We start from the raw sequence: 72,089 nt of genomic DNA on the forward strand, positions 1-72,089 counted from the left end.
GTAGAATCAAGCCACTGTTGCTATAGCACAGAACTTGGATTGGCTTTTCCTCCTTGCCTGTCTCACCCTCTTTATATCTTCATTCCTGCTTCCTTGGATCACCTCCCAAATAAAGTACCTGAAGCCAAATCCTTGCCTCAGCCTCTACTCTCTAGGAAACGCAAATTAAGACAGAAATGCCCTCATTCCCAATCACAACACAATTAAGGAGATATCTGAGAATCACTCAGAGTTTTTGCATGTAAGCCCTGGAATGTGAGAGAATGGTTTCTGACTTATTCCTGGAGGGACCGGGGGAAACATTGAGAAGGTGCATCTCTGGGCAAGTACAGCCTTTGCCTTTGCTTACCTCTTATTCCTTCTCCAACTCTACCACAAGAGGAGCCAGTGACAACCTAGCAATTAAAGGAAGGGAAGTAGAAATATGAGGAATTGCTAGAGATGCTGACCATACACTACTGTATCTCCTAATGCAAGCTTTGAGTTTGAGATTAACACAAATTGGCACTGGGAGGGTTCGGTGATAAGACTAAGATGGTGAAATCTTAAATGGGAAGTGATGCAAACATTGATATTAGACTGAAGACTGTACTCTTTAATGCCAAAAAAAAAAAAATAGAGAATGTGTTGTCATACTTGATAATGATTTCAAACTATATGATATGTCCAGGATTTCGTCTGGAGGCAGAAGGAAGTAACTGATAGAGTATCTTTGAAGAAATAGCAGTGAGAAAAATTAAGTTATCATTTGCCTGGACCCTTTTGAGTTTTTTTCAGGGATTTTTTTTTTTAGTTGCAAAAGAACAGAACTTATACTTAACTATGATATTTATAATTGCGTATAACAACTATTACCATTTTGATGCTTAATCTTATTTTTGTGTTCTCACAAAATATTTTATCAATTATTTATAGAATAAATTTATATGCAAATATAAATTTACAAGTAATTAATCTTAAAAGTAGGTATAAGTACAAGGCTAGATGTTTAAAAACTGATCATTTTGGCTATAGTTAGATGAATGCTCATAAGAAAAGATAAGTTTAACATTCTCTAGGACATAATCCAAGGATATTAGAGACATTTTTCTGGTAGAAGTGATTGAGAAAGCTATGAAGAAGTCCTTTGAATTGAGGAAATTACCGTAGACAGGACCTCTGACATGATATTAGTTAAGGTATCATTCTGAGTAGTCAGCGGTATTATAGTCTGAAAGATTTGAGTATTCCTTTTATTAGCGTTTTAAGTTCTCAAAGGCCATTTTTTCCTAAAGAAGAAGTCAAAGCAGAACAGTGTTCAAAGGTGAGAAGCATATTGCTCAGTAGCAGGGCAAGAATTAGAAATGCAGATCTATAAGAATGAATGAAAAGAATTTAAATGGTAAATGAACAGGCTAATACAAATATGTTTTATTACTTTTAATTCCTTTAAATAACATACGATTGACTAAAGCAAAAAATTATTATATTGTCTATTGGGGTCATTCATGTATATAGATGAACAAATGTAACAACCACAGTATAAAGGAGGTGAGAAGAGTAAATACGTGTATGCAGTTCTAGTTCTCATATTTTATATAAACTGGTACAACAAAAAGTCAAAAACTCTGAAAAACAAAGAATATAATGTAATCTGGAGCTCAACCACTTAAAAAATACAAGGTAGTATTGCTAAAATGCAGATAGATAAATTAAATTTTGAAATATTTGAATCCGAATGCAAAAATGGAAAGAGAGGAACAAAACACAACCTGACAAAGGGCATCTATGAAAAAAATTCAAAACATCATTCTTTTTTTCTATATGAGTTGTTTTTTTTAAATTTATTTTCAATTAAAGTTGACACAATATTATATTAGTTTCAGTGTACAACATTTATTCAGAAAGATATATGCACCCCGATGTTTATAGCAGCATTATTCACAGTGGCCAAGTCATGGAAACAACTAAAGTGCCCGTTAATAGATGATTGGATAAAGAAGATGTGGGACATATATACAACGGAATATTACTCAGCCATAAGAAAATATGAAATACTGTCGTTTCTGACAACATGAATGGACCTTGAGATCATGCTAAGCAAAATAAGTCAGAAAAAGCTGAGAAGCACTTGATTTCATTCATATTGTTGTAGCCGCCAGCCCCCGAAAGACACATGGACCACCAGAAATCAGTGAGTTATAGGAAACATGCTCTTTATTTAGCCAGCTGGGTCTGCCAGGGGTATGCAGACTCCAAATTAAGCAGCCCCGAAATGTAGAGGTACAGGGTTTTTAAGCGCTAAATCCCATTCCTCATTCTGTCTTAAACACAAAGGTCTATTTTTCTCCTATTCGCTACCTGTCAACCCACAGGTTGGTTGTGCAAGCAGGGGTACAGAAGCAGAAAGTTTATTGTTAGAATGTTATGTTCCCATGGGTGATAGCCTATGTTCCCATGGGCGATAGCCAAGCAGCAATTTTCCAGTCAGCACAATATGTGGAATATAAAACTGAAAGCAACAAACAAACCAGACAAACAGAGACTCATAAACATAGAAAACAGTTTAATGCTTACCAGATAGAAGGAGAGGTGGCAGGGGACGTAGATACAAGTAAACTTAGCTTCTTTTGTTTGCTCGTTTATTTTAAATCCTTACTTTATTGGTTCTTTTAAGAGCTATAAGAAGGAAATTTTAGGATATCAAGAGATGGGATTCAATCAAACTTTTTGCTGATGCTTCTTTGATGTCTAAATGAAAACAGTTATGATACAACATTCAGACATTACCTGCAAACTTTCAACAATCTGCTGATGTAATTTTTAAAAGGAATTTGCTAATATTTATGAAAGTTTGCAAACTTGGAGTTGCTTTAACCCATCAAACTCACATTGGAGAACCTACTCTGCAGAAATAAAGCACTAATATTTGTGAATGTATAAACTAGAATTTTTATTTAACATTCTCTAAAGGAACCAAAAACTAACAAACACACCTGTATGACCACCACTAAACAATTTTTTGAAGAAACTGTGTCATGCCCACTATTAAGGAACACAAGCATCTATGAAAAAAAGAATAAAATGTGTATAGATACCTCTAATATATTAGCAGATTTGTAGAATTCAAAAGTTAAGCATACCCATACCAAGAAATGGAAACTTTTCCACCATTTAGTAAATTAAAATACGGTTCAGTCAGGTAGTGACCAAATATCATACAGCTTCCCAACACAGTCAGATTGTGTGTAAATCTACATTTCTTCGCCATAATTTCATCAATGCTCTTTTCATCTCACTGTTTCGCAAGCTGTAGATAAGTGGATTCAGCAGAGGCGTCAGGAGTGAGTAAGCCAATGACATCAGTTTCTTGGTTTCTGGGGAGTAGCCAGATTTGGGCTGTAAATAGGTCATACTGGCTGTGCCATAGAAAAGGGTGACAGATGTGAGATGGGAGGCACAGGTGGAAAAGGCCTTTTGCCTTCCAGCTCTTGATGACATCTTCAGGATGGCAAAGAGAATTCGAATGTAAGACAACAGTATCAACAAGAAAGGAACCACAATAATCAAAATGGTGCCAGTGAATGCATAGATTTCAAACAAAAAGGTGTCTGCACATACAAGCTGTAACACTGCTGGGGTTTCACAAGAGATATGATTAATTTCATTGGGACCACAAAAGGGAAAACTGAAAACCCACGTGGTCTGCACAGTAGCTACAAGGATCCCTGACACCCATGAGAATATTACTAATTTTATGAAAACACTTTTGTTCATAATCATTGGGTAACTCAGAGGATGGCAGATTGCAGCAAATCGATCATATGCCATTGCCCCCAGGAGAAAACATTCAGTCCCACCAAAAAAAAGAATGAAATACATCTGTGCAAAACAGCTCACAAAGGAAATCAACGTTTTCTCAGTAGAAAGGACCACCAGCATTTCAGGCATGATGACTGCACTGAAACTCACATCCACCACAGACAAGTTCTGGAGGAACAGATACATAGGAACGTGCAGGCTCTTTTCCAGGCAGATGATGAATATGATAATGGCATTTCCCATCAGGGTCACCAGATAAATAATCAAGAAAACCCCGAAGAGCTGCTCTTGGAGTTCAGGAAAGTTAGAAAATCCCAAGAGGATGAATTCAACCACAGAGCTTTGATTTTGCCTTTTCATTTCAGTAGTGGAGTGTATTTTGTTTTTATGGACATAGTATATGAATTATGAAGTCACAGTCCAATAGCTGAGAATCTGTGTATGCATTCACCCCAGACAGTCCTGGCCGTTCGTATAAACTAGAACTCATCCTGACAGAAACTAAGTTTGGCAATTTGGGAGAATGGCCAATTACTCAGATTATTGAATCTTTCAAATAAAAAGGAGGAAGTGAAGAATGTGGCTCAGGAATCTTGTCTGTAAAGTACGAAATACATAAAAATTCTTTTGCAAGTTTTACTTTATGTAGTTTGAAAATTAAACATAGCCTTAAAACAACATAAATGTTTTATAACTTATGTTCCATTCCCCTTACATTGCTATCATTTTTTATATCATACATTGCTACAAAAAATAAAGTATTAAAAAGTAAGCGGATAGAAAAAGATACCCACAAAATTTTGGTAATAACCTAATAACTCAAAAGTTATACCATGGTTCTTTTATGTTTATTATAAACATTTATCACGTTCAAAATCCCTGTATGTGATTTGTTTAAATATGAAAAATGCAGGAACACACAAAGGGGATTGTATTTTAGATATACCTATAGTGGTAATATGTAAATAATTCTTGACTTCAGGCTCATTAATTTATGTATAGACTGGTCGTGGCCAATTATATTAAGATTGGCCTATATAGGAAATTTTAAGAGCTAGTTCTCTATGGCTTGTCCTTGTGACCATGATGATTCAAGAAGAGTCCAGTTTTTGTCATTCTGAAATTGTGGTTTAAATGTTTCCACTCCCTCTTTTTTTGCCCCTCTCTCCTCCTCATCAAGAAGTTCACTTAATCATTAAACAAACACTGAGTAAGCAATTAACATTTTCTAGGCTCAGTAATCTCCGGTACATGTTTGATCACACAACAGAGAGCTGGGAACGCAACATGATCGAGCATTGCGCCCTTACCTCGGTGCTCTGTAACTCCTCTCGTTAAACCTTGTTCCATTTTTCTCCATTATCACCAACTGACAGTTTCTATATAAATCTAACTCCCTCACGAAAAGGTGAACTCCAGGAAACAAAGATTTCGTTTTGTTCCTTGCTACATTCACAGCGTCTATTATACACGCTATGCCAATATTGGATGAATAGAGAATAAAAAATGAGGAAAATCCACCACACCTTTAAGGAACAGAGTGTTTTTTAAAAAGTGAAACCAGGACACGCCACTTTTGGGAAGCAGAAGTAGTAACAAGTACTTTAGACATTTCAATGAGGGAAAGATTACTTTTGAATATGGAGGAAGAGTGAACAACCATAATTATAGTATGTCATCAGTGGAAGTTATGTTAGGTGGAAGGAGAAAGGTGCAAGGAGGGATGACTTGCTCAGGTCAAAGGTATTTGATGACACCTTAGCGATACAGTGGAGGCCTCCTGTCCTTTGTGTGATGTTTCGAAAACCAGCAAATACACTGTGGGAGATGAGAAACCCAGGAGAACACAGTAAGGACAAAGTAAGCTGAAGACATTAATTATTATTTGAGCGCAGATTGGTAGGACCTTAGCAGACAGAAGGCAAGTCGATTAATTTCTGAGTTAACCATAGCCATCCATTAAAAGTAAATGTGTGGATTGACCTTAATAGTTGTATTTTGGATTTCAAAAAATCACCTAAAATTAGTAAAATGTAGTCACAGGGTCAAACATTTAAAACCTATTTCTACTGAGAAAAAAAAGAGAGAATGACATGTACTTAGTTGCAAATACTTAAAAGCGGACAAATTTTTGAAAATTAGAGAATTTAGGGTATCATGTAAATAAAATAGAAAACCTCATATAACTAATTGTAAGCATGTTATGGAACAGAACATTTGTGATTGATAAAGTTAGAACAGCCTAATGCTGTCTAGAATAACTTACTATATGAAATACTTAGGCAGATCACTCCCTTCTCTAGGTTTCATCCTTGCAATTGAAAAAGGGAGGAATTAGTTTTTGTTTTTTTTTTTTACCAAGTTCCCTTCCAGTTGCAAACTTCTAAGTTTTAATGATTAGTACATGCAAAGTACTTTTACCTCCAATTATTGCCTGAACTCTTCTCTATAAAGAAGAGAAAAAACTGACTTAAATATTTCAGCCGTGTCCGGTATTCCTGAGCACTAAGACTTTACTTCAACATCTCCGACTGTCGAGGAGGAGCAATGTAGGTGGATATCCCAACAGATACACAAGCAGAATCTTCACTTTCTTACCTATTGACTCTGTCTCTTTAAATTTCACGCCGCTTCATCAGAAGTTTTACCTCTGGTCAAAAACCACCTTCTCATAAATATAACTCAGTGATTTGGTACACTGATTCTAGAACATCATATGGCATTGTAATATATGTATGCCCTGGAGAAGCCTTCCCTAGAGAAGATGGAATCACTTCATAAGCACTTTTCCGTATTTTTGCATGATAACTAAAGAGGCTTGAACTTGGCCCCTCTGGTGAAAAAGCTCAAGAGCACAAACGTGGAGCCACAGCATCTTCATATTCCTATAGGGAAAAATGCCTCTTCACACAGGAGACTCAGTTTCACCATGATATCTCCCAATAGGAGGTGAAAGCAGAGGCTGAATAAAGGTTGTAAATGGGGAAAGAAGAGAGTGGCGGGGGTGGGCAAAGGCAGGTGAGCTAGAGGTAGAAGATCTGATTAGATGAGATGCACAGTTTGGGCAGTGGTGGGAAGCAAGTTAAGGAAAGTAGATTGAAGCCTCTGTAGAAAGCCTGCGTGCCCTCCCACCATGCAAGAAGAACGTTTGATCATTTCTAGTAGAAATATAGAGTCACTGAAAATTTGTGAGAAAAATGTTATTAAATCGTTTTCATAGGTAGAAATTTTAACCTAGAAGTGAAAAGATCTGGCCTAGTTTGCGTGATTTAAACAAATCATTTAGCTTCTCTGATTCTTTTGCTTTTTTTTTTTGTTTGTAAAATAAACATAATGTCATTAATCTCGTGGAATTGTATGAGAATCAGAGACTCGGGGATCAGTCCAAACTGGCTTGAACAATTAATAGGCCATTGGCTCAGTCCCAGCAGAGTGAAGAGATGAATGAATCTGCAACTTGGCTTTGTCTGGAACTGGATCATGTGGCCAGAATGCAGGTTACCTTCGTCTGCTTCTCACCACTGCCTTCCTGGAGCAGATTTCTTTCTCAGGGAAGTTCACCCCTCCTGGCAGCAGTAAGGCTGCCAGCAACACTTAGTGATACATTCTATCTAATCTGCGTCCAGTGGAAAAAGTACCAGTTATCCTGAGGAAAAAGGATTTTCATTCACAGACTGCAGTCCAAAGATTCCACCCATTTCATTTACCATGCAAAGTACATGCAATAACACACCATGCATGAACCAGTCACCTGTACTAGGTGTGGGAAGTGCTGCCAGTATGTGCTTTCCAGGTTCATATTCCATAAAATCCCATGTGGGCTTCTATCATACTGATAAGTTCTATTTTTTGATGTCAGTGATGGTGGTGCAGGTGATGTGTATCAGACTTAAAAGAAAAATGTACAGAAACATTTCAGATGCATGCTAAAGAAGATAAAAACATACTAACGGGGATAAAAATATTAGAATCAAACCAGAATTCATAGACAATAGCACTAAAAAATCAAAATGTAGAAACATATTTATCTTGTAGCTGAGATGTGTCTCTTGAAGGCAGAATATGATTGAGTTTTGTTTTTGGATCCAGTATGCTATCCTGTGCCTCTCTATTGGTGAGTTCAGTCCATTTACATTTAGGGTGATTATTGACACATAAGTTTTCCTATAGCCATTTTGTCTTTTGTTTTCTGTTGCCTTGGTTTCTCCATTGTTTCTTTGTCCTTGTGTTTTTGTCTGTTACTTTAATTTGATGATGTTCTATGATTTTTCCCTCTGTTCCCTCTTGTTTTATGTTATGTGTCACAGTTCTGGATTTGTGTGTGTGTGTAGTTACTCTTAAGTTTATATATATAAGAAAATTTCATATTTTCCAATGCTACTATTTATTTTTCTTTTTTCTTTATTTTTTTCTTTTTCTCTTCCTTGTTCTTACAGTAGTCCTTTTTATTCTGCCTGTGTCTTATCTCAATTCCTCTTTGCAAGTTCAGAGCTCTACTCCCTTTCCTTTTCTGTTTTTGTTGTTTCGAATTATCCTGTTTATGCTGAGTTCATTTCTGAAATGCAATAGCTATTTTCTTTTCTTTTGAAAATGTTTTTTACCTTTAACCATTATGTAATATTTAAGTTTATAATATCCTGTTCTTAATAAAGTTTGCAATTTCCTGTTTCTGTTTGTCTGTAGTCATCTTACTCATAATTTTGTATTTTTTTGTCTTTTTGTCTCAGGTAGAATAACCCCCTTCATTATTTCCTGTAATGCAGGCCTTACGGTGGAAAATTCCCTCAGCTACTGTATGTCTAGAAATATCTTTATTTCCCCTTCATATCTAAAGGAGAACTTTGCTGGATATATTATTCTTGGCTGGTAATTTTTGTCTTTCAGAATTTGAATACTTGATTTACTCCCTCCTAGCTTGTAAAGTTTCTGCTGAAAAATCCAATGATAACCTAATGGGTTTTCTTTTATAAATTGTCTTCCCTGGCTGTCTTGAGAATTCTTTCTTTGTCATTAATTTTTGACAGTTTTAATATAATATGCCTTGAAGAAGGTTTTTTGGATTGAGATAATAAGGTGTTCTGTTTGTTTATTGGGTTTGAGGATCCCATTTTGGAACCCAATTATTTGTTTGAATAGGCTCTCTGTTCCCTTCTCTCTCTCTTCTCCTTCAGGTATACCCATTATTCTTATGTTTCTCTTTCTGATGGTATCAGATAGTTCTTGTAGAGTTCTTTCATTTTTTATTTTTACTCTCAAGTCTCCATCTCCTTCCATCTGCGTCATTTTCAGATTTCAGTCTTCAATATCACTAATTCTTTCCTCCATCTGGTCAGCTCTTTTTCCTCAGCTTGCTGTTTTATTCTTCATCTCTTTTAATGAGTTATTCAGCTCCAGAATTTCCATTGGGTTCTTTTTTAAAGTTTCAGTCTCTTTGCTGAAGTATTCCTTTTGTTCATTGATTTTATTTCTGGGTTTTAAAAACTGCCTATCTGAGTTTTCTTGCATCTTCATGTTTTTTTTTCAGAACTATGATCTTGGGGTTGTTTTTTTTTTTTGTCATTTAAATCACATATTTGCATGTTTTAAAGTTTATTTTCTGGAGAGATTCCATTTTCTTTCCGACGGTCAAGCTGGTGCAGTTTGTAGATAGCCCCGTAGAGGGGCCCAACTAAGGCACAGTGGTTGCTGCCCTTCCAGCCCTCATTCTGGTGCCAGATAATGCAGACTTTCTCAGTATGAATCCCTTGCGAGCCTCTGACCCACCACCAGTATCCCTGAAGTAGTATATATAGAGATTTCCTGGAGTTTGGAGATCCATGACGGAGTGAGAGACATCCTCAGATCTTTCCCCTTGAAACAACAATAAGCTGAACATCTAAAATTCAACAAAAAACACCCAAGCTGCACACCAGCACATCTGAGCGTGGGATCTGTGCATAAGAGCTACCACAGATCAGAACCCCAGGTGTCGGGCAGTGGACTGGGAGAAATAAAGAAGCTGCCTCTCGCAGGCACTACAGCTCCCTGTAGTAGGAGGAGGAGAGAAGAAGGTGCGGTGAGTTCTCTGAACAGCCCTGCCTGGGAGTGCTGTGAGCTCCACACGTTTGACAGCAGGGCCCAGTCATCAGGGTAGGAAGCAGAGAAGCAGGACAGCAGAGAAACAACAGTTGATTTTTACTGACTAGAGTTGCAAAACCAAGACTGAGCCGCAGCCCCCAAACCCCATCACAGAGGGACCCTCCACCCATATCCTCTAAGACCGATCACCAAGGAGCCCCAGGGGATTCTGAGCAAATGCTACCAAAACTGTCGCTAACACTGACAGAGACTGAGACTGAGAGTAGTTAGCTCGATTAAACATCTATAAGAAAAGAAAAAAAGGCATTATTAAGACTTTATATAAAGCAGGGATCCAAGAGGCTTAGACACCACCTACTGGAAACCAAAAGAAAAACGCCTTCTTTGCAGCAGGCTGAAGAGAGACCTTTATATAATACATCTTCTTTCTAGAAAAAAGCTGAATACACTTCCATTAATGCCCAGGTGGAGAAATAGTCCATTAAACACCATGAACAACCAAGGTGACAAGGCATCTCAGAAAGAAAGAGAACAGTCTCCAGAAAAATAAGCTTACAGACATAGAAATATGCAACTTAAATGACAGAATTCAGGATAGTACTTCTGGAAAACTCAGTGAGATCCAAAACAACTCAAATCAACAATTTCAAGAATTGGAAAAAAAAAACTAGATGAGCAGAGCAAGGAGATTAAACTCTCAAAAAGAACAGAATAAATCTTCTGGAGATAAAAAAAAAAACACGCACTGCAAGAGTTGAAAAATGAAATAGCAAGCTTGGGAAATAGAGTCTACCAAATGGAGGAAAAGATCAGTGATATCGAAGACAGAATCTAGAAATAAATCAGAGGGAAGAAGAGAGAAACCAAAGAATGAAAAATAATGAAAGAGAAATACAAGAACTACAAGAGGAAACAAAAGAATAATGGGCATTATCGAAGGCGAGGAAAAGGAGCAAGGATCAGAAAGTATTTTCAGATAAGTAGACGAGAATTTCCCAAATCTAAGGAATGAGTTGGAACTTGGATTCCAGAAGTCAACAGAACACCCAATTATCTCAACTCAAAAACGCCTTCACTAAGACACATTGTATGAAAATTATCAAAAATCAATGACAAAGACACAAATCTCAGGGCAGCTAGGGAGAAGAAAACAGTAACTTATGAAGGAAAACTCATTAGATTATCGTCAGACTTCTCAGCACAAATCTTACAAGCTAGAAGGGAGTGGAATCACATATTCAAAATATTAAGTGAAAGGAACTACCAGCCTAGAATAATGTGTCCAGCTAAGCTCTCCTTTAGATATGAAGGAGAAATCAAGATCTTTCCAGACATACAAAAATTGAGGGAATTCTCCACTATGAGGCCTCCACTACAGGAAATACTGAAAGGAGTCAGCTCACCCAAAACAAAGTGACAAAAAATATATATACATGATTAGGAATAAGGTGACTATAAGGCAAATAGAAACAGAGGAGTGCAATCCTTACTAAGAACAGGGCATTATAAGCTTAAATGATAAGAAGAGAATTGCTATAGCAAGATAGTAATAAACATTCAGCATTCATAAGGATAAATTGAGACAACAGTTACTGAAACAGGGAGGATTCAAAGATCCAAATTTGCTAAGGAGAATGGAGGAGATAAGGCATGCACAGAAGAAAATGGATGACTGTAATATATATATATATATATATATATATATATATATATATATATATATATATATATATATATATATAAAACTATCATTTACATATTTGTAATGGTAACCACACACCAAAGATTCAGAACTGAAGTATGTAACATAAAACAAGAAGAACCAGAGGCAAAACCCACAAAAGCCAACCAAAATAAAGAAAGCAGAAACACAAGGACAAGGAAGCAATGGAAACACCGAGCTACCAGAAAGCAAAAGATAAAATGGTTATAAGAAGACCTCATATTTCAATAATCACCTTAAATGTAAAAGGACTGAACTCACCATATGCTGCCTCCAGGAGACAGATCTCAGCTCCAAAGACAAATATAGACTTGAAGTGAAAGGGTAGATATTTCAAGCAAATGGCATTCAGAGAAAAGCAGGAGTAGCAGTCCTAATATGAGATGAAATAGACTTCAAAATAAAAAAGGTAAAGAAAGATACTGAGGGACGCTTCATAATGATAAAGGGAATCATGCACCAAGAAGACATAACACTTATTAATATCTATGCTCACAATCAGGGAGCCCAGAAATATGTAAAGATTTTACTAACAGAACTAAAGGGAGAAACAGACCAAAACACTATTGTAGTAGGGGACCTAAATACCCCACTGTCAGATATGTACAGATAATCCAAACAGAAAATCAATAAGGAAATAACATCCTTAAATGACTCATTAGACAAACTGGATATAATTGATATATACAAAGCCTTCCCTCCCAAAACAGCTGCTTATGCATTCTTCTCTAGTGCTCATTTTCTTTCTGAGCTGCCTTGTTACCTTGGTTGTTCATGGTATTTGATGGATTATTTCCCCTCCTAGGCATTTATGGGAATAAACTCTGCAGTTTTTATTATTATTAAGACTGATGCCTCTTTAGCGGGTTGATAAGAAGAGGTATTTCTTTTGTTTTTCAATAGGTGGCGCACAAGCCTCCCGTACTGAGTAGGCCTCCCGTTCCTCTGCTGGGCAACGTTTGCCTTTGATTCTCTGGGAAAGTGGTTATCTCCTTTGTGACCAGGTCGCCTCAGTCTCAGGGCTCCACCTGTGTGGGAGAATGTGGTGGGCAATTGAGTTCCTAGCTTCTGAAGACCCAGTGCTATCCTAGCAGCCAGATGCAGTTTTAGTGTCCTCCCTGAGGTGTCCCAGGTGCCTATGCTGGGATCAGCCTCAATGGGTAAGAGCAGGTTGGGTTGAGAGAGGCTGCTGATATGTTTGCAGCTTTGTTTTCTTGTCAGTAATGATGACTGCCAGACCTCAGCTGCCTTGCCTCTGTATCTCTAACCCTGTCATAGGGATTACATGCAGATGTATCTGCCACTCAAAAGCTATCTCTTCAGTTCTCTGGGCTGTAGATACTCTGCTTTGTAGTCCGACACTCATTGACAGTTTTTTCTGGGGCCTGCTGCTAGCTCTGGGAGGGTGTGGGGAAGCAAGTTCTGGGAGGGTGGGCGGAGGTGGCCAGCCCCAGTGGCTTTGTTTTCTGCCTGGCAGTGAGAGCTGTTAGAACACAGCTGTCGCACTTCTGTATTCTGGTCTCTGCCCTGATATCTTGCTGAGTTCAGCCATAGTATATGCCAATCACTGATGCAGGAGTGCTTGGGGCTACAGAGAGTGCACGCAGCTATCTGATTTCTCCTCTCTCTCCAAGTCCTGCTGTGAGCTCTGGGCTTCATCTGTGGCAACTGTCTCTGCTCTACTCCCTTCCCTCCTCCCCTGTTTGCCCCAATTCACCCATGTTCAGATGTTTCAATGCCCAGATCTCTCAGAAATGTGTGTTAGGCTGGAAATCCTTGTTGGATTATAGCTGTTCAACTTGTTATAATTTTAAGGGGAGATATCAAGGGGGCCCCTCAGGCCACCATGTTTCTGATTCCTTATATTTCTTGTAGTTTTATGTTGCTACTTTCACATTTGAAGCAGCAGATAGCTCCTAGTTGTCTTCATGTGGGATATGTTGTTCATTGGTCCTGTTATGTCTGGGATTTACTTTGACCATGTATGGATATACCTGCTGCACACTTCTTGCTCCCTCTTGTGACAGAATTCTTTTTCTTTTTTTTTAGAATCTGTTGTACAGTTTATTTTTTAAATAATTTTTTATTTTTCAATTACACTTGACATGCAATGTTACATTAGTTTCAGATGTGCAACACAGTGATTAGACATTTATATAACTCACTAAGTGATCACCCTGATAAATCTAGTACCCATCTTACACCATATATAGCAATTACAATATTGATGATTATATTCTCTATGCTATGTTTTACATCCCCATAACTGTTTTTGTACCTCTTAATTCCTTCCCATCTCCACTTATCTTCCCAAGTCCCTCCCATCTGGCAGCCATCAAAATATTCTCTATATCTGAGTTTGTTTCTGTTTTGTCTATTTTGATTTTTAGATTCCACATATGAATGAAATCATATGGTATTTGTCTTTCTCTGTCTGATTTATTTCACTTAGCATAATACCCTCTAAGCCCATTCATGTTGTTGCTAATGGCAAGATTTCATTCTTTTTTATGGCTGGGCAATGTTCCATCCTATATATGTATCACTTCTTCGTTCATTCATCTGTTGATGGACACTTAGGTTGCTTCCATATCTTGGCTATTATTTCAATGAACATATGGATTCACATGTCCCTTCAAAGTTGTGTTTTGGATTTCTTCAGATAAATATCTAAAAGTGGGATTACTAGGTCCTTTGTCTCTTGTTATGCCTTTGTTTTAAAGACTACTTTGTTTGATATAAGTATTGCTACCCCTGCTTTTTGCTGTTGTTAATATTTTCATTAAAAATCTTTTTCCATCCCTTTACTTTAAGTCTCGTGTGTTTTTCGATCCAGTCTTGCACAGGCAGCAAATGTAAGAGTCTTGTTTTCTTATCCAACTAGGCACTCTGCATCTTTTAATTGGAGCATTTAATCCATTTATATTTAAAGTAATTGTAATAGATATGTACTTATTGCCATTTTATTATTCATATTTTTTTATCTTTTTCTTCTTAAAGAAGTCCCTTTAACATTTCTTATAATACTAGTTTGGTGATAATGAACTCTTTTAGCTTTTTCTTATGTGAGAAGCTCTTTATCTGTCCTTTGATTCTAAATGTTAACTTTCCCGGGTAGAGTAATCTTGGTTGTAGGTCCTTGCTTTCCTTCACTTTGATTATTTTGTGCCAGTCCCTTTTGACCTGAAAAGTTTCTGGGAGTTCCCTCATAAGCTCCTTATGGGAGCTCCCTTGTAAGTAACTAACTGCTTTTTTCTGACTGCTTTTAAGATTCTTTCTCTTGGCATGTTGATTTAATGATGTATCAACCTCTTTGGGTTTATCTTGTTTGGGACTCTCTGTACTCCCTGAGCTTTTATGCCTATTTGCTCCACCAGATTAGGGAAGTTTTCTGTTGTTATTTCTTCAAATAGGTTTTCAATTCCTTGCTCTCTCTTTCTTCTACTTCTGGTACCCCTATGATACAAATGTTGGTATGCTTGATGTTGTCCCAGAGGCCCCTTAAACTTTCCTCATTTGGGGGAAGGGAATTCTTTTTTCTTGTTGCTGTTCTGATTGGGTGTTTTCTGCTACCTTCTTTTCTAAATCGCTGATTTGATCCTCTGCTTCATCTAATCTGTTGATTCCCTCTAATGTAGTCTTCATTTCAGTTATTAATTATATTCCCTATTTCTGATTAGTTTTTTTTATATTTTCTATCTCTACTTGTATTTTTCCTATCTTTTTGTTAAAGTTCTTACTGAGATCATTGAACATCCTTATAACCAGTGTTTTGAACTCTGCATTTGATAGATTGTCTCCATTTTGTTTAGCTCTTTTTCTGGAGCTTTGTTCTCTTCTTTCATTTGGGACATGTTTCTTTGTCTCCTAATTTTGGCTGCCTCACTGTGTTTGTTTCTATGTATTAGGTATGGCTGCTATGTCTCCCAGTCTTAGTAGAGTGGCTTTACGTAATAGGTGTCTGGTAGGGCTCCGTAGCACAGTCTCCCTTATCACCTGAGCCAGGTTCTCTAGGTATGTCACCTGTATGGATTGTGTGTGCCCTTCTGTTGTAGTTGAGACTTGATTGCTCTAGGCACATCAATGAGAGGGATTGACCCTCAGGCTGATTGGTTGTGAAGACTTACCATGACTTCAGTGGAGGAATTGTTTTGCAGGGGCTGACCCTACAGAACAGGATTCACTTTAGTGGGTCTCTGGTGCCTGCCAAGTCTGCTTTTTAGATTGGTCATTTGTGGAGATGATTGAGTGGTTCTCTGGTATAGTCTGAAGCTGGCCACAGGACTGTTGGTTCTGGGGCCTCTTAGGAGGGGCTCTGGTGCAGGCCAAAGTCAGCTGCTGCCTGTGTCCCGCCTGGGGCCACTTGGTATGAACTACAAAGTGATCTGCCATGTGTGCTTGGCTTAGAGGTGCCTAGGAGAGGCTAAGCTGCGAACCAAGGCCGCCTGTTGTTAGTGCTGGGTTTAGATCTGCTAAACAAGATGTACAGGGCATGCTGAAGTCAGATGCCACTTGTTTGGGGTTTGTGAACCTTTGAGAGGTTTTAGGAAAGTCCTCAGCATGTGTTAAGACAGGCCATTTGTATGGAAAAGCCACTGGAAGCGTCTTAGTTGGGCCTACAAGTTGAGTGAGACAAGGTCTCAGGAAATCACCAGAGCGGAGCAGACAGTGATAGCTAGGTTGATGGAGACTCAGATACGGTGCCCACCTGCATGTACAGGCTGGGTGGTGAGAGAACTTAACTGAGGAACAATGGCATCTGCCAGTACTTCTGTCTGAGAGAAAGCCGCCCCTCCAGCCCTTTTCCTAAAGCCAGACAATTCAGTCCTCCCCATATGTCCCAGGTGCTTCTCGAACAGCTGCCCCAGTGTTGGAACTCAGAGTGAGTGAGTCTGTCAGTAAGGCCATGTGTGGTCCCTTTAAAAGGAACACCTGGGACTCCAGTCATCCTCTGTCTCACTCAGCCACAATCTTTGCTGGTTTTCACAGCCAAAAGTTATGAGGACTTCTCTTCCCAGCACTGGAACCTTGGACTGGTGTGGGGCTGGGACCCCTCGCTGCCCAGGGGGGACCTCCATGGTCAAGATAGCCCTCCCAATATTTAACCGCCACATGTGGGTACAGCACCATCCTATTCTGCATCTCTGTGCCTCCTACCAGTCTTATGGTGGCTTCTTCTGTATATCCTTATTTATAGAACTTTTGTTCAGCTAGACTTCAGGCGATTCTCCATGATGGTTGTTCCATACTTTAGTTGAATTTTGAGGTATTCATGGGAGGAGGCAAGAATAGCATTTACCTACTTCACCGTCTTGACCAGAAGCCCTGAATTCTTAAGCTTTTACATTTTCCCTGGTTCTTACAACTCACCACACTGCTGCTGGAAATCTCTCTTTTTTTTTTTTTCCAGAAAGTAGTACTGCAGCTCAAGTTCATAGTTTCTGCCTTGCCTACAGAATCTGTTCTGGTTTTCTGAGAGCATTCCATTTACTGGAGCTCGCTCTCACTGCACTCAGGAACACACACAAGAAGCCATCTGCAGAACACGGAGAGGTTAGGGTTTACCACTTTGTGTGTTAAGGGTGTCTGCAGGTCCAGATGGGGGCCCCTTGGTGAGGTCCTCCCAAAGGCTGTGGGTGGACTTCCCACTGAAGTACTGAGCACGTCAGTCAGCCTAACCATGTTCCTTTAATGCCCTTTAATATCGTCTGCCTCTATCCTGATCTCCTACCTCCCCCCAGTCATGGAGGTCCTACCTCATAGTACGGGTGCTGCTAGAGAGAGGGGGGTTTTCCAACAATGTCCTGCACAGCTAGGGAAGCCAGGCACTCACTCACTGTTCTCCCTTTCCTCCACCAGAGAAGGCACTGCCCACTAGTTCAGCCTCTTGCAGTGTTGTCTGGGGGGAGAAGGCACCAGCAAAGTTCCTCTTTCAGTCACCAATATGTCAAAACTCATATATATTTTTTCTCCAATGATGTGCTGGAGTAGCCCTCTGTAAGACTGGACTTCCACAAAGTCTCTCATCTATTGATTTCTGCCAAAGTCAGCACTCTTCAGGCTTTCCCTGAACAGGGCCCAGAGGGATTGGGGCAGGTTCACTGGCTCCTGCTAGTTTTGAAACCCTTACTGAGGTCTTTCTGCCTATTACTTCCTCCCACATTCTTTGATGTATGGGGTACTTGGTCCTACAACTCTCAATGAGACACTTTTGTTTGTAGACGGATGCCTATTTAGTTGTTTTAAAAGGAGGACAAAAAGGAGTGACATCTCACACTACCATGTAGGTATCACTCTGGACTTAATGTTGGAGACAGTAGATCATTACTGATGATTAAAAAGAAAAATTATGTTATAACTTGTATTAAGATTAATTTGGTGTTTACATTTTTATTAAAGGAAAAAGTAAGGTTTCTAAAAATGTTATTTCTTTTTTATTAAAAAAAAATATTCACATAGAAAAAACTGGAAGAAGAAACACAAAGAGGTATATAATAATATAAATAATTTTAAATTCTATAAATGAAACTTAGTCTGCTTTAAAAGAGCATTTTCAGGGTTATTTTCAATAATTTTGTGCAAGAAATTTCAGTAAATTATGTGCAAGAGATTGGAGAATTTCAATATTAGAGGCAATAGGATTAGAAGGAAGAGAAATGGTTTAACATACATTACAGAAGTATGCCATATTCATTAGACAAGATTGAAACAACCTAAAAATATCACTTTCTTTCTTCATCTAGAAAGGAGCCAGGTCATGACAATTAGCCCACAGTAGTCTTGGGAACTCTTTAATGTATTTTGTCAAATAGATTCCTGTAAAGAAAGAGCTGGTAACTAAATGGAGCTTTCAGATGTTTTCTGAGTTGGCTTGAGGAGGCTCACCTGCGGAGGTCCTGTGGAAGGAATCTTGTTAATGTTGCTCAGATCGCAGGGCAATGGAAGCTTTATAAGTATGAGAATCATTGATTTCAACCTTTACATTATCTGTACAGCATGGACACCATCTCTTTCAGATGACAAGATCTTGGATGGCATAATTGCACTTAATTTCCCATCCAAAGAGTTTCAGGTGCCTCTAGGTGTTAGTTCCAAAGACTGCATTCAAAGAGCATAGAACTTATTTGAAAATATTTGCTCTTGTAGATACAAGAAATGGTGGGTGAAGAAAGGATAAAGCACATATTTTCTGCTAGATGTTCCTATCTTAGTGAAACTCATTTATTCTTTACATTGAAAATTTTCTTGCGAATCACACAATGAAGTTTGTGGGTCTATATTGTGAATATATACTGAAATTTCCTTGGTATATTATCCATTTTTCTGAAGAAAAGGCCTTCTTTATATAATATTTATTATATATTTAGTATCTTATGACCACCAATGTGTTCTAGCCATCAATTTTCTCATTGCCTGTTTAACTTCCTTGTTTCTGAGGCTGTAGATGATGGGGTTCAACATGGGGATCACCACCATGTAGAACACAGACACCGCTTTGTTTTGTTCAGTTGAGTAGCTGGACTTGGGCATCACATAAATGAATGTTATGCTCCCATAGAACAGAGTGACCACTGCGAGGTGAGAAGTGCAGGTGGAGAAAGCTTTATGGCGCCCCTCAGTGGAATTCATTTTCAAGATGGAGAAAAGGATGTAGACATAAGACAGAGCAATGATAAACACAGTGACCACAATGATAGAGCCAGAAGAGATGGCTGGAATTATTTCAGAAATAAAATCCTGAGAACAGGAAAGCTTCAAAAGTGGTGAATAGTCACAGAAAAAATGATTGACTTTATTTGGCCCACAAAAGGATAGACTTAATAAACAGCCAGTAAATGTCCAAGCATTCACACATCCACCTAGGTAGGACATCCCCACTAAGAGAATGCAGATTCTGGGAGACATGTGGGTGGAGTAGAGCAGTGGTGAGCAGATGGCTACATAGCGATCATAGGCCATGGCAGCCAGCAGGAAGCACTCAGCTGTCCCAAATGTGACCCCAGAACAGAGTTGAGCTACACAGCCAGCAACATGGATAGAGGTTCCTTCCCTGAGGAAGCCCATGAGCATAACAGGTGTGACTGATGAGGTGTAACAGATGTCTACAAAGGCCAAGTGGCAGAGGAAAAGGTACATCGGGATATGAAGCTGAGGGCTACTTCTGATTAACATGATTATGCTGCCATTGCCCATTAAGGTGACAACATAGATTCCTAGAAACACAATAAATAAAATGACACACATTGTAGTATCCTCTGTTAACCCCAAAATAATGAACTCTGTTACAGCTGTATAGTTTCTAGTCCTCATCTGTACTGAAAATGGTGCCCACTGAAAGCAAAACAAATTGATATTAGAACAGAAGAAAATATTATAATGTACATACTTATATTTACAGAGGATATATAATAAATTACAAAAACATGACACTCTAGTGTAAATTTGGTAAGAAGTGTGTTCATACTTCATGTAAATACCTCATGTAAAACTTAATAGTAATACGTTTATTTGTATAAGGCCAGGAATACTTGGAAAAAAATTTTTTTAACTTTAGCAACTTAACCCATATTTACATCATGTTGTTAGGTTTTAGGTATTTCTTTCTTTTTTTTTTTCTTTTTTTTTTTTTTTTTGGCAAGGCAACCCTTGGTTGACCTCACAGATTACAAGGACCTTGTCAGCTTACAATCCCTTATGTTTTATTTTTTATGCCTATAGCACCTGATCTTCCTAGGTGGTCTCCCATCCAAGTACTAAGCAGGCCCGACTCTGCTTAGCTTCTGAGATCACACAGGATAGGGCTTGTTCAGGGTGGCATGGCCATAGACAGGTATTAGGTACTTCTTGAGCAATAAAGATCAACTAAAATTTTAGAAGAATAATATTTATTTTTCTTCAAATATTCATTATCAAGAAGATTGAACTCACACACACACACATGCACACATGCACACACAGCATCAAGCCATGGGCTCAGCCAGCTATATGTCACAGTTTTATTCTTAATAGAAATGCTTGAATAATGTTATTGTGAATTAAATGAACTGTAGAAAGCCACAACACATTATGAACACCTTGTAATTATGAGTCTGAACTTCAATTCCCAGCTTCTTTATCTTTGTTCAGGGCAGACCTGGAACTTAATATTAACTAAGTGTGGACCCTAGACTGAATAAAAGCTTAAAAATTTAAAGAAAATAGATGTCTTTGACACAAATTTAGTCAGTCATGAGTGCCATTATGACAAGGAAACAAAGTATTGTCGAAAATGCCATGAGCTTCGGAGCCATACAAGCCTGGGATGAAATTCCAATATAGCCATTGACCACCTACAGAATCTTAGACAATTTACATAGACTCTTCAACCCTTCATTACTTTGTTAAAAATATATATACTTCATAGGATTATTGTGTTGAATAAAATGATGTACATGATAACAGCAACCACGGCTCACAAAGGTAAGTGGATGCTCAACAAATGATTATTTCTTTAGAATAACCAAAACTTAACTTCTAATCAAAAATGAGAAAAAGCATTTCTGTATCAATATAAAAGGAAAATTATTACCTCCAGGTGTCGATACCTCAACAATAAGGACGAATGCCAAGGAATTGTCACTGTAGAGCAAGGCTATATTTATGAGATTTGGGGTCTTTTGGGATATAGTCCCTTGAGTACATTCTTTGTTTGTGAACATTCCAGTGAAAATCTATCAAGACAGAGAAAATTATAGGTATACATGTCTTGTCTAAGAACATCTAAACATTGTTTTGAGGGTGCAATAGTTTAAGAAAAATGGATTGGTAAATCATTCTAATTATTTTGGGACCCACAATAGTAAACATAGTGTACCAGATATAATATTAGGTTTTTTTTAATTTATTTTTTAATTAAATTTATTGGGGTGACATTGGTTAATAAAATTACATAGATTTCAAGTGTGCAGTTCAATAATACATCATCTGTATATTTCATTGCATATTCACCCCCATAGTTATAAAGAGGTCAAATATATAATTTCTTGTCAAAATAGAAGTGTTTAAAGGAAAAAATAAGTGATTATTTTTTATATATATTTCTAGATGATGCCACCTTTATTTTTTTAAATATTTTATTTTGAGATAATTGTAGATTCACGTGCAATTGTAAGAAATAATACAAAAATCCCATATACCCTTTACTGAGTTTCTCCAAATGGTAACATAATACAATAGCATTTTGAAAAGTTTGTCATATTATATCCCTCTCTGTCTCTAGTAATTTTCTTTGCACTGAAGACATTAATTCAGCCACTCTTGCTTTCTTTTCATTGATGTTTACCTGCTATATCTTTTTTCATCCTTTAACATTTAGCCAGTTTATATCATTATGTTAAGTTCTATAATAATTAAGGAGATGAGTATTTCAATTTTTGTTTTTCTCTTCAAGTTACGTACAAGTGTGTTTTAAGCTTGTACATTTACAAATTAAGTACATGGGAGAGTAGTATCCAAATAAATAATAATAGTACAATAACAAATGCAAAAGCAATACAAAACATGGGCAAAAAAAAAAAGAATTTAAAATTTTTAATTGGGCATGAGGAAGTATGAAGCAAAAAGATCCCCATAGTCAACTACATTTGCTTATGATAAGTTAAAAAGTCTGGAGACAATTATAAAGCCTAGCATTGCAATAATAGCCTTGAAATGTGAATTAGTTAATTAAAGCTTTAGTTCTACATATGCAATTGGTCAACAAAGTATATAAAGTCATATTGAAAACAGCAGGAAAAAAAAGGTTGTGAGGTTTCAGTCTAGTAATGAATGTTGTGCTAGCTCTTTGAATGTCTGTCCATGTAGAAAGAGGACACACCTGCAGTACGAGTCAAATAACAACATCTTATTATCTTATTCATTCATCTTTATCCATCTTATTATCATGCTTTAAATTTAATATGAAGAAGTCAATAGTGCCCCATATTTTAATATCAAACTTACATTTTACCCTGCACCATGTATAGCCTAGAATATCTTCCCTCTAACCAGAATAAAAACTCATAGATTTGCCTGCTATGAGTTACTTAAAAAGGCAAAATTGACTAGGAAAGGCCACTAACTATGTCTCCAGGTCTGACACAAACACACTTGTATTCTAGTTTCCTCCTCTGTGCTATGTATTAAGGAACTTGGCAAATGCTGAGAGACAGAAACATACTTTCTAATTGGAGAATGCTCTCACCTTAGCTCTGCCTTGCTTTGAATGCTGAGGTTGAGGGCGGTGTTTTGGCAACAATTCATTAAGGGCGGTTCTGAATCGCTGTAATTAATGACCTTGAGGACCAGGCTCTAATCTCTTTTCCCTAGTGGCCATGAGGAAAGACCAGATGCATTGATAAAGTGACCTGGCCACATCAGTGTATTGATTTACCCCAATTTCAATTCAGAAGGGGATGGGAAAGAGAGAGAGAAAGAGAGAGAGTCCTATAGGACCATTAGAACATTTGGTCACTGACCCGGTTTTGAATATGATTTTATTCCTTAATTTGATTCAACGGGAAATATTTAACAGTAGGAAAAATGATAACAGTAGGAGAAATTAAGACTGTTTTTCTCTTACATCATCTGTTGTAATAAATATGCTAGCCAAGGCCATCTCTTCTTGCAAGCAAAAATGTCCCATAGGTGTATCCTAGTCATACAATCTTTGCATAACCTTATCTAATTCCCTATAAAACATTAGCTGGACCCCCACCCCAGCCACAACTTCAAAGCCACCCAGTGCAGATGTCCTGCCAAAGGCAGTTAGGCTGTCTCCAAGCATTCAAGGATGGAGTCATCCTGAGAATATGCACCAAAGCATTATAACCTGATCCATCATTAGTTACCAGAATGATTTGGGGATTTTAATTCCCAAGGGTGGTTTAAATCAAATGTAAAATATCTCACAGAGACTCTGTAGAAGATGTTCCCTTGGTACCCAGGAAGCTCTGGAATAACAAAAGATAACAGACTCATTACACCTTAACTTTATAAATACTCACAAGTCAGTGTGGAAGACAAAAAACAAGCCTTCCAGCAAAATATGAAGAAGCCTCTTTTTCTGATTGGAAATACTCTAAGTGGATGCTTCCTGGACACTGGGAATCCTGACTGACTGTCCAATAGGTACTCAGTAAGTTCTATTCACTTCTAAGGCTGTTGTAGTAAACGCTATAAGGCAGCCAAGAGAAGGGTTTCAGTTCTGGGACTGTGAAGAGGACACAGAGCTTTAGTGTGCTTTGCTTCTCAGAGAAGCAAATGGGGAAGGACTGGTTGACTCTTACTTGGAAAAACTGGGATTTTTTTTTTCTGTCAGTATATTCCATGAGGAAACAATAGCAGGGACCTGTTAAACTCATGAAGCCTCTGAAATTGCATGCAAAATTTTATGAGTGTAATTTCTTAGGAACAGATACTTAGCTTTCATCAGATTCTCAAAGTAGTTCATGTGCCCCTCCCTTCCCAGAGGTTAAGAATATTTCCTAGATTATTCAACAAAGTAGTCTGAATTGTTCAAGCAATGAATAGTAAAACACAAAACAACACTCTGAATTGTCAAACATTGACTATATTAGTAAAACAATAAATGTTACAAGCAACTACACAACGAAAAAGCATCACTGAACTCATCCTAATATGCTTAAAGTTTTCTCACAGGAGTTCAAATTGGTTCAAAAAAATAGAAAAAATAAAATCATGAAATTAATAAATACTGAGGAATCATAAATGGTGAGGCAGTATGATTTAAGCTGAGGGCTCTGGAATCAGCCCACCTAGTTTCAGATCCTGGCTCATGTACTTTATCTATTTTGTGAATTTGGAAAACTATTGAATATTTCTATGTCTCAGATTTATTATTTTCTTTTTCCTGGAATTTGTCATCAAGCCTAATTATATTCTAAGAACTGTTAGCCTAAACATTGATGTTATCAATAAGCTTCAACCTTAATTGCCCTTAAAGAAAATCAGAGTATATACTGGGAAAAAAGAAAGTTTTTTGAAATGCAGAAAAGCATCTTCCTAGGATAAATGATGAATAAATATTTACCTAATGCATTTTTAAAATTTAGAAATTAGAATGCATTAACCACATCTTAGAAATTTCAGAGGCAAATGTACAATCACATCAATAATAACATAGTAAAAATCTATCACACAAGAGCTGTTGAATAAACCAGAGTCTGCCCACTGGCTTCTTGGGTTCTTTCAGAGTTACTAAACCATTGCATTTACCAAACCAAACCAGTCACAATCTGAAGTGAGAACCACTGTACAGACAGTCCCTGACTTATGTTGGTTTGACATGTAATTTTTTGACTTTACAATGGTGGGAAAATGATTTGTATTCAGTAGGAACCATACTCCAAATTTTGAATTTTGGTCTTTCCTGGGCTAGCAATATGTGATACAATACTACCTTGTGATGCTGGGCAATAGTTGTGATCCGCAACTCCCAGTCAGCTGTGTGATCTCAGAATAAACAGCCAGTGCTCTACGGTGTACTGTGTTGCCAGTGTTTTTGGATATTGTGTCCTGTGTTTTTGTACCCAATCATGTCTGCAAAATGCCCATTTGTGTCTCTTGCTTCTGGTGAGAAAAGAGGAAGGCAGTTATTGAGCGAAACTCAGGGTAATTGCCCAACTATACGCTAATGTGAGTATTCTGAGCACATTTAAGGTAGGCTAGGCTAAGCTATGATGTTTGATAGGCTAGGTGTGTTAAATGTATTTTCAACTGATAATATTTTCAACTTATGATGGGTTTATCAGGACATAACCTCGTTGTGAGTCAAAGAGCATCTGGAGCAGGAAGACTTGGCCATTTCTAGAAATGAATTCAAGAGAACGTTTTCCTGCCTATAGAACAGCTGTCCCCAAACCTCGGGCCACAGGCTAGTACCAATCCGTGGCCTGTTAGGAACCAGGCCACACAGCAGGAAGCGAGCAGTGGGCAAGTAAGCGAAGCTTTATCTATATTTGCAGCCACTCCCCGGCACTAGCATCACTGCCTCAGCTCCACCTCAGATCATCAGGCATTAGATTCTCATAGGAATACCAGTACCTGGTGCCAAAAAGGTTGGGGACCACAGCTATAGATGGCACAGAATCCTGAACAACAAACATTGTAGTTAGTAAGATTGTTTCCTTGTCTGAAGATCTCGAGGTTTGGGTTTTGTTTTGTTTTTTTAAGCTATTATTAAGAGAGATAAGACTATAAGAAAATGGGTCACATCTAACATAATACAGAAGTTTCATAAACAGCCATATTTAAAAGACTCCTTACCATTTCTTGATATAAGCTAGCCTGAACGTCAGGGCACCTAAGACTGCTGTTCCTCTCCTCGGCCCTTTAAGTTACGCTTTTCCCAAAGGTTTGTCCTTGAACCCTTTTCGTTAACTATTTTTCTCTCCCCGAATGATCTCATTAATTTCCATAGCTTTTGTCTATTGATGACTCCCAAATCAGTATCACTAGCTCTGATTGTGTGACAGACATCCACCATCCCCTCAAACTGAATTCAACATCTTTCTCTCCTACTCCACTCTTAGCTTTTCTCTTGTTACTAAAAGCACTACCTCACAGTAACATTGTTAAAAATAAATGCAGTGAGAAATTTTGCTCTTATTTTTACCCTTCAGTGATATTTTCAACTTTTGGATTCTGTGATATTAATTTTGGTACATATGTGTATTTTGTGTCAGATTTTTATAGGAAAAAGATGAGGTAAAATTAAATTAAGCCATCAGTTCTTAGGTTATCATTATTCTGTTCTCCCAGATTTGAAAACTGAATCTCAGTCCATTGCCAGGTGACACAGATTCTGCCTTTGAGGTATCTCTCATTCCTTTCTCCTTTCTTCATTCCTGCCATCATTTCCTTAGGTCAAATCTTTATTGTCTCTGACATGGAAAACCACATAACTGGTGTTCCTACTGACAGCTCCCTCCCTTTGCGCATACTGCCAGATTAATCCCCTGAAATGTCTAGCCACTTTACTGCTCAAATGTTTAATGGGTCTACATTCACTACTGAACTAGTTATTAAAATTTCCCTGGCATGTGAAACTCTTCATAATATGGCACGCCTTAGCCCCATCCAATTAGTTTCTCACTAATCTCTTTCATTCGTACTTGCTTTTATCCAAAAGGATGCTCGCAGTCCCCAAAAATGCTCTGAGCTGTTCTGACTCAATTGTTCCCTCTTAAAATACTCTCCTCTAATCCACCTTCCACATTTTGAGGTCCTTTTCATCTTCCAGTGACCTTATCAGTTCATTTCAAAGGCTGCCTACTCACTACAGGATATAGACAAACTCCTTTTAATGGGTAACAGCCCTCAACTACCTACTCCAGACATGCATTTCTAGCCATGTTTCTTATCACTCACAGGCAGTACTAACTACCCTTTGACCCAGACAAAAGGGACCCTACCTTGGTCACATTCTTTAGGGCAATTCTGGGCCTCTTTCTACTGTACCACACCCCATGGGACAGGTGCCCACCTAGAATCCATTCTATCCATATCTTCTAGACCATCATCCAGGTAACAGGATCCTAAAATCCCTTGTCCAAGTGTGGACTCTAACTTACTTCCAGAGTCTCTTTCCCCGATCACCTTTGTAAGGGTGAACCACACTGCTAATGGTCACACACCTAGGCCTTAAGGGTAACCAAGGGATGGCTGTTTTCAGAGGTGTGAACAGAGCACATACATGTAGGCTGCCACATCCACCTATATGCAGCCATGTGTGTGGGCTGGAGACAGTTTTCTTCACCACCTCATTCTAGAGTGGAACTCTAAGAATCTCAATTATTCTTCCTTCCAGATTACTATAAAGTTATATTTGAGGGAGGGTAGGATATATTTTATTAATTCATTATCTTTAGTTTTTAACTTTTGCATATTAAGCGTATGATATACGGACCTCCTTGCCCTGGGCCCTTACCAATGCCAGATGCAGGCCTTGCTCCTAGGGAGCCTATATTTAACTATACCAAATATTTTTAGTTCTTTATTGCTTATCTTTCTCAAATATCCATTGCATTACACAGACTAGTCTCACAGTTCGTAATGCCTGAGAGTCTCCTTATACTCCTGAAGCATCCTTTAAGAAGTTGAAAGGTAAAAATTATGATCATTGTCACTTTCTAAATATTTCTCTGGAGGTACTAGCCAATACTATTAGAGAAAGGAATGAGAGATACTATGTAGAAGTGAGGGAGGAAATTCATATCCTTTTCATATTATATGAATTTTCATTTGAAAAACTCAAGACAATCAACTAAAACACTGTCTTCAAATGATAAGGAACTATATAAAGGAAATAGTTATAAAATTAATTTACAAAACTCAATAGCTTTCTTATATGTAAATAACACTTAACCCACAAAATAAAAAAATATGTATTTTATTTACAATAGCTACAAAAAGATAAAATACCTGTAAATAGACTTTAAAGAAATATGTAAGATGTTTATCTGTAAAGTTTAAAGAAAACTTTAAAACTACTCAAGAAAGCCTTTAATAAATCAAATACATACCTTAGTTATAGAAAGAAGATTTGATTGTAAAGATGTCAGTTCTACCCAAATCAACATATTGATTCAATGCAATAGCATTCTAAATACAAACAGAATTTTTTTTTCTTTTTTGGAATTTGATAAAGTAAAGCCAAAGTTCATCTGGAAAAATATACAAGTGAAAGTAGTCAGAAAATTTGCTACTAGATATTAAAATCAATTATATATTTATTTTATTTAAATATTTGTTCCTTGTTCTAGAAGAGACTACAAAGAAAATGAATCAGAAATTGACCTATACCATACAATAAGGCGGGAGTTTTAAATCAACAGAATCAGCTGGAAATGATTTCACTATCAAATGGCATTAGCACACTTGGCTTCCTATTTGGAGAAATAAATAAAAAGAGTTGATTATCTTATTCCTTATATCAAAATTAAATTCTAGATCAATCAAAGGTTGTAATGTAAAAATGAAATCTGGTAAAGCTCTAGAAGAAAACACGAGATACTTTTTAAAAATTATTTTAAATTGAGGAAGGCTTATCTAACCATGTCACAAAGATCAGAATTCAAAAAGAGAAAGACTGATAAATTTGACATCAAACCATTGAAAATTTGCTGCATAACACAAAGAAAAATTGCCATACCATTGTTAAGTGACAAACCAAAAACTAATTTGCAATAGGTATATCAAACAAATGGCTAATTTCTATAACAAAGAGCCCATGTAAAGAAAAAGCTTAGAAGACCAACAACATAATAAAAAATTAACAAAGGAACTTAACTGACCAATCATAGAAAAAGAAATACACTTGCAAATAATTGTTTAAAAAAATGCTAACCTCTACTCATAATTTTTTAAAAAACATACAAATCAAGAGGACATGAGTTGCTAATATTCACCCTCACAGTGGCAAAGGTTTAAAATTTGATAAAACTGGGTTTGTGAGAAAAATCACAATTCTCGTATAATATTGTTGGGTGTATAACTTTGTGCAACTTACCTGGAGGTCAATTGTTAATCATCAAAAAAAATGAATGCACTCAAACTTTTCTTAGTCTGTTTTAGCAGAATAAATGACAGCCTTTGATCATGGAGATTGGGAAGCCCAATTTTTGTTATCTGGTACTGGAACAAAGAGGTAAGAAGCTTTTGTTTTTAAGTATCTAATCATTGTGAAGCCATATTTCTTCTTTTTTTATCAAGAGAGAACAAAATGGCAAGAGGCAATCACACCAAAGTGACAGAATTTGTCCTCATGGGATTCACAGATCGTCCTGAGCTTCAGCTTCCTCTCTTTGTGGTGTTCCTGGTAATTTATCTCATCACCCTGGTGGGAAACCTTGGCATGATCCTGCTCATCAAGGTGGATTTCAGGCTCCACACTCCCATGTACTATTTCCTCAGTCACCTGTCGTTCATTGATCTTTGTTACTCATCTTCCATAGGGCCCAAGATGCTGCAAAATTTATTGGTGAAGAAAAAAACCATCTCCTTTTTTGGCTGTTTTGCTCAGCTATACTTCTCCAGTGCTTTTGCCACTACTGAATGCTTCCTTTTGGCCACAATGGCCTATGACCGCTACATGGCTATCTGCAACCCCCTGATTTACACAGCCATTATGACTCAGCGAGTCTGCAGGGAGTTGGTGATAGGGGTCTATACCTATGGCTTCCTAAACTCTATGATACAGACAATTCTGACTTTCCAGTTGTCTTTCTGTGACTCCAACATCATCCACCATTTCTACTGTGCTGACCCCCCACTCCTTGCCCTCTCCTGCTCTGACACCCACAACAAAGAAAAGCAGCTCTTGATCTTCTCTGCAGTAAACCTCACTGGGTCCCTCCTGACTGTCCTCATCTCCTACATTTGCATTCTCTTTTCGATTATAAAAATCCAGTCTTCCGAAGGCAAATGCAAAGCATTTTCCACCTGTGCCTCCCACCTTACTGTGGTCATCATCTTCTATGGAACACTGTTTTTCATGTACCTGAGGCAACCCAAAGCAGGGAATTCATGGAAGTACAACAAAATGGTTTCTGTGTTTTATAGTCTTGTAATTCCCATGCTTAATCCCCTGATCTACAGCCTGAGGAACACGGAAGTAAAGGACACCCTTAAAAAGATGATAGAGGGCAAAGGGTCACAGTGAGCGAGTTAAAAAAATGTAGTATTGGGAAGGTATGATGTACTGACACTGTATGACCAATCTGGTTGAAATTTAGCAGGCCAGTGCTATTCAATCAGGAAGCAAAGTATCGATCAAATTTCAACTTTTTAATGACCAAAAGTACTAGGCCACTTACTTGACATAGAAATATTTAATCCAGCTAATTATGATGGACTAATCAGAATTCACAAGCTAAACTGTTGATAACTGTGTCCTTCATATGTTCAAAATAAGTGGCTTTCTACCGATTAGGTGATAATATGACTTCTAAATTCAAAAAGAGCCTAACAAACAACAAGCTGGGTACAAAACCCATACATGAATGTTTATGTTGTTAGAAACAGTTTCCAGCTTAAAACAGGCTATATAGTAGCAAATCATGTGTTAATCTTAAAAACATAGTTCTTTATAACATTGCTATATATGGTGAAGTTTCAAGATCAGATCATAAAGAGCTTATTTAATCTAAATGTAGTTGAAATACTGCATGCTTAAAGCGAACAATAGGGAAAATAGTATTACAACAATGAAAAGGGAGGAAAGAATTTAAAAACTATAAATCTGTTAAATGTGGGGTTTATTTTATTGTTTTTTTTTTTAGAGAAGAAAGTTTAATTAGAAGAGTTAGAGAGGGTTTAGGGTACTTTCAGAGATCATTTATTCAAGTGAGCTAAATAAGAGAAGTTATAAATATTTAACTATTTTTAATTTCAAAAGTGGTCATTTATTCAACTGACAGGGTTTAATTTTTCAAGTCTCTGAAAAGTACAGGTACAGTGATTTTGGAGTGAGGGGGATGTGAGAAGGAAAAGAAGTCATCATGAGCTTAAAAAAGAGAAAGAGAAGTAAAGAAAAAGAAGGAAGGCAAGAGCTGAGAGTTTCCTGAAGCAACCAGGCCAGAGTATGAATGTTTCTAAGCAATGAAATATTGTCTTAAATAATTTGGATGACTTAGAGAAATATTTTAGTGTTGCAGCATTTTCCATGTACTTTATTTCTCTTTTTACAGATCTGATATTCCAACATTCTTGGAGATAAATCTGTGTAAATTCTTGCTGTTGGTGGGGATAGGTGAAAAATTTTTTTATTTTTTTTAATTAGGCAAAAATATAAGCACTTTATGGTTTTTCTAAGTCTCAATTTCAATACTTCTTTTAAAAATAATCATTAAGACACACACGTTTACCATAAAACATTAGATTTTTTCCTTAAACTGTTTTCAAGTGTCATTACTATTTTGACTTATTTTTTTTTTTAATGTCTAAACATATATCACCAATCGCTTACAATTAAGTTTAAAATTAATCAGGAAACTAAGGGATTCCTGGTGCACCCAAATTAACTCTTCAGATGATATGGTAGAATCTTTGTTTTATTGCTGCTTATGATCTAGTAATTTAGAAAAATTAAAAATAGTTAAATATTTATAACTTCTCTTATTTAGCTCAGAAATCCTTTCCGGAGAGTTGAGTTACAAACTGTATTCTTAAACACTTGGGGATGGGGTGTTGGCTGTGGTTAAAAGGAAAGACAATACCAGAGGAACAGAGTGAGGATAGGTGTGAAGTGAGCCCAGGAGGTAGCAGAGTTTGCACAGGTGTAACGAACAAGAGAGGAGCAGGCAAAGTGGGCAGGATAATGCTGAAGGATAATGTGAAAGAGATTATTAGATCATGAGCTCCTTGAGACTTAGCAGGTTATCTCTTCATTCTGTACCCCAACACCTACCACAGCTCCTGGCACAGAACAGACACATCATAACTGTTTGCTGAACCAAACTGAACTCTTCTATATTTATTTTTAATTCCAACGGATGGATGGACATAGTGCCCTGTGGTTGGAAAGTAACAGAGAGAAGGAAGTTAAGAGGGTTATGACAAGAAGACTGTTTTTCTATAATCCCCCAATAAGGCTAACATTTTTAAGGCAGGAAGACATATGAGGGCAACAACATAACCTGGTATATGTATTGGGAAGGTGGTAGTAGCTAGAATTGTCAAAGGACCATGACAGGCAAGGGACTGTTAATATAGTGAGATAAAGAAAATGAGCAGGTACCTAGGATGTACTTAGATGGGAAAGTATGTTTTGAATAAAAAACCACATCCATTTCTCAATTTTTTACAAGCTTCTTTCATATAAGTTTAGTTGAGAAAGAAAAAAAACACAGTAAATAGATATCACATATTTTAATACATGTCTCTTAGCAAGTGAATTATACTCATGTTTTTAAAGGAATATTCGGTTGGTCTAAGAGTACATTTCTCTTTTTAGAGAAAACTGAAGAAAATATGTCTGTCACAGGACCTTTCCCATAATGCCTTCCCAGCAATTGAACTTGTATGCTTTGTTCCATGTGTTTCCTTGATTTCCTGTAAAGAAAAGTAGAAAATTGAGAATAATGTGTTTTTAGATTATGAAGGATATAAATACATGTCTTTCTAAATTGCCTAAAGACCTAAAGAGCAGCGAGATATTGTGGGGAGGGGAGGGAGAGGTGGGGGAGGGGGCTGAATCAGCTAAATTTTGAGCTAATATTTTCTATTTCTTTAATCACTGGGGCACCTTAGTCTTATAAATTTATCTCCCTGATTTGGGCCTTATAGTAAGAAAATTCTTTAATCAATTATTTATATTTTTTTAAAAATATAGCACACTATAAACATGTGTAGTATTAAAATAAGAATATTTAAGCCATAAGGGAAACCAACACGCTTATGCATCTTTGTTCACTCATAAAGTGAGGCTATTTCAGTCAGTACTGACAACAACTATCCTAATTTTTCAGCCCAGAATGAACTAATATCTTCTGAATAAGTAAATGTTACCAAAATAATGAAAATTATACCTTTATCAGATTTTAAGTCTAACATTTCATTAAAAGTGAAAATAAAATTACTCTCATATATAAATAAAATGTAAATTCATTTTCCTCCTGGTAATCCTAAAAATTATTGTTATTTGCCAGCATTCAATACATAGACAATTTCCATTTACAAATCTAATATGTAACTGAAACGTGATATATGCGTATGTATATATAAATTTATACTTATTTGCAGATTAAAGTGCTGAATATTTCCATCAAGTTAAGTTTAAAGTTCTTCATTCTCTTCAATTAATACTCTATTGATTTGTCATGCTTAGAAACATGCCCAAAGGATTTTTTATATTGATTATGAAAAAGGAAACACAAGAAGGCAAATACTATTCGTTTTATTTCATATTATTTGATGTATATATGTATTTCATAGACTTAAGAATTTTTAAATCCCAAATATGTGCCCCCAGATTTCAAACTCTGCCCCGGATAAATCTGGCATTGTTCAGAGAGCAAGGTGGAATAGGAAGATATTAATCAGTGCCTAAGAGTGGTCCCATCTGCAATTAAGTGATATATCTGCCAGAGAGATAGGGAGCTCATGATGTCAGAACTTGAGGAGCTTAGGCTCCTGAAAGGTTAACAGAGTTAGCCTATTCTTCCAAGCTCTTCTTCTGCTGCTGTAAAAACACAAACATTTTCTAAATAACTGGAACTTCCATCTCTGGTAAGATAAGGCAAATCAGAGTGAGGAAATGATCATCTTTATTTTTTAAAATCATAATTATCTCTTACTTCATTGAAACTGCTTAACTGGTTTAACAAAGAGTTTCCATAAGGTTTTATTCTGTGGTCTCAAAATGTTTTAATCCTACAAGCTCACGTTCTTTGTTTGGGTGCATTGGCCACTCTGGCACCTGGACACCTACCAACTTCTGCCTCTCTTTACAGGCAGTCCTGTTTGCTCACTACATTGGACTTGGTAGAAGGAGCAGGGATAGAACAATGAAATAGCCAGGCTCAAGTACTCTCCAGCCTACCTTTGGCTCATCCTCAGCTATAGAGAGATACTACACGACTGCAGGTTTCTCATACTTGGACAAGAGTAGGGAGAGCTCCTAAGTCCATCTCTGCATTTCCCATGGAAGTCTTTTATTCCATTTTTATTGTCTTTCCTCATAAAAAGAACCATTTTTTCATTCTCTTTTATCCCTATCATCTCCTGTTACAGCCAAAAGCCAATATCATGAATAGTAGTACATCATCATGAAAAGCTTATCATCTGCCTTAGCAAAAGTAGCAACTAGCTTACTTATAAATCTTTCAGATGCAGAATTTAAAATAATGTTAAAATTAATGTAATAATAGAAAGGAAACTTTAATGTTATTTATATTGGGGTAGTCATATTCATCGTATTTATAAAGAAATGTTAAAACGTCTTTCACAAATATTGGACTATCTTTCCTTCTTATATTTACCACAAATCACAGATAGGTCTCAAAGTATTCACAGGCACAAATTAATGACTCTATTGGCTTTAAGAGTATAGTTTTGTCTGCTCTACTTTAACTAATTAGGTGTTAAAACACTGTCCACTAAGCTTTTATCTCCTGGCCTATTCATATTTCCCTGTACATTGAATTGTTAGATTTATCAGAAGGTGTGCCTATGTGATCACTTCACTAAACCTGTTACTCACTTCTGGTAACCTCTGTAAATCCACATTCGGGAACTACATGATAGATGCCTTCATGCCAAGCAAGAGAAGTAAATCATGCTGAGCCTGAAAAAGATACGTGGTCTGAGAAGTGAAGATTTTGCTTACATCAACAAAAAGAATGTGGCCTCAAAAAGTAGAGCTTCAAAGCCTGTAGTTGTGCTGATGGTGTATTAAGGAAGAGACTGGATAGGGAACTCAAAGTCTAGCTTGAGTCCTAGGTTTACTCTGATATCAGTCAAGTGGCTTATCCATCTGAGCCTTAGCTTTTTCATTTAGAATATGAGGAGAATAACACCTTGCATGATTACTAAAGGATAAAATAGTGTAGGGTATGACAAAGTGTATTTTAAACATTTAAAAGTATAAAACTTTTATTTTTAAAAAACAGACTCTACCACTTCCGACTAGGGTTCAAATTTCAGAATCTTTTATTTAGAGCAAGTATTTAGAAAATTCTTGCCTGAAAATTATTTTTCACAAAATATAGAAGTTTGCGTATGCCTTCAGTAATAGATTTTCTTCATTTCACCTGCTTGATTGGAAAACTTGGTACAGCCCATTACTAATTTACAGGAAGGCAAGTCCTAATGCGGGTCAGTGATTTAGAACATGAACACACTTGTCTCCTGGGAACACACCATAAAAGTCTTCTTAATTCCTAATAAATCTCCACTGACATTTCTTTTGCCTCGAACCACTACAGTTCACATATTATAGGTCAAAGGTCTGACATTCCAAGATGAGCCACTAGGAACTCCTCTAGTTGCTACAACTACAGCTGTGGAAGGTAGCATTCTCTTCTCCAGGGCTGTGAACTTCTGCTGGTCTCACCCCAGCCTATTAAAGAACAATTAGGAGCGAGCTGTGGGATGGGGCAATGGGGACATCTCACTTACTCTCTCTTGGCCTCTGTTTGCATTATCAGTAAGCCTGTAAGAAGTTGGGAGGAAATAGCAAGAGAGTTAAGGTCCTACAGAAGCCTCTTCCCTACCTTCTGTCCCCTCCACTGCTCTCCATCTTCCCACAGCAGGGCTGCTAGGATGGGAATTCCACTTCCTCTCTCACACTCATTACCAAGAAAGTATTTGTGTGAGGAAAAGGTGATGATGATGATGATAATTATGATGATGACGATGGCAGTGTGTGTGTGTGTGTGTGAAAAGAGAGAGAGAGAAAGAGAGAAAGAGAGAGAGAGAGAGAGAGAGAGAGAGAGAGAGAGATACAGGGCAAGATTGCATTTTGGAGGAGGGTGATTCCAGGCCAAGATGTGAGAGGATCTGAAGCTAGGCAGGAGGGGAGGAAAGGAAGCAGGAAAGAGGGCTGAAGAGAAGCTGTGTCATTTCTCAGACTCTATGGAGATGCCAGCTATTGTTTTACTTCTTTGAGGAAGAAGATAAAAATTTTCATGTGCTGATGAACCATACAGGAAAATACAGTAGATGCTCAAAAAAAGTTAACTGAATCTCGGTTTAATCTACTCTCTCAATCTTGCCCTGTATCTCTCTCTCTCTCCTACACACACACACACACACACACACACACACACACACTGCCATCGTCATCATCATAATTATCATCATCATCATCACCTTTTCCTCACACAAATACTCTCTTGGTAATGAGTTCAAAATCTTAATGATCAAATTGATCATTATCTTCTACTTCGTAGCCAACTTCTGCTTTTTCCAATTTTATTCATGGCACTTTTAAAACCAGTTACCTGGTTTTAAAAATCTATAGTTACTTTTGACCTCTCCTTTTTTATATTCACATTTCAAAGAGGAGATAAGATTTATCCATTTCTTATCCCTGCATTAATATAAGATTTCTTGCATTAATCACCTTCCCTTTCAGTCCTATTACCAACCTTATTATTACTTTGCTCCAGGGCTCCCTGTGTCTTTGCTTCTAATGTCTCCACCTCAAAGATCCTCAGTAGATTCACATGTATATGAGTATAACATATGACAATATCAGCATTTCAGACCAGTGGGGAACAATGGATTTATCAATAAATTAGAGCAAACGCAAGCCATAAACACACTTATATGTCTAAACCTTATATCAAAATAAATTCAAGATAAATCTGATCTTGACATAATAAGTGGAACCTTAAAAAATACATGAATAAAATATAGGTTGCTAGTCTGGAAATAGGAAAAGCCTTTCTAAGAAAAAACTGAGGTCATAAATTATAAATAAATAGTATAGCAATTTTGGTGATATCGAAATTTTAAATTTCTATTACAATAATCAGTAAGTAAAAGCAAACATCAAATGCCAAAGTATCCACACTATATATATGACAGAATTAATACAAACAAGATAAACCAATAAAATTGCAGATACCAGATATGAACAGACAACTCACAAAATAAGAAATATAAATGGTTTAAAATATGCAAAAGATGTTCAGTCTCGTTACTAACAAGAAAATATAAATTAATACAATAGTGAGATCATTTTTCACCTATCAGATTTGCCAAAGATATTATAGAATATTAATAACAAAGTGATAGTATAGGAAGACAGACATGCTTATAGGCTACTTTTGGGAATGTAAATTGTTATAGAATTTCCAGAGGGCAATTTGACAATATTCACCAAAAGCCTTATAATTAAACACCTTTCCGATCCAGCATTTTCCTTTACAAGAATTAATTTGACAACAATAACTCTAAGAAAAGTACAAAGATCCATGCATTTTATAGCTTACTATAATAATGTTTATAACAGTAAAACATCAGCAGCAATATAAAGATAGATCAAGCAAGGATTGATTAAATAAATTAAGGAATAGTGATACAATAATATATAATATAAGTAATTATGCATCTATTAAATAATGTAGACATATTTTATTTTTATGAAGATGCTTGTGACATGTATAAAGGGTTTCAAATTATGCATATGACATCGTTTTATTTTTTAAAAATTATATATGTGAAACATATAGAGATATATAGATTGCTGGTAGTGGTTGGTATTGATTATTTCTAGATGATAGAATCCCAAGTGCTTTTTACTGATTTTTTTATTTAAAAAGAAACAAAGAAAATAAGAAATCAGTCCTATTCAAGATATAGCCTTAAACCCTCAGCCAAGATTCTATTCTACATTTTTAACTCCAAATTACCATCCTAGTGCCCAGTACCAAGCCTACATGCAGGGGGCCAAGTTAAAAGAATGCTACCACAATCTAGACACAGTGATTGAGCAAAGACAGTGGAAAGAGAGGGAAAGAATGAAATAATGGAGGAGTAAAAGATGATGCTGGGGTTTCAGATCTGTCTGACTGGGAGGCCATTGGCCAAAAGGTTAGACGGTTTAGCAGAAAGATGCTGGGTATTTAGACAGCAACACAGAGCTTTGACCATAGCAATGATTTGGTGTTTTTTTAATAGATAAATGTGGTTCCATATGATCCTTATTATAGTCAGTTGTGTCAGTGCTCTATCCAAAACATTTCTGGCGGGTCCAAGACAAACAGATGCAGTTTGATGCAATACAAGAAATATTGAAATGGAAATCAGAAGACCTGTTTTACCTGCCAACTAGTAATATGTCACTTCACCCTTTCCTCTGCATAAGAGTCTGCACAGGGACTTAAATGTTACTTTTTCAAAGAAGTCTTCCCTGACTTTCAGGTCTCAAGAAAAAGAAAGAAGTCAAATCCTATTCTCACTTGTCTGGTTGTCAGAATTCAACCTAGGAACTCATAAATCTCTGCCCTTCTTTTCTGAACTTGCCATTGACATATTTCGTTTCCTTCTGGTGTGTTGGACTTAACTGACATAAAGAATGCAGCAAGGAGTCTGCCCAGAATATCCCAGGATATCAGCCCAGAAGAGCTGGGCCACTGGCATAGGTCTTAATTCCTGCACTTAACATGCACTGGGCACTTGCTCCCGTTCAGACACTGCACTAAGCACTTTGCATACATGGGTATATCTCATTTCATGATTAAAATAACAGATGCTATCATGATTAACCATGAAAGAGATAAGTTAAGTGGAACTTAGAGAAGCTCAGTGACATATCTGGGATCACATAGTGTGTAAATGGTGGAGGTAAGATTCAAACCTGCCTTATTTACAGAGGTGCAGGCACTCCTACAAGATCTGAGGCCCTCTTGGGAGATTTTACAGTTTTTTTCACTAAATTTTTTACTTTCCTTTTAAGAAAAATTGAGAACTGTATCCTGGTTGGCATGTCACTGGAGTGGAGGCTGGATATAGCACAAAAGCCCTTTTGTCCCTGGTGCCTGTCTAAATGATGGGGCTGGGGTTGGGTGCCAGACCGCTTCGCTGGAGCACTGTAGTGGGCTGCAACCTGTTGTTTCTATGCCTATCGGGACTGAACTACTTCCCCACTGTTCTTACCACGGAAAAGTCCAGAGCTGGAATTGGCAAGAAAACTGAGGATGGGCTGGCCTGGATGTCAGACTGTTCTCAGCGGTTACCCCAACACAGCAAAGCTTTTCACACTCAGTCTGCCACCTGTATCAGAAGCCTCGCTTGATTTTGTCCAAAATGTTCTCAGGTACAAAAACATAATAAGAAATAAAGCACATCTTTAGGCTTCCTAAAAGCTTTACATATTTTATTCTAAAGAATACACACTTGAGGCTCCTTATGACAAGATATGATCTCCTCCCATGGGCCATTCTGGCAAACCACTCTCAGCAGAGTAGATTTCTGAGCCCTAACATTCCCTTTACTGCCATATTCGCGATAGTTTTAAGCTACAGGATCAAATTACTGACATGATTCAAAAAGCATTAGAGCAGACCCAATTTTTTTGACATTTTAAATCCTATTTGAACCTCTCGATTTTGTAGTGAAAACCAATTTTTGAGAAGTGATATATGAGGATCTAATAATTACCAAAATTCTGGAAAAAGAATAAAAGAAATGAAAGGAACAGAGTCTAAAACCTTAGAAACTTTTGTTTGATTAGTAAAGGAACAACAAATAATTCATAAGCCCCTGCAAAAAAAAACATAGCTAAGAAGAAATATTTTAATTAAGAGCCTTTAAAACATTTAAAAATAATGTTCCAAGTTATGATGCCTTTAAAAACTTTGAAGAATTCAAGAATATTTTAATAAAAATATAGATTTAAAATTTGAGTTGAACTAAACTGTGAGTTATATTACACACACCTGATGAATTCAAGTCTAGTTTTTTAAACTTTCTTAAGTTAAATACAATGCATATGAGTTACAATTTTAAAATAACTTTTCAAAAAAATATCTGAGGCATAGCAGCTAGAAGCCACTTACTTGCATGTCCGTATCATTTGAATGCCTTATCACCAGGTTCGTACTGTGGTGTAAATGGGGGGAGTTTGTCAAGTCTGAGTTTTAAACAACTTGAGAAAATGGGTTCTTGCAACTTTCCCCTGGGATTTAATACTAATCCTGCTATTGAGAAAATTATGTGGATATTATTAGGAAAGTTATAGCACTTGTACCCCCTTGAAAAACATGAGCATTGTAGTCACAGTGCAATCTGGTCTTTCTAGCCTTTGTATGTAAGTTGCATGTTATTTCTGCTTTCAGTAGATGGTTTTATTTGTGTACCTTTCTTAGTTAGAAAGCCAGTGACAGTCTGAAACTACAAGCCCAGTAGAAATAATGTAAAAATAAAAAAGTAGGCCGGGTCAAAGGAAACTGCCTACTCTCCTTTCCACAGGCTTCCTCCATGGCACCTACCCCCTATGTTGAAAGTGGTGGTTGACATGCCTGTTTCTCCCATTGAACTGTAAGGACAGGAAATGTATCTTAATCATCTCTGGATGCTCAGCTACTCTCATTTTTGTCGGTGTTCACTTCATCCTCTATTCATATACAATGGTCCCGGTCCTTATAGACTAGTATACAAGATTCTTCATACTTCAGAACAATGTGCCATTAAAAGGAGAATATGTCAACAAAGGAAGCAGGAAAGTGAGCAGAGCAATAGCTATCAGTGTCATCTAAAACCATCCACAGAAGAAGGGCCCTGTGGATCTATCTGGTCCTTCTGGTTTGGAGAACAGATGCATCAAGACACCAGAACCTCCTGCCATTTAATGCTTCAGCATAGCAGAACTCCCCCACTCAGATTCCAGCCTCACTAGTTAAGCAGGGGAGGGAGGGTTTCCAAGTCACTTGAACTTAGATTTCTATTTTTTCTTATTATAAGGTGGCATCCAACTGTATTCACAGTCTCCTGTGAGCTTTGTTAGAGTGACTCAGAATCTCTGAATCAGACAGACTCTGGGACAAAGGCAAGAGTTTCTATGCATGGATGGTTGTGAGTTCCTAAGTTGGTCACTATGGGATGACACACTTACTTCCAAAAGCATTCTCTTTTGCATTTCCTCAGCCATAGTCTGGGGCCTGAGTAGATAAGGATAAATTAGACATGATCCCTGACTGCAAGTCTCACAGTCTAACAAGTGAAATGGGGAGGAAATATGTCCTGTGTGCTACAATAGAAGATTGTATGGGCTCAGTAGAAGCAAAAGAATGGAACTGTCAGTTCTACCTAGGTGTAGGAGAGGAGAAAGGTATATTTCCCACAAAAGGTATGTTTTCTATAAAACCATTCTCATCTAGGAATGGGACAGAGCTCGTTAGAAAGCAGATGGGAGGAGGAAACTAAAGAAAATATAGGGAGCCACTAAAAGCATCAGGGAAACGTGAGGTTGACTTACTGACTTTATTGGTTAAATAATGTTTTTTTCAAGGCTGATTGATTTAAGGTAAATGCTTTAAATAATGTTGGAAAGAATTTATAGGGTTTATGTGTAGTAAATGCATTTTTAGAGTCTCCAAATGCCTTTATATTTTGAGGCCCCTCCTTTATTAAACGAATGGGGGACCCAGCAGAATAAGAACATAGAGTTCTTTCCCCTAAAACAACAGACCTTCCCCTTGACTAGAAAGAAGGCCACAGTGTCCTATCAGGCCTGGGACCAGCAGTCAGCAGCCCCCTGACCAGAATAAGGGGCAGTATGCATAATGGTTAAAAGCTCTGGGTCCAGGCACTCTGGGTTCAAATCTTGGGTCCACTTTTTATGTAATCTCTCTGTTTCAACTTCATAAAATGGAGCCAATAATAGTATGAACTGCATTGATGTACTGAGTATTAAATAAGGTAGTATATGCAAAACACAGCAGCACCTGGCGCATGGTAAGCTCTCAATAAATGCTCACTTCACACAAGGGTGGTTCTGACCTCTGCAATCTTGCAGATTTCAAGAGATCAAGCAATTTTATTCATAGACCTCTTTTTTTCTCACCCAATGACATGAAAATAAAAGACTAGGGTGCAAGTGAACAGAAAAAAGGAATCAATAAAGAAAAGGCAAATAGGAAAACACAGGGGAAAACCAAAATAGAGAGTAAAAGGGAGAAATGAACCCAAACTTATTCTGAGTGGGGCTAAAAGTGACAAGAAGTTGTGCGGTCACACTAGGCTAAAGAAATGTCTCAGGCTTTGCCACACCCAAGTGCCTCAGTTACACTTCATTTCTTTCTTGTCTATATTTCTCAACGTTTTATTTCACATTGTAATCACTATTTATGCTCAGAAGATATTTGAAAATATCAGGAAGTATTTTAAATGATATAAATGACCTGTAAATTATCAGCCCAGAAGTATCCATTATAAATAATATTGAATCATTCCTTCCATTTATTCCCCCTAAAATGTGTATTTAACATAAGTGAAATTAAATTTATGTTTCTGGTACAGCATCAAATAAAATCAACTAAAAGGATTCTCACTGAATTTGGAGGGCATGTTTAGAATGGTCTAATTTAAAATACAAGCTGTGTATCTCACATGAAATTCACTTTTGAGTAAATTACTTCACAGAAAGTAAGAAAAGCATCTCAAAAACATAACCAATCATTCTCAGGCATCTGCAGATACTGACATGCAATGGAGTAGTTTAGTCCAAGCCGAAAGCTTTGTGATGTACTCCAGGGTTAGTAAAGCACATTTATTTATATTTAATGTATTTTTTAGTTATAATTAATGTGTTTCTCTGTTTTTAAAGCATATTGAGAAATTCAGAAAGAGAGCAGTGGTAGAGCCCTGTGGGAGGGCCCAATTTAACCAGAGGAAGTAAATGGCTGTCAGCTCTAAGGACAGATTAGGTGATATATGTCTATTTACCCTTTTACATTCTGCTATATTACTGTACATTATCTTGTGAGAATTCTACCAAATCATGAAAAGATTCTATATGACTGTATTATGTAGAATTTTTAAATTTAATACAGTCCATTTAATTATTATAGTTCACTTGATTCATTTCCATCTTTTCCACTGTTACATTTTAGGATATAGATCCTCATTTAAATTTCTGATTATTATCCTAAGCTTGGGTTCCTAGAAATAAAATTCTTAGGTCAAAAAGCATAGCTATTTTGTAAGGATCTTTTGTACATACTGCCATCATTTTCCAAAACAGATATAACAGCTTATACTTTGAACAGAATGGTCCAGGAGTTACTCACAGGCCTTGAGAACTACTGTTTGCCTTAATGCCAGTCAATTTGATAAGTTAAAAATGTTATATCATTACTGTGTGAAATGACGTTTCTGGGGAGACTGAACATTTTCAAAACATTGGGTAGCAATTTGTGTACTTTTACTTGTGTATGCCCTGTTTTGCAATTTTAGTTTCTTGTGCAATAGTCAGGGTCTGGAAGGACACACAAGAGAATAGCTGAAGGCAGCTTGTTGAAGGAACCATTTACAATAGTGGTGCGGACAGCATTAAGCGAAAGCAGCAAGAGATGGGGAAGCATACAGGGCTAACATCGCTGGAAAGCCACTACCACCCCTGTGCCTGAGGGACACAGGGATGGGGGACCAGAGTCCAGCAAAATCAGTAGCTTTTTGGAAAGGGACACCCATCAAGGACCAAGGCTTTTGGAAAAACACAACCACTGTCAGACGTGTAATCCTGAAGGGAGGGAACCAGAGGAATTCTGGCCCCTTTTCCTCCCACTCCCAATCTCCTGCCATGCCTCCCATTGGCTGAACCCAGTTGGAAGACAGAGAGCAAGGGAGCCTGGTTGACACCGTTAGTAAGATTTAGCCACCCCCGCCCCCGCCCGGGGCACAGAACACACTGGGTACATGGATTTGGTGGGACAGACAGAATATACAGCAAGATATGTGAGAGACCTTTGATGAGGAGAGTTATTAGTCCACCTTATGTCACATTTAATGAAACTATTTTCTAGTTGGTGGTTTGCCTTTTAATTTTTAATTATGATGTCTTACCACAAGGAATTTTTACATTTTTAAGTAATAAAAATGATCATGTTATTTATAATTTCTTTCATTACTTCATGGAAATTCCTTTCTCTTCCAATAAAAACATATTTGCCTTTTTCTTTTCTTACTGCTGGGACATAGGCAGTTTAGTTTTCTACACTTAACTTTGTGAATCAGCTAGAATTTATTTTAGAGCATGCTATGAAATAACACTCTAATTTTTTTATACTGCAAACCTATAGACCAAGTGCCAATTATTGAATTATCCAACTTTTCCCATGCTAATTTGTGTTATCATTATCATATATTCTTTATATGATTAATGATAAATCTCTAAGCTCTTCATTCTTTATAATGCATATATATGTGTGTAAAAATTAAGCAATTGACACATATGTGTAATAAATGCACATATTTTAGAGTAATACATGCACTTAGTCATAAGCAAGAGTCCCATTGACTTATTGCTTTTCTTTTTCTCAGAAGCAACTATTTCTCTTTATTTTTTCTGGGGATTAATATCTTTTCTAAATAATATACTTTTACATTTTCTTTATTAATACATTTTTAAGCATTCTCTGTGAACATTCTGCTATGACAAAATATGTTGCTCACTTATTCTACACATTGCCATTTCTTCATCCTTCATTGATATTTTTGTAACATTGAGTAACCTACTAAATACTTTATTTCTTGCTTCATGTACTGTGAGCTTTCATTTTTTAATTAAAATATTAACACCCTTGTGCTACCTTCCAGTTCTCCAACACACCACCTCCCAAAAACTATTGTCTCCAAATTTATTCTTCCATTGTCGAAGTGAATAATATTCACATTCTGTTCTGAAATCATAATTGTTGTTCATGTTTCCTAAAGCAGAAAATCAATGTTTATTCTATATAATCATATAAATATTTTCAATAGCAACATAGACATCACTGTAATATTTCCATTATTATATTACATTTTGAAGAGTTGTAATTGCCATTATTTGTATATTTTACACTTTGCCTTTTAGTAATCTGATTTTTTTCTATCATATCCATCCAATCACATTTTCTACTGTGTCTCTCTTTATCCTGCATGTTTCCTCCATGGTCTTCCTTCCTCCTCCTTCTCTATCTGGAATGGCAGTCATCTAGGTCACAGCAACACACAGGCGTGATCTTGGAACTTCACTGGATTTGTGGTTTGGATCCACTATTTTATGGGTCCCATTTTTCCCTATTTCTTGGTGTTCTCTTTCATTTTGCTATAGTGACTTCCTCAAACAATTCCCTTGAATGTAATGAGAAATAAGTTTTCTGAATTTTTACATGTCTTAACTTATTTTACCTTTATTGATTGATAGTTTGGGGATAAATACAATTCTAGACTGAAAAACGTTTTCCTTCAGAAATGCAAAAGCTAAGATCTAGCAAACAGGGTTCCATTCTGATACTTTTTAATACTTCCTGTTTAGAAAAGAAGTTGCAGCTCTCTGCCAGCATTAATTTAATTTTACATAAACACACTCTGAAGCTGAAGCAAATCTGACTGGTTTTCAATGTGAAAATAAAATATAAAAACTGTTCTCGGAGTTATTTCTAAACAGAACTCATCTCTAATCCTCATGTAACAGAAATGTATATGATCATCAGTATTTAATAAATATTTTTGTGTGGTAAATTTCAAAGCAAGGAACAACACAAAATGGAACCTCACATTATGCACAAAAATACCACATTTCTCTCCAGAACTTCTTGCCATCCTTGTCGTTGTGCAAGCAGCAAACTGCAGTGACCAGTTGGATTCTGTTTCCCTGATGTTGGTGATATGCTCCTGGGGAATTGTCTTCCAGACAAGCGAAGAGGTGTGACATCAGCGCATGGACAACCTTGAAGACATTGCTGCCCCGGCTTGTGATGCTTTTCCAGCATTCTTTCCATCAACATCAGTCTGAAGAAATTTATATGGCTGATTGTGTACTGAGGACTGTCCTTCTTGAACAGGATGTAGGAGTTCAGCACTATAATGTTTAGAAGGTGGCAAAAGAATTTCTTATACCAAACTTGTGCCTTTTATGCTCTATTGGATAAAAAGTAAGCATCTGATCAGCCAAGTCCATTGCTCCCATATTCTCGTTATAATTCACAATGACACATGGCTTCTTAGTTTCATTTCCACTTCTGTTGTCTATTTCAATTACGGTATCACTGTAGAGTGTGTTGACAGCATTGTCACCTCCTTCTTGTCACAGCATTTCAGTGCTATAAGTTCACCACAGAATCTGGCTACAATCTCTGTTGGCTAGTGTCTTTCACATCCACAATCCCCATCAGAGAACAGCAGTCTCAGGTTGATTCTTCTGCTTCAGGTACTGGATTTTTTAATACATTATATAAAATATATATAATTGTGTTTGGCCCCAACTAATTGTAACAAGCACTGGTGTATGCACTGGTTATTCTCTTTATAACCTCACAGCAATCTGTTCTTGCCCTTCTCTGCTCTGCTCTGTGTCCTAATGAGCTGTGGACACACACACACACACACACACACGCACACACACACACACACAAATATCCACTGCATCATTGATGTTCCTAGGCCTCTGCTTTCTAGTTGGATCCAGTAGAAGATTAGTGGGGGAGGGAGAAGTAAGGGTGTGTGCTCTCTGACTTCCTCCCTGTCTAGCACTATGGCTCTGGCAGTGTCTGGTCCCATTATAACCAGCACTCCTGTCAGGCAACACTCTGCCACAGCTCTATGTGTCCAGCCTTCACTGATCTCTGGTGACTCATACCATTTCCCTTCTAGGGAGTGCTAATGACTTTATTTTCAGCTAACAATTTTAGTCTCTGAATATCTCCACATTCTTTGTGGGTTCCCTTACCCCTGCCTGTACCTAGGTAAGTAGTCCCTTTGTTCAATTTCGTCAAAAGCCCAATGAATGTGTCTTCTATTTCCTGCAATCCTTACAAATCATCGACTAAAAGAGTGGATGAACCCAAGGTTATTGAAAATTGGCAAGGTATAGTGTTGGTTTGCAAACCGACAACCAGCCATGTACAAGTTCATGAGGAGAGACCAAAGAAAGGGACAGACCACTCTAGATTGTTAGGTGGCAGACTCAATAAGCAAGGGAACATACATACAAGGTTTGTCTTGGGCAACTGCAAGACAAGTAGATTTCTGCACCCACCCTCCAGAATCTTAAAATTTTATATCAAGAATTTAACTAGATTCAGTCATGTATACCTTTCAGATGGTGTTGACAATACATTGTTCTCTTAAGGCTGTGTCTTTGAAATTGGCTCCTACTATGGGAACAGTGGGCAGAGTGTACACTCCAAGGACAGGGGTGGAAGTGAGGAGGCTCTGATTGCCCAGGTGCAGTTTGAGGATCACCTGATGGTCACCTTGATGACCTTCTCCAGCATATATTAACTACAATCTCCTCTGAGGCGGCTTGGTGAGAACTTTTTCCTAATCAGAATGATCCTTATTATAGGTGACCTATCTCCCCAATCATATTGTCTTTAGGTGAACTCAGGAAGTGAGTCATTGAGCTCTGGCTATATCTGGATGACATAACTTGTTCTAATTCTCTGCACTAATTCTCTGTTCTAATTCTAATGCACTGGCAGCACTGGGAGTCAGAGGGGGCTTGCTGTTATAACTCAGATATTAGCTGGGCTTTTCTTACTCCTTGAGATCTAGAAAAGTCTCTGAAATTTAGCCATCACCAGACTTATAAGACTATAAATATTGAAAAGAAAACATCAAATTATCACTATTTGCTGATGATGCCTGTGAAGCCCAAGCAGATCAATTTAAAAAAGAACTTTTAGAAATGATTTTTTTGTAAGCTGGTTGGTTTCATAATAGTCATTAATCATATATTATTCTAGATTCTTCTCTCATCGATTTAAAAAGGAACTTTTAGAAATGTTTTTTTTGTAAGCTGGCTGGTTTCATAATAGTCATTAATCATGAATTATTCTAGATTCTTCTCTCTTCCTAATGTCCAATGACTTATCAAATACTAAGTTTTAGCAATTCTAGCTAACATTTCTTGAATCATTCCATCTGACTTCATTTTTCTTTTGAACTGTCCAGACTATCCAGGTTCCAGCAGCAATCAAGGCCTCTCTGCAATGGCAGTGACCTTGATGAGGCACTGGAGTTAACCAAGATGATCAGATAGGCTGTCCGGAGGTCCATAGCAGGATAAAGGCATCTAAGCTCCTTCTGGGCCAGCAGATGGCAGCAGACAAATGATCAAGTGAACTGATTCATGGACATTATGATGAAACAGGAAACACCAGATGTATGTGTGAATGCACATGTATGAGCATGTGTTTAACTTTAGACCCTTTTAGGAACACATATACTTTTCAAATGCCTATGACACACATAAATTGATCATATATTAGGCTACAAAGATCTCAATAAATTTCAAAAGATAGAAATCATAGTGTTTCCCCAAAACAAAACTAAAAATTGATAATGGAAAATAGAAAAACAAAGGTTCTAAGCACTTGGAAATAAATGCCTCTCTTATAAATGACTTGAGTTTTTAAAAATAACCTCCGTTTTCTGGCATAGTTAGAAATTGTCATTGTCATCAATTGAAAATATTGCTTATCACTATTTGTCCAAAGTGGTAAATTGAAGAAAATTCGCATCCTTAACACTTTATTTTAAAATGAGAATGTTTTATAAAATGAAACACTCAATTAAAAGAGCTAGAAAAATACTAATAATAATATAGCAAAAGAAGTAGAATAAACTAATATATATAAAGATATGAAATAGGTGAATTACAGAAAATAAATATACTTAATTTAAAGGGATAAAAAAATTCTTTGAAGTGACCTATAAATAATTGATACCTCCTGGGCAAGTTTGTCTAAGGGAAATTTTTAAATAAAGAAAAAGAAAAAAAAAAGGTATAGGAAGAGAGAGGGAAAAGCACAAATTTAGAATGAGGACAAAGATATATAACCAGAGAAAAAAATAATTTATTAGTTTTAATATGATGCTATGTACCATTTTGTAATAAATAATTTTTAAAATGTAAATAAAGGGGATTATTTTCCACACTGTTCCAGAGCAGTAATTTCCAATCTTTTTTATAACACAGCATATTTGAAAAATGATAATGTTTATGGCTAAATGGTTTAAAATTTTTTACTGTGCCAGGAGGCAATAGGCATTAAAACACCAGTCATCCAGCATATCTGTAACCCAGTTATGGTAGACTGGTCGGAAGCTGTATTCTAGAAGTTTTAGTCAATGCAGTATGCCAAGGTGAGGTTAAGGGAAGACAATGAGGAAAAAAATGCTAAAATGAGAAAACAAAATTATCAAAATTTTCACTTTTTTTTGCAGATTAAATTGATGGAGAAAACATGAGGAACACCGAAAAATAAAACCATAAGTACAAGAGTTAGGAATGGTTCAGGGTAACTCAGAATCAATGAATAGAAACAGCAGGAAAAGGCATTAGAGGTAATTATCACAATGATTAAATATGGAATTACCAATGGTTAGCCATTCCCTTTTCCTCTGCCTATGCTGAACTATAGGCCACAATCTCATGTCCTGTGAGACTAAAGCAGTGAGTGTGGACACTCAGAATAGAGACTCAAGATAGTTTTCCAGGTGGGGTAGGAAAACCATGATGGATGGATTACGCCAACAATCCAAAAAATTTAAAAACCATTAACTCACTCCACATGGCAGCATGTTCTGTTCCTCCAAACAGTGAAAGGAAGCTCCTCAAAAACCACATCCATAGATAAATAAACAGAGATTTTCAATCTGAAGGTGAGATGACAAGAACCACCAAGCATTAGAGAAAAACCTATGCTTTGAAAAAGAGGAACCTAATTTCAAAAATAGAATAAATAATACCTAATAAAAGATCCTAAAACAAAAAGTTGTTAAAATTACTTCAGTCCATATAATCACACATTTTTACAAGACTGTGCTTCCATTAAACAAGAAACACTTTAAATTTTTAAATACTTAAAAACTCATTAGATCAGAAAGTGAGTGCACTGAATAACAGGATGAATATAGTTGAAGAAATGATTGATGGAATAGAAAAGTGAACTGAGTTATTCTCCCCTAAAAGCAATACAGATTAAAAAGATTTGGAAAACATAAGAGAAAAATTGATACATTAAAGATATAACCAGAAATGCAACCCCTATTTAAGAGGAGTTCCAAAGGAGAAAATAAAGAAAATGGAAGAAAGGAAACCATCAAAGATGTCTTTAAGAAAATTTTACGTAGCTGAAGAAACACAAAGTCTTCTCTGAGAGATAAAAAGTCCCACTGAGTGATAAACATGATAAAAGAAATAGAGGCCCAAATCCAGATCTCATAGTAAAGTATAGACCACCAAGAATAAAGGGTAATGCTACAGATGTTTCTTGAGAAAAAATAGTTTGACTCAAAGATATAAAAAAATTAATCCAACATTTCAGCAACACATTTTTTCTAGAATACAATTGAATAATATGCTCAAAAATCTGAAGTTGATTTTGAACATAAAATCCTACATTCAAACTAGCTGTATAGTAAATGGAGGTACAAAACAAAGCATTTTCAAACATAAAGATCTCAGAAATGTATTGCTCTCAGAACCTTCCTGAAAGAACTGCTCAAGGATCTACTTCAGCAAAACAAAAAATGGAATTTAAGTTAAAGGGAGATCTCTCTCTCTCTCTCTCTCTCTCTCTCTCTCTCTCTCTCTCTAATACACACACACACACACACACACACACACACACACACACACACACACTGATGAAGAAACAAGCAAATCATATAATTAACCCCAAATGTTATGGCCACATTCTACAAAAATATGATTTTGGAAAGAAATCTCAAACAATCTCAACCTGAGAAATAATGCAGGATGAAGGGCTGGGTAAGGGGAGGGTGGAAATAAGAGTGTACTACAGTTTTAGTATTATTGAAGGAAAGGACATGATAGATAGAGACATTGATTAATTATATATGTCCATCTAAAGTATAAGTTAAAAATTTAAAGACATTAGCTCATCCAAAAATTTAATTCATCAATTTACATTGGAATGTAAATTGGTACAGCCATTTTGGAATATAGTTTAACATTATCTAGAAAAATTGAAAATATGCATAATCTAACTGTACTGTTTCAACAGCCACCTTATTTTGTTTCCATGTTAATTTTCTTGTACTTTTTCTTAATTCTGGAGATAATTGTTAAAGATAGATAATATTCCCCCTAGAAGTAATGCTTCATTTCATGAAAGAGTATTTCAAAAGTTATCTTCAGCTTTCAATCCCTTTTACCAATCCATTACTCACAGTCATGCCATTTTTATCCTAATACCTCCCCAATATGTCTGTTCTCCCTGTCCTCTCTGCTACCGCCCCAATCTAGCCCATCACACCTCTCACTTAGACAACCTCAGTAGTCAGCTAATCAGAATCTCTGCATCTCCACTGGCTTTCTTCTAATCCATTACAACACCGCGGCTTCTCAAAGATCTTTTCAAAATGCAAATCTCTTCATGTCTGCTCATGACTTAAAATTTTTCAATATCATTAGGAGTATACAGAACTTCATTTGTAATTGAAGTCATATTCCTCAAAAGCATTATTCAGTTATCATGCTTTATTTAACTTGGTACTGGTTACCATGAATATTCTTTACATTCTTGTCTGTACTTCATATGTGAACTATTTCTCACATAAGAAAAACAGCCAAAAGTTTTTAAAACAACAAAAACTCAAAATAAAATATAGCAATAGGGCTTTTTCAATAGCTTTCTTAATGCAGCATGAAGATCCTACATGTCTGTCCCTGATACTTCTCCGGTCCTGTATCACATACTGAATTTCTTTGAGGTCTTTGACTAGGGTTTGCTTCTTGCTGCCACCAAATTTTTGCTGTGTCTGCCCATGATACTCCACCTACCCTCCACAAACTCCATGGTTAATTCCCTCTCAAACTTCAAATTTTAATGCAAATATCACTTTCTTGGAACTGCCTTTCCTGAGCTCTCCAGCCTAAGTCAAGTTCATGTGTGTGTGTGTGTGTATAGACTATATAATAAATATAAATACAATATATCTAAAATATAAATAAGATAAATATATAATTATATAATTGGTTTGCATTATGTATTCCTTCAAACTTATATCTTGACTTGTAATGATATGCTGTTTTGTGTGATTATTTGATGTATGTCTTTTGCTGTTTACTGGGAGCCCCATGTGAGCAGGAACAATGTTTGTTTCTGCTTCTTATTTTAAAGTCTTGCATGGAGTGATCCCTCAGTAAACATTAGCTGCCTGAAGTAAATGGGACATGATGAGTATAGGCTAGTAGGTTATGGTCAAAAACTTGGAATTCAGAGTTAAAGGAAAAGATGTTATATTTCCATTTCTGCCACGTAGCCGTGGACAGTATATGTCAGCTCGCCACAGCTGGCTGTCCTCCTGGGTAAAATGAAGGTCATAGTAGTGCCCATACTACAGGATTATTAAGAGTATTAAATTAACTAAGAGGCCAGCTCATAGCAGGCACTCAGAAGTATTGTTATATTTCTATGCTGCTTTATTGATCTTCTATTGTTACAAAATTTTCATATTGAAATGTTTTATCTGCTCATTTTCTTTTGGATGTAATTCGATCTCGTTAATGGTACTGAAACTGTTTTACATTTCAGGCTGTCTATAGAGCATTTGAATGATACTCAGGAAAAGGAGATGACAGCACCGCATTCTGTCAGACCTGCCATTCTTTTTTAAGGGGCCAGGCTTAGCCTGGTGCACAACTGGGGTCCACAGGGTGCAGTCCAGAGCAGGGAATCCTGTGAAGTGACAGGATATATCATTTAGGTGGAGGCCTCTGTGCTGTGCCCTTAATTCTTTCTTTTTACTTCTATTGAGTTATCAGCATTTTTTTTTTTAAGGGAAAATATAGCTGTGGTTTACTTATAGATTTGTTTTGTTTTGTTTTGTTTTTACCTTAGATTCATGTGCTTGTATTAGACGTGTCTTGTTGCCTCAAAGTGTTAGCTAGGGAAAACTCCATTGCCTTTTACTCAGAATTGAGACCGAGTTGTCAGAAATTCAAGTTGTCAGAAATTCATGATTGACTAAGATTATCTGAAGTTTGGCCAACTTCTCCAAGTTTGACAAGACTTTGGTACTCTGAAGTCTGTGGTGGCAAAAGGAGGTCAGTAAAGAACATCTGTATTTAAAGTAGACTTTAATCACATCTCACACCCTTACTCTAGACCAGTGTTCAACCCCAGGGAGAAGCTTAAAAGTGTGGCTTCATTAGAAATGCAGGAGTCATTTTAACCTAATTGCTCCCTCATCACAGTGTAAAACTGACACCTAAATCTTTAAGAATAAACTCATAGTCCCTGATTCCTGACACTATTCTCCCAGAGGACCTGCATGCTATTACTAATTTCAGTAAATGTTTTCATGATTTGGCTGTGGAGTTAACGTTTGTTTAACAAGTTCCAGAGGAACCAATTTCCTGCTTGAGGAAACTTCCTTACCAAGTTCCCTAATTATTCCCAGACTGTCATCGCCCTGTGGAATCCAGCCAGCCAAGGGAGGCTGTTAATAGGCCACAGGTGGTGGCTACAGTTTAGTTACCAAGGAAACAGATCAATTGTACAGAGAGGCAAGTGTGACACCAGAAAACCAGGTACCTGTAAACACATGTACTTCTGCTGACTCCTATTTTCTTTTAGGAGGAGGGGGCTGCCAAGAAAATCAGGACATACATCCTCTTAAAATCATTAAAAAGTTGGTACAGTTGAATTCTCTAAACCACCATCCTCAAACTTTTTCAACTCAGAGTCCCTTTACATTCTGACAATTTGTAGAGAACCTCAAAGAGCTTTTGTTATACAGATTATAGTAATTGATATTTACTATATTAGAAATTAAAGCAGGCATTTTAAAAATATTAACTCACTCTTAAAATAACAGTAAGCTATTACATGTCAACAGAATTAACATTTTGATGGAAAATCATTGTATTTTCAAAAAATTTTTAGAAAAGTGGTACTGTTTTACATTTTGGCAAATCTCTTTAACGTTTGACTTAATAGAACACAGCTGAATTCTCATATCTGTTTGTGCATTCTATCCATTGTCATCAATGCATCACGTAACTTTTAGAAAATGCTACATTTCTGAGAGAATGAGGGATAAAAGGCAAATAATATCTTAATACTATTACGAAAATAATTTTGACCTCACAGAACCCTTGAAAGGGTCTAAGAGTCTCCCAGGGGTCTTGAAACCAACTTTGAGAACCATTGCTCTAAACAAAACTGCAATAAACGATGGTCATTGAATAGCTTTATTTTTGAATGAAACATAAATCAAAGCAATAGACCAAGAAAAAAGTTTGTAGTTATTAAGATGAAAGTGTCTATGATCTACTCTTGATATTTCCACTGCTTTAGGCCATCTCAACCTATAAGGAGTTCTGGCCTCCTGCTGGGACATCCTTAAATTGACATCTGGGATGGTCTACCCCTGTTTCTGGATAATAATTTTAAAAAGAGAAATAGCCCATCTAGAAGCCCTAACACTAAAAACAGGTTGGCTGTAATTTTATTTTGAAACAGCGACCTGATACTCTATATATTGCCAAATATCACAAGGCCAGAGTTTATCAGCAAAGGCTACAATGTTGGGGGGCAGGGGAAGCACATAATATTTGGAAAGAGTAATAACAAAGATTGAATTTTCATGTGCAGTGAACGCCTACTCTCCTTTTAAAGCCTGCCTAAGAAGTCAAAGGATAGGAGAAATGTGAACTTTTGAAAAAGAATTGCTTTTTTTCACTTCCACAAAGCAACTGTATCATATGCCCAAATCACTCATGTTAATGAGATTCTTTCAATCCCAGAAGAGCTGCACAGGGACACATGATGATCTCAGGTGGCATGTCCCTCTTGCAAAAACAGCTGGCATTGATGAACATTTCTGCCTATGATCTCTGCTTATGACCAATTCCAGGCAGACAGTTCTACCCAATGTGCCCACCTCTAGGAAAGGTGCTCCAGCTTGGGATGTGCATTGCAGACAGCAGCTCAGTGCACGGCCACCAGAACAATGCCTAGGGCACATAAACCTGACTTCTGTCACGTGAGAGACAATAGAGCAGGCCTACTGGCCAAAAGCATGAATTCTGAAGTCCAAGAAACCTGTGTGCTGATCCCAACCAGCCCCAAAATAATCTAGACTTAGACAAATTATTTAGTATCTCTCCGCTCTTCTATTAAGTGGTATTGTTGTGAAGAATAAAATGAGCTCACCCATGCAGGGGGCTTAGCCAGGTATATAGTAAGTGTCCAATACATACCAGCTATTTAAAAATGCAAATTTGATTTTGTTTCTCCCCTGTGTACCATCCTTCAGTGATTCCCCCATACCTTTCAAAATTGAGTCCAGACTCCTTTGTTTAGCTCACAAAGTCATTCACAGTCTAATTTGCTGTCGCTCCCCAAGTATTCCATGCAGCTGTCACACAATGCTACTTGAGATCTTAAAATTTCATCATGGTTTTTAGACACTAGCTTTTCTCTAGATATAGAGTCCTCTTTCTTGTTTTTACCATATAACTAATTCTTACAAGACTTACTATGGACACTATGACTATAGTCTCCTCCTCCGGGAAGGCTTCCCTGACTCCTACTCTTGAGACACTTAAGCAGTGAAGTCTCAAAGCACGACTGTTAACTACAACTATAACATTCACCACACAGTGGTGATATCTTACCATAGTATATCTGCTTCATTATCTGATGGTAAGCTCCTAGAAATGAGTAACTTTTCCTGATTTTTGTGCCAAACACCTAGCACAGCAACTGGCACATGATAGGTACCCAATGAATGGTTTTGAATTTATGAAGGATACTCAAATGAAGTGACATAATCTATTATTGTGAATGTATAATGTATGAGGAATGGGGTGGTGATTGTGCTGATGGTGGTGATTTGATGCTGGTGGTGGTGGTCATGGTAGTCGTGGCAAAAGAGCAAGGTTGGGAAAGGAGATGGGGAAAAGGGAAGAGCGGAGGATACACCTCAGTCCTTCTGGTCCTAAGCCTAACAAAAAGATATACCTACACCTTTTAAGGATATGGAACTTGCCACTTCATTTGCTATCTTCCCAGAGCTTATGTTATGGATTCTGTTACTTCACGTGAGTTCATCAGAAATGATATTGGTGAACCCCATGAACAAGTTTAGCTTCCTGGAGTTTCAGTGATGAGATTGTAGCAATTATGTGCTTCAGCCACTAGATGGCAGTGAGAATTTAGTCCGTCTTTTTGCATAATTAACCAGATCCCTTCTGGAACCTTAAGTCTTTTTGTGCCTGCAGCCCATTCCTCTGTCCCAGGTACCCTGTCCAATTCCTCTGTCCCAGATACCCTGGCCCCTAGCCTCCTGTACGAGCTCCTTGGTTCCTGGGATGCCTGTAACTTCCATTCTTTGCTACTCATGTAGCACTTTATCTATTTGTGTCTATCTCTTCATCAGATAGAAACATATCAGCACAAGGCCTGAACCACACCGATTCAATATCTGTCCTCCTCTTTTGGATTCTTTCCATGGAACTTCAAACCTCTACAGTCCCTCCATCTTAATAAGACCATCTTTGGATCATGCATCCTTCTTTAGCTATTGCTCTGCACTCTGTTCCCTTATTCAGATCTCCTTTCTGAGCCTGACCTGTGTATCCCAGCTGTCTACTTGACTGAACAGGCATCTTAAACTTTATTCGTCTCAAACTGGATTTAACCCAAAAAGTCTTCCCTTTCAGTGTTCTACATCTCAGCAAATGAAATCCCCATCCACTCTTTACTCCAACCAGAAATATGGCTTCACCCTTGATACTTCTCTCTCTTCTACCCCTCCCACATACAATTCATTACCAAGTCCTGTCAATTTGGTTTCTTAAATATGGGTAGAATCATTCATGCTTCTCCATGTCCAATGTCACCATCCTAATCCAAGCCACATCACTCTTACCTAGGCTGTAGCAATTGCCTCTCCCTTCCCTGTTTCTACTCTTGAACTCCTCCCATCAATTATCTACTCAGCAGTGAGAAGGACATTTTAAAAGTGCAAATATGCCCACGACACTGCTTTGCTTTACACCTCACTGGCCACCTATCGCTTGTAGGTAAAGTTCAGAGTTCTTATTGTACCTACAAGATTTTGTGTGGTCTGGCTTCTACCTACCTCTTCATCTCATTCCTCCCTCTTTCTCTCCAGTATTCTTCCTTTCCTACAATGACATCAAGTTCCTTCACATTCAGACCTTCAAACACTCCATTCCTTCCTCCTGGTCCACTCCACCCTCCACAGTTAGGCCTGGCTAACTTCTATCAGCCTTTAAGGCTCAGTTTCAATGTCCCTTTCCCAGAAAGGTCTTCCCTCTCCTGGCAGTGCCATTTCTCTCCTTTCCACTTCCTCCAGGTTAAATAAGGTCTTTCTATTATAAACCAAGGTATCTTGTGCTTTCCCTTTATAATAGTTAATACAATTATAATTGTAATAATATTTTCATTATGTGTTTAATAGTTGTTGCTCTTATTAGACTATCTTGCTTATCTTAGATTATCTTAGCACCTGGCATATTAATAATTCTCTCTGTCCTTAGACTATCTTATTGTTCCCAGATTATCTATGTATTAGTTTGCTAGGACTGTTATAACAAAGTAGCACATACTCGGTAACTTAAACAACACTACCTTGTTAAACATGTGGGTAATCTTGACAGGTCTGGAGGATAGATACCCAAAATAAAGTTGTCAGCAGGGTTGGCTCCTTCTGAGGGCTGCGAAGGAAGGGTCTGTTCCAAGCATCTCTCCTTGGCTTATAGATGACCATCTTTTCCTTATGTCTCTTCACGTTGTCTTCTCTCTCTACATATATCTTTATCCAAATTTCCACTTTTTATAAGGACACCAGTCATATTGGATGAGGGCTCACTCTAATGATCTCACTATTTAACTTGATAATCTCTGTAATGACCCTGTCTCCACATAAGGTCACATTCCGAGGTACTGGGGGTTAGGACTTCAAATACGAATTGAGAAGGAACACAATTCAACCCATAGCTAACCTATTTAATAATTGTAGAAGTATACAAGACATTCATGTACATCAGACTCTAAGATATTAATGATGACACAGACTTAAGAAACAATCTTGCTATTCCCTTAGGATTCTGACATCATAGGACAGCCTCTGGCACTGTAGCTCATCCAGGACTTCAGGAAACTGGGCTCTCGCTTATCTCTAGAACCTCATAGCTGTTCTGGTTCACAGCTGCATTAGCCTTGATTGATGTGTGTGTGTGTGTGTGTAGTGTGTGTGTGTGTGTGTACTACAGCCTATCCCTATTATGCAGGACAGGGCAAATTATTCCACGTTGAGAGGGAGACCAAGCCCTGCACGGAGAAAAGAAGAGGATCCTTTGGCAGAGAGTGTAGAAAGAATTCAACACATACGCCAAAGTTAGAGTCAAAAGGAAAGTTTATTAGAAAAGGAATAACACTCCACAGACAGAGTGTGGTCTCCTCTCAGAGGCAGAGAGTGAGAGGGACCCTGAGTGTTCAGGGAATTCAGCTTATATATCATTCTTTAGTTCCCATCTCCTTTGACATGGACATACAGTGAGGAAAGGGAAGAGGAAGAGTATGTAGTGTGAAAGCCCTGATGGCAGCTCCCAGCCTTTAATCCATAGGTCCCCCAAGGTATTACCCATAGGGAATGAATGATTTTGTGTAGGGCAGCCACTTAAAGACTGTCCTTCCTGTTTCTCCTTCCACAGGTGAGGGGAAATAGGTTATTAGCAATCCCAGTAGAATCTTCCTTTGTCCTAAAGGTGTCCTCATGGCCTGGCTGCAGGACTGATCAGATCTGAATGTAGTATGATTAACATTTTCATTCTCTTGCCTCTTCCCTACATTACCTAGAATTCCATTTGGTCCTGTTCTTCGTTGTTTTCATGTATTTGCTTGGCAAAGATACTGAACATTTTCCGTAATACCATTCACTGACTGAGGGCACAGCAGTATAATATTTCTCTGACTTTCTCATTAGCATATGGAGTCCCTCTGAAAGTCGTAAGAAGGTCAGCTTTACAGAACCTGCCATAATTTTGCTGGCTACTGTGATCAATGAAATGGCAGCTTAGAGTGGTCGTTTTCCTTTCCTTCCTCAAGAACTAGATACATGCTTGTGGAAATGCTATGGGCGAAACCCTGTACTACCTCATTAAACATATGGTTAATCTTGACATGTTATACACTGAAATACCAATCCTGTTTATACCTCAAGGAAATGAAAGAGCCATCCTTGTAAGTCAGAAAGGGGATTCCCCCAGGAGAGTCCTTGGAAATCAGCCAGCATGCCACAGCCACAGCTTGGATGGAATACTAACTAAAATGACATCTTTGTCTCAGCAGGCTGCTCTTGTGCCTGGTAGACTGGGCTGCCACAACCAATAGAGGAAAAAGAAATTAGCACATCAGCAGTGTCTCTTTAAGATCCTCAGCCTCCATAGGAATTATATCTCTTTATCCCTCTGTGTCAGCACAGTCACAGTTATTATCTCCAAGATCCTAGAAACTAGGCAAAGGAAAAGACAAGACTGTGACCTGTTGGCAGGGAGCAAACTGAGGGACCTCAGAAACCCTAAAGGCTTCTTACATTAAGAAGCCAGCAGCATTTGACCCCAGGCTTCATGCGTCACAAGCTGTATGAATTTGCTAGGGCTGTGTACACCGCCTTCCTAAAGCTCTCTTTATGCCACTTCCCTTTTACAAGAGACCGACATTAGTATGGTGATGACTTTTTTCATAAAAGCGAAAATCCTCTTCAGATTTCTTTTGATTAGCTGAAACAGGTACTAATATAGGTCTTTTGTAAAAGCCAAGTGGCATGAAGCGAACTTTCAAAAAACCGGTACCTGTTTGTGCTAACCAAAAGAAATCTGAAGAAGATTTTTCGCTTTTATGAGAAAAGGCAGAAGCAAAAATAGCTTTCAGCACTTGTTTATAACAAGCGTCTGAAGAGAACGCATACCCCACACCCCGAGCGGCAAGAGTGGTGCCGCCGCCAGGAGCATTTCCTGGGAGGTGCACTCAGCATCTCAGCATCAGGCTGCCATAGTTTTGAACTGTGTCTGTGAGCATCTGTGCTCTAACCCGATTTAGTTTGCACATCTATTAGCAAGATGTGTTCTAAGGGATCAGAAAAGCCTAAGAGAGCTCGTAATGGTGTTACACTTAGGGTAAAACTGGACATAATTAAGCATTGTGAGGATGGTGAACAAAATAAAGATATTGTGGTTGTATTGAATTTTGGGGTCTGGAAATGCTCAAATATTTTTCCATATGTATTAATGGTCATTGTGTCTTTATCACTTTGGCATACAAAAGGTTTCATAGGAACACTCTACTTTTGGATAGTGGAGGACACCTGTACTATTGAAAACCCTCAGTTTTCCACCTGTAATTATTCTTTACTCTCACACTACTACCACATTCACAACATTTCTCTTCTGACACTTCTGGTCACCAAATGTACTGGGGGTTTTCCCCACACCAAGCAATTTTCTACATCACCAGCTGGGTGTCCTATAATGTAACTCAATTCTTACACTATCTACTTGGAGAGAGCATTAGATTCCACAGGTTAAGGACTCAGTCTCACAAGACTACTCCCACTTCACTTCAGATGCTAGTCGCAAGAAGTAGGTCTTCAGGTTACCCACAGCTTCTGTCCAACATGGCCGCAAATTAGCAGTTCCTGTGACCCCCTTCTGAGGTTCAATTAACTTTCTAGAATGGCTCACAGAACTCAGAGAAATACTCAGTTCATTGAAAGATACACTAAAAGATACAAATGAAGAAATATATCGGGTGAGGTCTGGGAGGGTCCAGAATGCAGGAGCTTCTGTCCCTGGTACATGGATATGTTCACCAACCTAGAAGCTCTCCAAACGCCATACTCTTGAAATTTTTAAGAAGGCCTCATCATGTGGGCATGATTGACTGAATGGATTAACTCCATTTTCAGTCCTTTTCCCTTCTCAAGAGAATGGGAGAGGAGACTGAAAATCCAAGGTTCTAATTATGGCTTGTTCTTTCTGATGACCAGCACTCATCCAGGAACCATTCAGCAGCCCACCCAGAGTAGCCTCATTAAAACAAAAGACACTCTTATCACCCAGAAAATTACAAAGATTGCAGTAGCCCTATTTCAGGAATCAAGATCAAAGACCAAACAGTAGAACAAAAAATGTTATTTGCGCTCTTATCCCTTAGGCATGGGAGAGGGCTCCAGGGTGGTTAGAAGGCTGCCTAGTGTTTGGTTGCAGGGAGAGGGTCAGGCACAAGGCCAGCACCGGGGGGTTGCAGAGGGGCCTCTCAAAAGCCTCTGGGCTCCAAAGGCTCCTAGTCAAGCTTGAGGGTGAGCCTTTCGAAGACATACTGGCCCAGCCCAGCCTGGGGACCAGCCAGCCTGCGGAGGTTAGTCAGGTGGTTGCCTATCTTCTTGATGAGTTTCACCTCCTCATCTAGGAAGTGGCACTCAGGGAAGTCACAGAGATGGAGCCTGCATGGGCGGAACCCAGGGCACACAGGTCCAAAAGGGCCTGGTTCAGGTTCTTCTCCATGACCATGGCGGCTTCCATGGCATCCTGAGTTTTATCCCCACTCATCTTAGGAAGGCTTCTGCAAGTCCTGGAAGAGGGTGCAGCTGCCATGCTGGTTTTGCATCTTCAAGAGATGCTCTGCGCCCTCTCATTTCTCCTCAGCCAGTTCGCAGAAATGGCCTACACCTTCCAGAGCCACATCATAGAAGTTGAAATAGAAACCCAGAGAGAGGTAGGTGTAGGAGGCCCACAGATGCAGGTCGACCAAGCGGTTGATGGGGTCCTCCACCTCGGTGGAATAATTCTGACAGATTTGAGAACTCATGGGTGTTCAGCAATAAGGAATTAAGCTCAAAACACGATGTTAGCTGGTCTCAGGGGCCAAGGACGGCTGAGAAAGTTCCAAAGGTTGTAACTGAAAGAGGTTGGTAGGTGGTCAGAGGCTGGAAGAAGGGGCATTCCTGGGTCTCTCTTCTGTCCAAACACTGTTGAAGCAAAAGACAGATCTGGAGGACCACAGATTCACTGCCTAAATGTACATAATTTTAATTGTCAATTATATCTCAGGAAAACTGGGGAAAAACAAAATATATTAAGGTATTGAAAAAAGAAAAATTGGTTTATACAATCAATGAATGAACAAATGAACTAAATAATTATTAAAAGGAAACTGAATTTAGCTTCTTTTGTTTGCTTGTTTGTTTTAGATAAGCCTTGCTTTATTGGTTCTTTTAAGAGCTATGAGAAGGAAATATCAGGATATCAGGAGATGGGACTCAATCAGACTCTTTTGCTGATGCTTCTTTGATGTCTAACTGAAAACAGTGTTATACAACATTCAGATATTACCGGTAAACTTTCAGCAATCTGCTGATGAAATTTTTTAAAGTGATTTGGTAATATTTGTGAAAGTTTGCAAACTCACAGTTTCTTTAACCCATCAAACTCACATTGGAGAACCTACTCTGCAAAAATTAAAGCACTAATATTTGTAAATGTATAAAAGTAGGGTTTTTGTTTAGCATTCTCTAAAGGGACCAAAAACTAACAAACACACCTGTATGATCACCACTAAACAATTTTTTGAAGAAACTATTATACCCATATTAAGGAATATAATGCATCTATGAAAAAAAGAATAAAAACGTGTATAGAGAGGAGGTAGGAAGATGGCAGGGTTCATCTCCTCCCAGCACCGCATTGAAATTACAACCAAATTATAAAATAATCAACGTGGAGAATCACCTGAAGTCCAGCTGATCATAACAACTACATCTGATAACATAAAGGAGCCACATCGAAGCTGGTAGGAGGGACAAAATCCTGAATCAGGCTAGACCCGCATCCGCGGATGTTGGAGGATCACCGGGAGAGAGAGTGAGGCTGCAGAGGCTCTCCTGAAGGAGAGCAGGGTCCTAGTCTCATCTCCAGCACAGGATCCCAGCCCAGGGAAGAGGAGATTCCAATAACTCTGACTGTAGAAATTAGCGGGGATTCCAGCTGTCTGGGTAAGACGGAAGGTGACTGAGCCCCTAGATGTCCCTTTGAAAGACCCGCGCAAAGGCTTTCTGACCCTGTGGACACTCACCCAGGACACCGGTGGTGGGTCTGAGGCTCGTGCAGGATTCGTTCTGAAAAAGTCTCCATTACCTGAATCAAAACAAGAGCTGGAAAGGCAGCCACCATTGTACCTTAGTCCGGCCCCATGGGGTGACCTACAGACCACCCAGCTTGATTGTGCAGACCCCTCCCACAGAGCCATTCGGAAGCGCTGGTCTGAGGGGATCAGCCCACTCCGCCTAACGCCTAATCTACAGACTGCCTGAAGCAGTTGTTCTTGGGTGGCTGCCAAGCCCTGATCTGAGTGATTCACAGCAGGGCAGCTATTGTGAGCAGCATTAAGCTATATTTACATTCTCAGTGGGCGACCAGTGCTGTGAGCTGCATTTCATCGGAAGGGTTAGGCAGCTCACTGCTGCCAACACAAACTTGGGTGGATATTGGGAACCTGTGGGCCAGTCTCAGACAGTAGCTGGTCTTGCTGTGATCTGGGTCGTCTGTGGGAACTCACAACAGTTACCAAATTTGCAGTAAGACTGAGGCTATGTTGATCTGACTGCCATTGTCTCTCTGAGACTCCCCCTACCCTACCCACAAATTGCCCCAGGTGGCCCATTGACAGTGAACTGACATAGCCCTGCCCTTCCCCTCCCCTGATCACCTAACCCACACAGGCAACAAACTTTGGCTGGCACAGAGTGGTCACTGCACGGAAATCAACGGTAGGCAGACCTTTACTGTCTGTAAGAGGGGCAATATTGTGTCCGGGGAGCACAGGGGTCTGTGGGAACACTACAGTGGGAACACACAGGCACAGAAGTTGCAACAAAACTGAGGCTGTATTGGTCGAATGGACCTTGTCGCCTTGAGATCCCACTTCTCCCAAGCCACAAAGTGCCTCCAGCCCATTGACAAGCAGCCTCTTGTGCCCTTCTTGGCTCTGGGGTTGAGCAGTTTGTGCAGGCGACAGACCTGGGCTAGAGCACTGAGCGCATTTTGAAGAAAACAGTTGTGGACAGACCACTGCTGCCTCTAAGAGCTACAATATATCTTAAGAGTCTGTATTGGCCCGACGGCCCTTAAATCCCTGAGTTCCTGCCCCATATAGTACACAAAGTGCCTGCTGCACATTGATGATAGGCAGCTGCCCCTGCTCTGGGGTAGCATATTTAGGCCCAGGGTGGGCAGCAGTTGACCTTGCTACAAGTGGAAACTTGTACAGCAAGCCACAGAGACAGCGTGGGCACATAAACTGACACTGCAGTGGCAGGGGGAAATTTACTCACTAGACCCAGGAGACTCCCAAGGTCCCTGCACCACTCAACACACATATCACCCAGAGGTTCATCCAGTTTCAGAGACTTACAGGCAGCTGATAGGCAATATCAGGACTTGAGGAGCACTGGTCCTTCTGCTAACCTGCCATAGATCAGGGACGTGGGATAACTGACCGCTGCCTACAGCGTTGTCTCTTCCACTTACCTATAGATCCAGCATAGGCAACAAGTATCAGCGGATCACTTTGTAGTTTTCACCAGGTAGCCCTGAGCAATCAAAAGCAGCAGCTGACCTTGGCCTATGGGGGAGCCCCTCCCAAGGGGCCATAAACTCAACGCATCTGGAAGCTGGCACCAGACCACAATAGAACAACTCCTGACTGGTTCCAGTAGTGATGCACACAAAGGGTGGTTGCAACAAGTACACAAGACTGCTCGGGCAAATCCCACTTAGTGGGGTCAGCCCCCACACAACAACTCTTATCCTGAGAGTGCAGCCAATTCACACAGTCAGCCTGAACATTAATCCCACCCATTGATCTAGTAACAACAATAAAGGCTTGGCAACAACAGAAGATCACACACAATCCACTCAAAGTTCATCTCCAGAGCTCCTGGCACAAGGGATCAGGGAGAGTGCACCACTGGACCACACAGGACACCTTCCACATGAGGCCATCTGGCCAAGGCTGAGAGATGAAACAAATATTCCTGACACATCGAAAAGAACACGGAGAGGCTAATAAAATGAGAAAACAAAGAAACATACCACAAATGAAACAAGAGAAAACTACAGAAAGTAAGCTAAATGAAATGGAGGGAAGCAATCTACTAGAGCTAGGGTTCAAATTAATGGTTATAAGGATGCTCAATGAACTTATGGGGAGAATGGATGAATACAATGAGAGCATAAGAAAGGACATAGAACTCATAAAAAAGAACCAGACAGAAATGAAGAATATGATAATGGAAATGAAGAATACACTAGAAGGATTCAACAGTAGATTGGATGAAGCAGGAGATCAAATCAGCGAATTGGAAGACAAGGTAGCTGAATACACCTAGTCAGAACAGCAAAAAGAAAAAAAAGAATTTTAAAAAAATGAAGATAGTTTGAGAGACCTCTGGGACAACATGAAGCATAAAAATATCCGAATCATAGGAATACGGGAAGAGGAAGAGAGAGAACAAGAGATTGAGACTCTATTTGAAGAAATAATTACAGAAAACATTCTTAATCTGGCAAAGGAATTAGATATACAAGTTCAGGAAGCACAAAGAGTTCCAAACAAGAGGAATTCAAACAGACCTATACCAAGACACATCATAATTAAAATGCTAAGGGTCAAAGACAAAGAGAGAATCTTAAAAGCAGCAAGAGAAAGGAAGCTGGTTACTTACAAGGGTAGCCCCATAAGTATGTCTGCTGACTTTTCAATGGAAACTTTGCAGGCCAGAAGGGAATGACAAGAAATATTCAAAGTTATGAAAAACAAGAAGCTACAACCACAGATACTCTACCCAGCAAGGCTTTTGATTAAAATACAAGGTCAGATAACGAGCTTCTCAGACAGAAAGAGGCTTAAAGAATTCATTGACAACAAGCCAGCATTACAAGAAATATTAAAAGGACTTCTGTAAAAAGAGAAGGGGTAAAAAAGAAAATAGAAATAACACCTATGAATAATAAAATGACAGTAACAATGTACCTATCAGTAATCGCTTTAAAGGTAAATGGATTAAATGCTTCAATCAAAACACAGGGTAACTGAATGGATAAGAAAACAAGACCCATGCATATGCTGTCTACAAGAGACCCACTTCAGATCAAATAACACTCACAGACTGAAAGTAAAGGGATGGAAAAAGTTATTTCTTGCAAACGGAAATGAAAGAAAATCTGGGATAGCAATACTTATATCAGATAAAATAGACTTTAAAACAAAGGCTATAATAAGAGATTAAAAAGGACATTACATAATAATAAAGGGATCGATAAATCAAGAGGATGTAACTATAGTAAACATATACGCACCCAACATAGGAGCACCTACATACATAAAGCAATTATTGATTGACATAAAAGGAGAGCTGAATAGTAATATACTCATAGTAGGAGACTTTAACACCCCATTGACACCAATGGACAGATCTTTCAGGCAAAGAATCAACAAGGAAACAATGGGCCTAAAAGATACACTAAAACAGATGGACTTAATAAATATTTTCAGGTAAAATTAATAAATATTTTACCGCAAAGCAGCAAAATAGACATTCTTCTCAAATGCACATGGAACGTTTTCAAAGATAGACCACATGTTAGGACACAAATCAAGTCTCAATATATTTAAGAAGATTGAAATCATATCAACCATCTTCTCTGATCACAATGGTATAAAACTAGAAATCAACTACAAGAAAAATCCTGGAAAATACACAAACACATGGAGGCTAAATAACATGCTACTAAACAATGAATGAGTTATTAATGAGATCAAGGAAGAAATCAAAAGATACCTAGAGACAAATGAAAATGAAAACACAATGACTCAGAATTTATGGGACACAGCAAAAGCAGTCCTAAGAGGGAAATGCATAGCAATACAGGCCTATCTCAAGAAACAAGAAAAAGTGCAAATAAACAATCTAACCTTACAATTAAAATAACTAGAAAAAGAACAGTAAATAAAGCCCAAAGTGAATAGAAGGAAGGAAATAATAAAGATCAGAATGGAAATGAAATAGAGTCTAGAAAAACAATCCAAAAGATTAATGAAACCAAGAGCTGATTCTTTGAAAGGATAAACAAAATTGACAGACCCTTAGCCAGACTCATCAAGGAAAAAAGAGAGAGGACTCAAATAAATAAAATCAGAAATAAAAGAGAAGAAATAACCACGGACTCCAGAAACACAGTGGAACATAAGAAAATACTACAAGCATTATATGCCAACAAATTGGACAATCTGGAAGAAATGGACACATTCCTAGAAACATACAATCTCCCAAGACTGAGTCAAGAAGAAGCAGAAAATCTGAACCGACCGATTACCACCAATGAAGTCAAATCGGTAATCAAAAACCTCCCAAAAAACAAAAGTCCTGGACCAAATGGTTTCATAGGCAAATTTTACCAAACATTCAAAGGAGAATTATCACCTATTCTTCTCAAGCTATTCCAAAAAATTCAAGAAGAGGGAAAGCTCCCTAACTCCTTTTATGAGGCCACCATTACCTATATTCCAAAACCAGGCAAAGACATTACAAAAAAGAAAACTATAGGCCGATATCTCTTATAAACATTGATGCAAAAATCCTCAACAAAATATTAGCAAACCGAATTCAACAATACATTAAAAATATCATATACCATGATGAGGCTGGTACAATATCTGCAAATCAATTAATGTGATACACCACATTAAGAAGTCGAAAGGTAAAAACCATATGATCATATCAATAAGTGCAGAAAAAGCATTCAGCAAAAAACAGCATATATTTGTGATAAAACTCTCAGCAAAATGGGAATAGAGGGAACATACCTCAATATAATAAAGCCCATATATTGACAAACCTACAGCTGACATAATACTCAATGGGGAAAAGCTAAAAGCGTTTTCCTTAAGATCAGGAACAAGACAGGATGCCCCCTTTCATCACTCTTCTTCAACATTGTATTGGAAATCTTAGCCACAGCAATAAGACAAGAAAGAGAAATAAAAGGCATCTGAATTGGAAAGGAAGAAGTAAAACTCTCATTATTTGCCAATGACATGATACTATATATATAGAGAACCCTAAAGATTCCACCCAAAAACTGTTAGAACTGATCAATGAATTCAGTAAAGTAGCAGGTTACAAAATAAATATTCAGAAGTCAGTGGCATTTTTATACACCAATGATGAACTTTCAGAAAGAGAAATTAAGAAAACAACCCCATCTACAATTGTGTTGAAAACTATAAAATATTTGAGAATCAAATTAACCAAGAAAGTAGAAGACCTCTTTTCAGAAAATTATAAGGCATTGAAAAAAGAGATTGAAGAAGATACAAATAAATAGAAGCATATACCTTGTTCATGGGTAAGAAGAATCAACATTGTTAAAATGGCCATACTATCCAAAGCAAGCTATAGATTCAGTGCAATCCTCATGAAAATACCAATGGCATTTTTCAGAGAACTAGAACAAACAATCCTAAAATTTATATAGAGCCATAAAAAAAACCCAAATAGCCAGCGCAATCTTGAGAAAGAAGGACAAAGTTGGAGGTATCACACTACCTGATATCAAACTATACTACAAGCCTACAGTAATCATGACAGCATTGTACTGGCATAAAAACAGATACATTGATCAATGGAACAGAACAGAGAGCCCAGAAATAAGTCCATGCCTATACGCTCACTTAATATATGACAAAGGAGGTAAGAATATACATTGGGTAAAGTCAGTCTCTTCAATAAATAGTACTGGGAAAATTGGACAGATACATGCACACAAAAAAGAGGAGGAGGAGGAGGAGGAGGAGGAGGAGGAGGAGAGGAGAAGGAGAAGAAGAAGGAGAAGGAGCAGCAGCAGCTGGACCATCTTCTTACACCATATACAAGAATAGACTCAAAATGGATTAAAGACTTACATGTAAGACCCAAAACCATAAAACTTTTAGAAGGAAACATAGGCAGTAAACTATCTGATATTACTACAAGAATTTCTTTTCAGATATATCTCCTCAGGCAAGGAAAACAAAAGAAAAAATAAACAAATGGGACTACATCAAACTAAAAAGTTTTTGTACAGCAAAGGAAACCATCAACAAAACAAAAAGACAACCAACAGGAAGAAGATATTTGCTAATGACACATCTGATAAAAGGTTAATATCCAAAATTTATAAAGAACTTATACAACTCAATGACAAAAAAACAAACAATCCAATTTAAAAAATGGGCAGAAGACCTGAACAGATACTTCTCCAGAGAGAAAATACAGATGGCTAACAACATACGAAAAGATGCTCAAGGTCACTAATCATCAGAGAAATACAAATTAAAACCACAAGGGGATATCATCTCACACTTGTCAGAAAGGCTATCATCAATAAATAAATTAAAAAAAAAAAACAGCAAGTGTTGGTGAGGATGCAAAGAAAAGGGAACCCTCATACACTGTTGGTGTGATTACAAATTGGTACAACCACTATGGAAAACAGTATGGAGGTTCCTCAAAAAATTAAAAATGGATATACCTTTTGACCCAGCGATTGTACTTCTGGGTATTTTTCCAAAGAAAACCAAAACAATAATTCATAAAGATCTACGCACTACAGTTTTCATGGCAGCACGAATTACAATAGCCAAAATATGGAAGCAACCTAAATGCCCATCAATAGATGATTGGAAAAGAAATTATGGTTCATACATACAATGGAATATTACTCAGCCATTAAAAAAAAAGAAACCCTACCATTTGCAACGACATGGATGGACCTAGAGGTTATTATGCTAAGTGAAATAAATCAGAGAAAGATAGATACCATATGATTTCACTTATATGTGGTATCTAAGGAACAAAAAGAACAAACTAATCAAAAACAGACTCACAAATATATTGGACAATTTGATGACAGACAGAGGGGAAGGGGGTTGGGAGGCTGGGAGAATGGGGTGAAGGGTTTAAGAAGTACAAATTAGTAGTTGATAGTTGGGCACAAGGAGCATGGAAGAGGGAATGCAGTTAGCATTAATATGATGGCTAAGCGGAGGGCCAGGGGAGGGAGGGAGCAATTAGGGGGATTGTTTTATGAACATTATAGATGTCTAATCAATGTACTGTGTACTTGAAACTAATTTAAATAAATAAATTTATTTTTAAAAAAACATGTATAGATACCTCTAATATATTAGCAGATTTGTAGGATTCAAAAAGTTAAGCATACTCATACCAAGAAATGCAAACTATTTCCACCATTTATTAAATTAAAATAGAATTCTGTCAGGCAATGACCAAATATCACATGGCTTCCCAGCACAATCAGATTGTGTGTAAATCTACTTTTCTGCGCCATAATTTCATCAAAGCTCTTTTCATCTCACTGTTTCGCAAGCTGTAGATCAGTGGATTCAGCAGAGGCGTCAGGAGTGAGTAAGACAGAGACATCAGTTTCTTGGTTTCAGGGGAGTAGCCCGATTTTGGCTGTAAATAGGTCATACTGGCTGTGCCATAGAAGAGGGTGACAGATGTGAGATGGGAGGCACAGGTGGAAAAGGCCTTTTGCCTTCCAGTGGTTGACGGCATCTTCAGGATGGCAAAGAGAATTCGAATGTAAGACAAGAGTATCAACAGGAAAGGAACCACGATAATCAAAATGGTGCCAGTGAATGCATAGATTTCAAACAAAAAGGTGTCTGCACATACAAGCTCTAACACTGCTGGGGTTTCACAAGATATATGATTAATTTCATTGGAGCCACAAAAGGGAAAACTGAAAACCCATGGTGTTTGCACAGTACCTAACATGAAACCTAAGGCCCATGAGTACATAACTAATTTTGTGAAAACACTTTTGTTCATAATCACTGAGTAGCTCAGAGGGTGGCAGATTGCAGCAAATCGATCATATGCCATTGCCCCCAGGAGAAAACATTCAGTCCCACCAAAAAAAAGAATGAAATACATCTGTGCAAAACAGCTCACAAAGGAAATCAACGTTTTCTCAGTAGAAAGGACCACCAGCATTTCAGGCATGATGACTGCACTGAAACTCACATCCACCACAGACAAGTTCTGGAGGAACAGATACATAGGAACGTGCAGGCTCTTTTCCAGGTAGATGATGAATATAATAATGGCATTTCCCATCAGGGTCACCAGATAAATAATCAAGAAAGCCCCAAAGAGCTGCTCTTGGAGTTCAGGAAAGTTAGAAAATCCCAAGAGGATGAATTCAACCACAGAGCTCTGATTTTGCCTTTTCATTTCAGTAGTGGAGCGTGTTTTGTTCTTATGGACATAGTATATGAATTATGAAGTCACAGTCCAATAGCTGAGAATCTGTGTCTGCATTCACCCCAGACAGTCTTGGCAGGTCGTGTAAACTGGAACTCATCCTGATGGAAGTTCAGTTTGGCAAATTGGGAGAATGGCCAATTACTCAGATTATTGAATCTTTCAAATAAAAGGGAGGAAGTGAAGAATGTGGCTCAGGAATCTTGTCTGTAAAGTACAAAATCCATAAAAATTCTTTTGCAAGTTTTACTTTATGTAGTTTGAAAATTAAACATAGCCTTAAAGCAACATAAATGTTTTATAACTTATGTTCTATTCCCCTTACATTGCTATCAGTAGCATCTATTTTTCTGAATTTAAAATAATAGAAAATTTAAGACTGCAAAATATAAAGTATTAA

The 72,089-nt window shown here is 37.8% G+C and overlaps 4 protein-coding genes and 2 pseudogenes across 4 annotated transcripts; 1 reads left to right on the forward strand and 5 right to left on the reverse strand.

Annotated features, from left to right (window-relative positions):
- Window positions 1-3,216: 3,216 nt before the first annotated feature.
- On the reverse strand, window positions 3,217-4,161 carry LOC120603113 (olfactory receptor 10A3-like). Its single transcript, XM_039863446.1, has one exon. The coding sequence runs from the start codon at window positions 4,159-4,161 to the stop codon at window positions 3,217-3,219; it is 945 nt and encodes a 314-aa protein (XP_039719380.1).
- Window positions 4,162-18,973: 14,812 nt separating this feature from the next.
- LOC120603114 (olfactory receptor 508-like) lies at window positions 18,974-19,930 on the reverse strand. The gene has a single exon (XM_039863447.1). It carries the CDS (start codon window positions 19,910-19,912, stop codon window positions 18,974-18,976), a length of 939 nt encoding a protein of 312 aa, XP_039719381.1. The 5' UTR covers window positions 19,913-19,930.
- A 381-nt stretch (window positions 19,931-20,311) lies between these two features.
- LOC120603293 (uncharacterized) lies at window positions 20,312-20,430 on the reverse strand (annotated as a pseudogene).
- Window positions 20,431-29,363: 8,933 nt separating this feature from the next.
- Window positions 29,364-30,302, forward strand: LOC120603132 (olfactory receptor 1030-like). Its single transcript, XM_039863454.1, has one exon. It carries the CDS (start codon window positions 29,364-29,366, stop codon window positions 30,300-30,302), a length of 939 nt encoding a protein of 312 aa, XP_039719388.1.
- A 31,342-nt stretch (window positions 30,303-61,644) lies between these two features.
- LOC120603115 (ferritin light chain-like) lies at window positions 61,645-62,169 on the reverse strand (annotated as a pseudogene).
- An 8,545-nt stretch (window positions 62,170-70,714) lies between these two features.
- LOC120603116 (olfactory receptor 10A6) lies at window positions 70,715-71,659 on the reverse strand. The gene has a single exon (XM_039863448.1). The coding sequence runs from the start codon at window positions 71,657-71,659 to the stop codon at window positions 70,715-70,717; it is 945 nt and encodes a 314-aa protein (XP_039719382.1).
- Window positions 71,660-72,089: the final 430 nt, after the last annotated feature.

Source organism: Pteropus medius, unplaced genomic scaffold (genome assembly GCF_902729225.1).
Source record: "Pteropus medius unplaced genomic scaffold, Ma_sr-lr_union100, whole genome shotgun sequence".
NCBI lineage: Eukaryota > Metazoa > Chordata > Mammalia > Chiroptera > Pteropodidae > Pteropus > Pteropus medius.

What these genes read in the sequence shown, in the direction of transcription:
- LOC120603113 (XM_039863446.1), bottom strand. Translation starts at nt 4,161, where the DNA reads ATGAAAAGGCAAAATCAAAGCTCTGTGGTTGAATTCATCCTCTTGGGA.
- LOC120603114 (XM_039863447.1), bottom strand. Translation starts at nt 19,912, where the DNA reads ATGAGGACTAGAAACTATACAGCTGTAACAGAGTTCATTATTTTGGGG.
- LOC120603132 (XM_039863454.1), top strand. Translation starts at nt 29,364, where the DNA reads ATGGCAAGAGGCAATCACACCAAAGTGACAGAATTTGTCCTCATGGGA.
- LOC120603116 (XM_039863448.1), bottom strand. Translation starts at nt 71,659, where the DNA reads ATGAAAAGGCAAAATCAGAGCTCTGTGGTTGAATTCATCCTCTTGGGA.